The sequence below is a fragment of the Doryrhamphus excisus genome, chromosome 12 (genome assembly GCF_030265055.1).
Source record: "Doryrhamphus excisus isolate RoL2022-K1 chromosome 12, RoL_Dexc_1.0, whole genome shotgun sequence".
Classification (NCBI taxonomy): Eukaryota; Metazoa; Chordata; class Actinopteri; order Syngnathiformes; family Syngnathidae; genus Doryrhamphus; species Doryrhamphus excisus.
In genome coordinates this window covers 18576109-18635788 of record NC_080477.1, presented here as the reverse complement: position 1 = coordinate 18635788, position 59680 = coordinate 18576109, and the positions used below count along the sequence as shown (strand labels likewise).

The following is a 59680-nucleotide window of genomic DNA, read 5'->3' as shown; positions in this document are numbered from 1 at the left end:
TATAAAATGGCAATAACACCTCCCTGAAATAAATGTCCCTATTTGAAGTCATGTGTCGGGCTAAATAAGAGTGCACGATTTTTTAAAGCTATTCAATACCAACAGCTAGGAGACCGGGGTTCAATTCCACCCTCGGGTACTCCGGTTTCCGCCCACATTCCAAAAACATGCTAGGTTAATTAGCGACTCCAAATTGTCCATAGGTATGAATGTGAGTGTGAATGGTTGTTTGTCTATATGTGCCCTGTGATTGGCTGGCGACCAGTCTTGGGTGTACCCCGCCTCTCGCCCGAAGACAGCTGGGATAGGCTCCAGCACCCCCCCCCCCCCCCCCCCCGCGACCCTTGTGAGGATAAGCGTTAAAAAATGAATGAAGACCGCCATCTTTAAGGAGAAAGCATTTACAGTATCTGTTGACATGGATGACCAGCCCCTTGCATGTAGCAATTCCCGCCCCTATGTGGGGTTCAACAAATGGGGGCGGGGGCATAGGGAGGAGTGATCTGTCCCCGTGTTTTTTGCCACAATGATTGACGCTGCAGAAGAAGAGAATAAAATGGCAGAATTGCCTGTCAAGCCTTGGTGGTGTAATGGTACAGCTGCTACCTTTTATGGCAAAAGGTGTGAATTTGATACCAGATGTAGTGACCACAATGATTGACGCTGCAGAAGAAGAGAGTAAAATGGCAGAATTGCCTGTCAAGCCTTGGTGGTGTAATGGTACAGCTGCTACCTTTTATGGCAAAAGGTGTGAATTTGATACCAGATGTAGTGACCACAAATGGGGTGCCCAATGGGGGCGCCTTTATTCATGATAAAGTCATTTTGTTGTGTGTGGGGGAGGGAGGGGGGTGTTTAGGACCCCAATTTGACCAGGGGCACCCCTGCTCATGTCATCTATTAGAACAGAGGCCACTGTTTGAGGATACACAGCACAGTACGGTAGTAAAAACCATTGTTTTTATAAAGCAAACCGTTTCTTTAAAGGAGGCGTCTATTTGATGCGAGACGTTTATTTGTTCATGTGAACGATGCACCCAGCCAGGCAACCCCGTCGTTTGATTTCCGTCTTGTCGTCCTTCAGTTAGATGAATGCACACTCAGCCTCCACTCCTGAAATGACATATAAATTTAAGACATCCACAGCCATAAAACGGGGTGGTGCCATATGAACCCCATTACTGACACTGGGTTCTTGAAAAAATATTGGGCCACAATATAAATGGTTTGTGTGGTCTGGCGTTATGTGTTTGCTTTGTGCGGGGCCGCATACCCCTCATCTCGAAAGGGGTTTGACTGTGTAATCTGCCCATGCATTGTGCTATCCCATCTATCACATGCAAGATGATTAAAAAATAGTCTGTGTTTGCTCGTGAGGCAGATAAATTCTAATACATCTCATCCTGGCAGCTAATGACACCAAAGTGCTGACGTGCAGCTCGAGATTAATGACACATTGCATCCCGCTGTTGAATGTAGCTCGCCTGACCCGAAAAAAGATAGCCATGCATCGTGCAGCAGGAAGAGAGGAACAAGTAGAGACGATGAGGTTAGTAATGATGATGAAAAAAAAAAAACACGCTATAAAGGTTTGGCAAAATGGCTAACAGTCTGCAGAATCTCTTAACGAGCCATCTCAGCACATTTTAATGAGCTGTAGATGTTTTGTGAGGGAAATGTTGCTTGTGTGATTCCTCCTGTGCCCAAATGGTGAGTGGTTAGCACACAGGCCTCACGGCTAGGAGACCAGGGTTCAATTCCACCCTCGGCCACCTCTGTGTGGAGTTTGCGTGGGTTTTCTCCGGGTACTCCGGTTTCCTCCCACATTCCAAAAACATGCTAGGTTAATTAGCGACTCCAAATTGTCCATAGGTATGAATAGGCTCCAGCACCCCACTTGTGAGGATAAGCGTTAGAAAATTAATGAATTAATGAAATTCATTGGTGCCTGTCAGGGTGCTGCAATGATATCAGCTTCCCTCTGGACTCTGGACCCATATGAGGTGGAATGAACACGTTTTGGATACAGCATTTTTAAAATATCGTTTTTCATGATTGGGGAAAAAAGGCTGTACGTTGTGAAAAGTGGTTAGCATGCAGGCCTCACAGCTAGGATCCCCTAGCTAGGAGTTCAATTCCCCCCTCGGCCATCTCTGTGTGGCGTTTGCATGCGTGGGTTTTCTTCGGTTTTCTCCCACATTCCAAAAACATGCTAGGTTACTTGGCGACTCCAAATTGTCCATAGGTATGAATGTGAGTGTGAATGGTTGTTTGTCTATATGTGCCCTGTGATTGGCTGGCAACCAGTCCAGTGGCATTAGAGCCCTGAAGACATGATATAGCACCCCTATAGTCACATTTACACTCCTATTACCTAACATAGTAAACATGATAAGCAATAATAAGACATAATAACTCACCGTTACGCTGCACAACGGTTGAGTGGTTAGCGCGCAGACCTCACAGCTAGGAGACCCGAGTTCAATTCCACCCTCGGCCATTTCTGTGTGGAGTTTGCATGTTCTCCCCGTGCATGTGTGGGTTTTCTCCGGGTACTCCGGTTTCCTCCCACGTTCCAAAAACATGCTAGGTTAATTAGCGACTCCAAATTGTCCATAGTATGTGAGTGTGAATGGTTGTTTGTCTATATGTGCCCTGTGATTGGCTGGCGACCAGTCCAGGGTGTACCCCGCCTCTTGCCCGAAGACAACTGGGATAGGCTCCAGCACCCCCCCAACTCTCGCGAAATGAATGAATGAACTCCACACAGTCATTAAAGTGTGTTTACATGTCTCGATGGGTACTGCTGTTTTGACTAGCATTTCTTTAACCACAGTAAGTCAAAATGTCAATGTCAGTTTTGACGTACAACAACGTATAACAGACATTTTAAAACTTTATTTACCTTTTTTTTTTACATGGAGTATAATCAAACTGAAACAAGGTATTTGTACATGTATTCAGACAGTAATCACACATCACATTGTAATACATCCATTCATCCCGGGACTGACGCATAGACAACCGACATTCACAGCTAAGCAAAATAAGTTCTAAATTACAGACGTAATGCAAAAGTGAAAAGTTAACCACTGTAAAATGTTAAAAAAAAACACAACACACTTTATGTTACATTTGTTAAGTGTGAGTCTTACTGCTTTGAATATGAGTCTGCTTGCTGAGACCGCAACTTCTTTTGGAATAAGTGTTGCAAAAAAAAGCCATAAAAAGCCATAAAACGTTTGATGGTCTAGGACATCATGCCTGACGGTGCTTCAGACTTGTTTTGTGCAGCTTCCAAGACTTATTTTTCCTGATGAATCTTGCTCAAATTCCAAATTGACTTCACAGATTCCGTTGTCATCAATTTCTCTGCAAATACAGCATTCTTTGCTAAAGAACTGGGGCTAAACCTCAGGCTACTATTACCATCAAATGCGAGGCATATCAGATGTGGGTTGCTGGTTCTGAACCACCTGGCTTTGAAAAAGGGGCTGTAAAAACAGGCCCAGGGTTCCCACCACACACACGATGACAAAGATCCAAAGGAACATGCGATCCACCACCATGGCCACGTACTTCCAGTCCTCAATCACCTGCAAAACACACGGGAATCAAGTAAGAACTCAATCAGAGTTAATGTTATGATACAGTATATCATCATAGTAAAGTTTTATGTTCTATCCCAGTGGGCTGAAACCTGGACTGCTGTTGACCCTTTGACCCCTTTATCCGTTGTGTCCTTGGTTGTTTTTGGAAGCGGTCATTTCTCATTCCAGATTCCCTCCTGGTTGTATTGATTTATCAGAGAAAGCAGTAATTCAACTGGAATCTGTCTTGAATTTGCTGAGTCACAGATACTACTTAAGGTTAGCGGCGTTCCCAGCTGCATGTCAGGAAGGTCAAGGATTGTGGAATCCCGGTGCTGTTGTACCGATACGCATGATCCAGTTTGTTAGGGATGGAATCGATAATGAGGGGTGGAATCTGAATGTTCAATCGGTTCTTTCCACAAATTTCAGTTAAAAAACCCCCCGTTTAACCGAGCGGTTTTACATTTTAATGCATAAAAAGAATAACATAACATTTGTTTATTGCATCAAGGCTTTTTTTTTCAACATTTCAACAAAATAAAACCAAAAAAATATTTTTTACAAAATTTTAAAATGGTCTGGTTGAAATTATGACCACTGTATTGTTAGGGTTTCGACCCAGTTATAATAATATGACTATAAAGCAATATTTTGAACCACAAAATGAGAAAAATAAAATAAAAAATTAAAAATAAAAAATAAAAAATAAAAAATAAAAAATTAAAAATTAAAAATTAAAAATAAAAAATAAAAAATAAAAAATAAAAAATAAAAAATAAAAAATAAAAAATAAAAAATAAAAAATAAAAAATAAAAAATAAAAAATAAAAAATTAAAAATAAAAAATAAAAAATAAAAAAAATTATTTATTAATATGATTCTTTTGAGGTTCATTTTTACCATTTTTGGAAATTAAAATTGAGGGGTATAGTGACAAAAAACGGCCTACATTCCCACACCAAAAGTATAAAAACCAACATTTTCATGGATGAGGAAGCCTAAGAAGGTAACCAAGACATGAGAACCAAATTTGATTGTAACTTTTTTAAACTGTTTTTAGTGTATTTTATAGCTGATTTAATACTTTTCATTCATTCATTCATTTTCTACCACTTTTACTCACGAGGGTCGCGGGGGTTGCTGGAGCCTATCCCAGCTGTCTTTGGGCGAGAGGTGGGCGGGGTACACCCTGGACTGGTGGCCAGCCAATCACAGGGCACATATAGACAAACAACCATTCACACTCACATTCATACCTATGGACAATTTGGAGTCGCCAATTAACCTAGCATGTTTTTGGAATGTGGGAGGAAACCGGAGTACCCGGAGAAAACTCACGCATGCACGGGGAGAACATGCAAACTCCACACAGAGATGACCGGGGGTGGAATTGAACCCTGGTCTCCTAGCTGTGAGGTCTTTCTTAAATATGTTTACAGCAAAGTGACACATCTGTGGTCAGTATTTGCAGAGTCATGACAAAAAAAAAACAGCTTCATACGTACACTCTGGTCGTCATCATCCGCCATCATGTGCTCAGCGACAAAGCGCACTCCGTTCACCGCCTCCTGGACATCATTAGCCCAGTCTGAGTTGCTTCTGAAATGGAGGTCCTGAGTCGAGGATAAACCACTGGGAAGGCAATCGTTGGACCGCAGGTCACATTTTCTTCCAGTGTGACTAAAACCCAAAGGAGGGATTATATTTTTGTGTCCAGGCTTGGAGAAAACAGCGTCTGAAGACAACAAGGCAGAAGAAGATTTGGTAAAATTTGGTTTGGTTCCAACTGGGTAACCCAAGCGCAAAATTGTCCTTGTTTCTTGAAGGCAGCGCTGTTGTCTTAACCTATGACGGCTCGTATTATTGTTAGGTCGTCTCATGAAAAGTAAAGTCGGCAGTTTGACCAGAAAGACCAGCTTGACCCAAGGGGGCATGGTGTGCGTGCTTGGGGATCGGTGGTGGACGTTGAGCACGCAAACGCTTGCGATGATGGAGAAGGTCACGAGCACCATGGTGAACATGAGGTACTTGCCGATCAGCGGCACATCCAGAGAGGTCGGCGGAACGATTTTCGAGATCAAAAGCAGGAAAACGGTGAGTGCCAGGAGTACGGAAATGCAAAGAGTCATCTTCTCACCGCAGTCGGACGGCAAGTAGAAGACCAGGATGGCCAGAGAAGTGATGAGAACACATGGGATGATCAAGTTGATGGTGTAGAAAAGAGGCTTCCTCTTGATGATGAAGTCATACGTGAGGTCTACATACGTCGCATCCAACGGGTTGACCGTTCGTCGGCCGGGAAGCGCCAAGATATCCCACTCTCCGCTCGGGGTGAAATCATCCATACTGGCCATCTCCGACTTTAAGATCAGGTCGATTTCGGTGTGGTCGTAGGTCCATGAACGGAACTTAAGAGTGCAGTTTTGCTGGTCGAAGGGAAAATGCTTCACTTCGATCTTGCATGCGCTTTTGTAGATGGCGGGAGGAAGCCAGTTGATGCTGCCATTGAAGAGGACGATGGCGTTCGTGAAGACCGTCACCTCGTAGGTCCCATCGGCACTGGAGGAAAACAAACAAAGGAAAGTAAGACCTGACCTAAATATCCTGAAAAATGCTTTTATGTAGAAATGTCTGAACAAAAGACACAAGTATTTTTCATTCTTATATTTGGGTCCGTACAAAATACATACGGAATTTTCATCTTGTTCTACTTACTTGTTGTACAGGACAATATCAGGCAGCCAGATATGTCTGGATGGTATACGCAGCTTGTCGATACCTTCGTACTTGGCCGGGTCCCATTTTAACCTGTAATCCACCCAGTGCTGCAAGGAATAAGGCGACTAAGTAAGTCTGATTCCCACACGCATTCACACATTCCTGTCTGTCGTTATCGGCAATTGCATAGTTTGATTCAGGTTCAAAGGTGTTCATCAAACTTACCTGAGTAAGCCAGACGTTTGTGGTCATAATCTGTTCCCTTTCATTCTGGGAATGGATAAAAATGTGAAAAAAAAAGTGGTGATCGTTTTCACCAACACACAATTTAATGAGATTTTCAAAAACACAAATAAACTCGTATCGATCGTAGATGTTGACAACGTTAAGGATAATTCATAATGCATAACTCCTTATTTCTAAAATCACTCCACACTCTTTATTGCTCTCTGGTTCTACCATATCTTACTTATTGTGTGGAAATATGGGCTATAATAACTATAAAAGCAATCTTCATTCGCTAAATGTACTGCAAAAAAGGTCAATAAGGATAATTAATAATGCCGCCTACACAGAACATACTAACTCCTTATTTCTAAAATCATAAATACTTAAACTTGCTGATATAGTTCATCTTCAAACAGCTAAAATAATGCATAAGGCTAAAAATAACCACTAAAAATGTCATCCAATACTTCTCTACAAGAGAGGAGAAATATGATCTCAGGGAAGAACTACATTTGAAACACTTATATGCTAGGACTATGTTAAAAAGCCATAGCATTTCAGTATGTGGAATCAAACTATGGAATGGATTGAGTAAGGACCTCAAACAATGCACAACAATGAGCGAAATTCAAGAAACAATACAAGCAGTTGATGTTTGCTAAATACAAGGATGAAGAGTCTTGAACCAGTCATGATGTGCTATATATGTCACTATATTGATAGTTACTACGGTACACATAACGTCATTGTATGGTCATATCACCTCATACTTTGGTACGTGACAAAAAAATAAAACAAAATAAAACAAATAAAAACATATAAAATTTATTTTAAAAAATTTAAAAATTATATTAGGAAAGCAGGAAGTGAACAAATGTAACAGTTACTGATTGTAAAAGTATCAGACGGAGGGGTAGGATTTAATAAGCTTTGCTTCTTCTTAGTCCTTTTGGACATGTGGAACTGTGAACTGATTATGGGATGCATTCAATTGTAATCTGATGCATGTTCAAATGAAATAAAACCATTACCATAAACCTAATAAGTGGTTGGGCCACTGGTTGGAGCGGAACAAGTTGGAGTTTTTCCAGCATGAAGCACCTTTTTAAGGTCATGCCACAGTATCTCGCTAGGATTCAGATCAGGATATTGACGAGACCACTCCAAAGTCTTCATTTTTTTGTTCTTCAACCAATCAGAGGTGGACTTGCTGGCGTGTTTTGGATCATTATTCATCTGGAGAACCCAAGTTGGTTTCAGCTTGAGGTTTTTGGTGGGTTCCATTTCTCAGAGTATTTTCCCAAAGGTCAAAGACGATCAAGATTTTTCTGAGAAAAAAAAACTGACAAAAAAATAAAAAATAAAACAAATAAAAATGAAAATTAATATAATTTTTTATTATGTATAATAAAATGTTTTAATTTATATTTATTAATTATTATTAATTTATATTTAAATTATTATATTAAAAAATCATTTATTAAAATTATATTAAGAAAGCAGGAAGTGAACAAATGTAACAGTTACTGATTGTAAAAGTACCAGATGGAGGGGTAGGATTTAATAAGCTTTGCTTCTTCCTACTCCTTTTGGACATGTGGAACTGTGAACTGATTATGGGATGCACTCAATTGTAATCTGATGCATGTTCAAATGAAATAAAACCATTACCATTACCGTAATCCCACCACACTATGTAATGTACACACCACACTGATGAGTTGCGCTAGAGACACTTGCAGCTTCACGGTGACCCTCTCTGTCCTGTTGATGGCTGGCCGTATGAGCGGATTATAGCGGTTCTTGCCCAGCAGCCAGTTCATAAGGCGCTCCTCAGAGTCGGCACCACCACAACCTGGACACACAGATTGGTTGTTATAGAAGAAGGCGATTTTTCATTGACAGACACTCTTAAGGGCGAGTGGTTAGCGCGCAGGCCCAAGTTCGATTCCGCCCTCGGGCATCTCTGTGTGGAGTTTGCATGTTCTCGTGGGTTTCCTCCGGGTACTCCGGTTTCCTCCCACATTCCAAAAACATGCTAGGTTAATTAGCAACTCCAAATTGTCCATAGGTATGAATGTGAGTGTGAATGGTTGTTTGTCTATATGTGCCCTGTGATTGGCTGGCCACCAATGAACACTCTTAATTGATGGTCCTGCTCTTGTATAACTGCTTCTGCGGACAGAAGAACTTTTAAAAACCCATCAGGTCTGACCTTTCGGATACAAATTACGGTTTGATGCCCCAATGACCACAGAGGCGTTAAGACTTGCAAACTTTGTAATGGTTTTCTTGTACTTCAGAATGGCGCTGTAAGTCATTAGCAGGGGCAAGCGCTCCTGCGGTTTGCTGGTGGTTGAGGACGGAGTCTGTCTAATGGGTCAGACTCATCCTTTTTGCCTTCTGGCTGGGATGCCACCCATGGCTGTAGCATTGATAAACAGATGGCGTGTTGTTCAAGCCCACAGGAAGGCGCCGTCAACAAGCTCCCGCCGCTTGAACTTGCAATTTGACCTGCTGTGGGTGTTTTGTGGCCTAATGTGTAAGAATGTTGATTGAAAGTAAGGTCAGGCATGCTAATATGATGCTGCTGCCTTCATAAGGTCGTTATGTTAATGTTTTATGGAAAAAAAAAATATTCCAAGAACAATGTCATGGAATACAGTACATAGTATCTGTCATTGTGATTGCAGTATAAGTCAACAGATCGCATATACAGCACTTTGTTATTGGGGAATTTACAAAAAAACAACAACAAAACAACAGGGAAAGTTGATTAACTCATTCGCTACCAAAGACGTATTGATACGTCTTTTACAGTTTATTGTGCTAGAGGCGAAAAGAGGTGATGATACAACTCCACAACAAAAGAGAACATGTTTGGTGCAGTTTTAAGGTGGCAAAAGTGCATTTTATAAGAACTCACCCTGCAAACCTGCATAACCAAAGAACACAATATTCTGTGTGCCTTGAAAAGTCAGTCAAAATCATCAAAAATGACCTCTACCACGCCAAATGTGGCCCGCAGGACACTAGTTTGAGGCCCCCGCCTTGATATGAAAGTTTAATGTTAGTGCGTCCCGCGCAAGTTTGATATGGATGCTGTATGGTATCATGTACCCAGAAAAAATTATTACGTTTGATTAATGTTCATGTTAAAGGTTAAATAACTGTTAATAGTTATCCTCCCTATCCGTGTGGAAGTGGTAAGTTTTTGGCTATTTAAGTTTAAAGGAAATAACTTGAAGGCTACCGTTTAGGTCGCTAGCTCTCTAGTTTGCGAGTTAGCATGTGTCTCAAGACTCTGCAGTTGCGCAATATGTTGTAAATAAAAAGAGTATAAATGTGACTATAGTCGTGTTTTGTCATGTCTACAGGGCTCTAATAATGCTTTGTTCATTTTAATCTGAAAAAAAATATTTGTCTACCCACCAACTATATGTGGTTTCCTAAGTTTTTATTATTTGGTGTTTTATTATTATTATTATATTTATTTATTTATTACTGATTGATTGATTTTCTTTATTCTTGCTTTGTTTATTTATTTTTCATCTTATTTTGTGTAGAAAAATAAAAATTAAGATATTTGAGAACAGTGGAATGTTTTATCAGAGCTTTTCTTGTAGAAAATCGGATCAAAAGCAAAGTTTATTCATTTTTCTGTTTTTAATAAATGCGTTTTTTGGTTGTTTTTTTTTTTTTTTAAAAAGGCCCAGACCCTAGCTCCTGTGGCCCCCAAGTAAATTGAGTTTGAGACCCCTGGTGTAAACACAAGTTTTTTACTTTTGTATTTGTAGTCATTATAACATTATTATGCGCATAAGTGATGCATGCTTAAAATAGGTCAACCTAAGAAGACGTATCATTGAAGTGACTTACCGTGGATTAAAGTCAACATATAAGCGATGATGCAAAGAGTAGGCGTCATTTTTTTTCGTCACCGTGGATGTGCTCAGCGAGACGAGTGAACTGGTGCAGCCTCAAAGCAGCACTCCTCTGCCCGGGCAAGCCGGAGACGAAGCGTCCCGGTGTTGAGCCAGCGTGGAGCTTCTATTATTGACCCAAAAAGTCAAAAACACTAGTGGCTCCATTGGAAGGAAACTTTGCAAAAACAAACATAAAAAAAATATTGTCGAGACGTTTACTTTAGTGACTGTCCATTAGTTCATCCGTGCATCCGGCCAGCAGGGGGACGCTCCTCAGACGGCATGTCCGCGCATGAGGCGTCTCGGGCGGCTAGTGAGCGACAAGACCAGCCCCGTTTCTATTAAGGTTGGAGCTCTCATGTCATGTACACAATAAGTCAATTCTCAGTGTTGCACAGTCAAACCTTAAGGGTTAGCAAGCATCTTTTTCATGCATATATCCACTTTGAAATCCAATAAATGCAATATTATACTTTTATAGCAACTTTTTGAACAATTAAATTGTCATAAAGTACAAAAGTTTTTAAGGTTTGTATAAAAATACATGTAACTCTTCATTCCCAAAAACAAAAGATAAATTGTCATGTTTTTGATATCTTTAAAAAATAATGAGAAAAGTATATAAACTATAAATATACTATAAACACAATAACAAATACAGTGTACTGTGAAGGTTGTTATTAGTATAATGCAGGTATACCTTATGATGTGTCCAAAAAAAAAAGATGTAGTTTCATATAGCGGCGTATTAAAATAATAAAAAATGTCTGCTCTTTGTTCATTCATTCATTCATTTTCTACCGCTTTTCCTCACGAGGGTCGCGGGGTGTGCTGGAGCCTATCCCACACAGAAATGGCCGAGTGTGGAATTGAACTCTAGCTGTGAGGTCTGCGGGCTAGCCACTCAACCGCCGTGCAGCGTTACGGTGAGTTATTATGTCTTATTATTGCTTATCATGTTTACTATGTTAGGTAATAGGAGTGTAAAGGTGACTATAGGGGTGCTATATCATGTCTTTAGGGCTCTAATGTAAAAAACTGTTTTTTAGTCAACTACAAAAATATTTATTAATAATATTCATTCATTTTCTTCCGCTTTTCCTCACGATGGTCACGGGGGTGCTGGAGCCTATCCCAGCTGTCTTCAGTCGAGAGGCGGGGTACACCCTGGACTGGTCGCCAGCCAATCACAGGGCACATATAGACAAACAACCATTCACACTCACATTCATACCTATGGGCAATTTGGAGTCGCTAATTAACCTAGCATGTTTTTGGAATGTGGGAGGAAACCGGAGTACCCGGAGAAAACCCACGCATGCACGGGGAGAACATGCAAAAACTCCACACAGAAATGGCAGAGGGTGGAATTGAACCCTGGTCTCCTAGCTGTGGGGTCTGCGCGCAAACCACTCATTCGCCGTGCAGCGTAACAGTGAGTTATTACATCTTATTATTGCTTATCATGTTTACTATGTTAGGTAATAGGAGTATAAAGGTGACTATAGGGGTGCTATATCATGTCTTCAGGGCTCTAATGTAAAAAAAAAGTTTTTTAGTCAACTACAAAAATATTTATTAATAATATTCATTCATTTTCTTCCGCTAAACACATGACCGCCGTGCCGCCCTGTAATATTACTTATTTTATTTAAATGTTATATAAACACAGTATTTGTATACATTGAATATTGTTTTACATTATACAAGCATCATTACAATCAGTTTAGGGAATCGGTATTTGTTAAAACAAGCCAAAAAAAGTGATGCCATTGTACAATTGATGTGAATGTGATTTTTCAGGATGTATTTGCACCCACTTAAGCCTTATTATAACAACCAGTTAAATGGCACAATGTTATAGGCCAAAAGAGCTTATTTTGTGGCTCATTCAGGCGTGATCAATAAGAACTGATTCGGTTTGCACCCTGTTTTACGACCCTAAAGGATCTGAAATTGAATTGTATTTGTTTTTATTAGCTATACGTATTGCAGTATCCGGCCAGTAAAGCATTTACTGAGTACCAAATGGGACAGATTTATCATTTTGAATTCAGGCTGGGGCCTCCCTACTAACTCGTTAATTGGATGATTTACCTCCGTCATGACTGTAAGCCTTATGTCATGCAACAAATCAAATCTTTGCAGATTAAAATAATATGTTAGACCACATGAAGCACCACATATTAGCTTCCTCTGCTATAGTTATCTTACAGTTAATGTAGTATTTCCAATTTTTAGAAACAGTTGTCCTCATAAGGAATAATAGAAATGAAAATAATCTATTCCAGGGTGAAATTGTCACCATTGGAAAAGCTGTATTTGTGTACAGGCAATGTTTGGAGTACCCTTGTTGCAATCATACCTGTGTCGTCGTCCTGTACAAATGGTCCCAAAATAGACTAGTGGTACGCCTCCAGAGATAGCATCAGAGCTGTAAGAAAAAAAGGGTAACGCCGTAATGCCTGGACAGTTTAACCACCGAGACTCGTTTCTCCCACCCTGTTGTGTTGAAAGTAATTGGCGCTGTCTCACAAGGATTTTATGCCACAGCAGATGCTGACTCTGATGCTTCTTTCTGATTGCGGGGTGCAGCGTCGAATGCAAAAATATCCTCGCTTTACTGCAGGGGTCTCAAACACGCGGCCCGTGGGCCAAATGTGGCCCGCAGGACACTAGTTTGAGGCCCCCGCTTTGATATGAAAGTTTAATGTTAGTGCGGCCCGCGCAAGTTTGATATGGATGCTGTATGGTATCATGTACCCAGAAAAAAATTATTACGTTTGATTAATGTTCATGTTAAAGGTTAAATAACTGTTAATAGTTATCCTCCCTATCCGTGTGGAAGTTCTTGGCTATTTAATTTTAAAGGAAATAACTTGAAGGCTACCGTTTAGGTCGCTAGCTCTCTAGTTTGCGAGTTAGCATGTGTCTCAAGACCCTGCAGTTGCGCAATATGTTGTAAATAAAAAAGTATAAATGTGACTATAGTCGTGTTTTGTCATGTCTACAGGGCTCTAATAATGCTTTGTTCATTTTAATCTGAAAAAAATAATTTGTCTACCCACCAACTATATGTGGTTTCTTAAGTTTTTATTATTTGCCGTTTTATTATTATTATTATATTTATTTATTACTGATTGATTGATTTTCTTTATTCTTGATTTGTTTATTTATTTTTCATCTTACTTTGTGTTTTTATGTTTTATCAGAGCTTTTCTTGTAGAAAATCGAAACCAAAGCAAAGTTTATTCATTTTTCTGTTTTTAGTAAATGCGGAGTACCCGGAGAAAACCCACGCATGCACGTAACAGTGAGTTATTATGTCTTATTATTGCTTATCATGTTTACTATGTTAGGTAATAGGAGTGTAAATGTGACTATAGGGGTGCTATATCATGTCTTCAGGGCTCTAATGCCACTGGACTGGTGGCCAGCCAATCACAGGGCACATATAGACAAACAACCATTCACACTCACATTCATACCTATGGACAATTTGGAGTCGCCAATTAACCTAGCATGTTTTTGGAATGTGGGAGGAAACCGGAGTACCCGGAGAAAACCCACGCATGCACGGGGAGAACTGCGCGCTAACCACTCGACCGCCGTGCAACCTGATTTTCAAGTTTATCTTAACAAAATTTAGCTTTACGAGTATCGAGTTCAGTCTCGCAAGTTCTTGCATTTTTTTTTGGTCATTTTGTCATTTAATGGCGAATAACGAGTTGACAGACCCGTGATGTGTGTGATGGGAGGTGAAATGGCTAATCACAGAATTGCTGCCGTCGCACTACCATGTTGCACCACGACCACCAATCACCCTGTTTCCCCCCTCAAGTGGGGGACATATATCACACGGACAGTTCATTACCTGAAGTGCTGCATGCGCTCCAGCTACTCGCAAGCTCGGCCTCATGCAAAGTTATCGATCGATGATGCTGTCGATCATCCAGCTCATCTGATTGGCTCCTGCTAAAAAAATTTGGACATGTCATGATTTGTGTGGCGCCATTTTGTTACCCAGCTCAGACGAGATATTGCAATAAGAAAGTGAAACGTTTCTATTACATTTACATTTTTATTACATTTTTGTCATTTTTAAAATGTTGAATTTTGGGTTCCACTTCATATCCGTTGTCTGTTTAATTGTATGCTAGAAGAGTCGCTACAATGCATCTTGCATGAGTATGTTAATTACCATGCAAACTAATTGCGAGCTGTCCTATTTGACACAGATGGCGGAAGTGTGCGGCTCAGCCAGTGGTCCAACTTATCTCACTTGTCCATTATTATCTGTTGTGCCACTAATGAAAAGTCCCCGGTGAAGGCAGATTAGCTAGTTAATAGCTTGAGCGTGTCACTTGTAGGCAGGAAGGACAGTGTCATATTGCACCAGTAGAAGAAGAAGAAGATGGAGGAGAAATACTTGTGACCTCCTGAAGGAACTCTGTGATGCTGTTGTTGAGGGAAGGAGGGCAGGACCACAAATCCTGCAAGGGGATCGATGGGTCTGGTTCCTTCCTGATTTCCTGTGGTTTGATTTAGGGGGTCAACCTTGTCCTGGTGGCTGATTTCGTACTTTCTCCCGTCCATCTGTTTCTTGCCTGTTAAAATGCAATATCGCATCGGAAACCTCCCAAACTATCATATGATCTACAACAGGGGTCTCAAACTCAATTTACTTGGGGGCCACTGGAGATAGGGTCTGGGCGAGGCTGGGCCGAATCAGGTTTTCCAAAAAAAAACAAAAAAAAACGCATTTATTAAAAACAAAAAAATGAATAAACTTTGCTTTGGTTCTGATTTTCTACAAGAAAAGCTCTGATAAAACATTCCACTGTTCTCAAATATCTTCTACACAAAATAAGATCAAGAATAAAGAAAATCAATCAGTAATAAATAAATCTAATAATAATAAAACGGCAAATAATTAAAAATTAAGAAACCACATATAGTTGGTGGGTAAACAAATAATTTTTTTCAGATTAAAATGAACAAAGCATTATTAGAGCCCTGTAGACATGACAAAACACGACTATAGTCACATTTATACTCTTTTTATTTACAACATATTGCGCAACTGCAGGGTCTTGAGACACATGCTAACTCACAAACTAGAGAGCTCGCGACCTAAACGGTAGCCTCCAAGTTATTTCCTTTAAACTTAAATAGCCAAAAACTTACCACTTCCACACGGATAGGGAGGATAACTATTAACAGTTATTTAACCTTTAACATGAACATTAATCAAACGTAATATTTTTTTCTGGGTACATGATACCATACAGCATCCATATCATTAAACTTTCATATCAAGGCGGGGGCCTCAAACCAGTGTCCTGCGGGCCACATTTGGCCCGCGGGCCGCGTGTTTGAGACCCCTGATCTACAACGCGTTAGACCGAATCAACAATGAACAAACTATCTTTGACCCAGGAGGCTGTTTAATGCCTTTTCGGAGCTACTTACTGACACAACCTGACTTCTGAATCAATGCTGTGTAACCTCCATGAGTCCTTAATGTGTTTCCAATGCTCTCTCAGCCTGATTGAACTCCTCTGTCTATCCTCCTGTGGACAGGAATATATAATTTGCACATGTATTTTTCATTTTCAGTTCTTGAGGAATATGTTGTAATAGTAATGGTAATGGTTTTATTTCATTTGAACATGCATCAGATTACAATTGAATGCATCACATAATCAGTTCACAGTTCCACATGAAGAAGCACAGCTTATTAAATCCACTCCCTCCATCTGGTACTTTTACAATCAGTAACTGTTACATTTGTTCACTTCCTGCTTTCATAATATAGTTTTAATATAGTTTAAGTTATATTTTTTTATTTTTTGTTCTGTGTACACCCTGGACTGGTCGCCAGCCAATCACAGGGTACATATAGACAAACAACCATTCAATTTGGAGTCGCTAATTAACCTAGCATGTTTTTGGAATGTGGGAGGAAACCGGAGTACCCGGAGAAAACCCACGCATGCACGGGTAGAACATGCAAACTCCAAACTTGAGGGTGGAATCGAACTCAGGTCTGCACGCTAACCACTCATCCGCCGTGCAGCCGGAAAATGAACAATGAATCCATAATACACTCCTGATCAAAGTTTAAGACCGGCTGCAAAAATTGCATTTACATTTTGCACTGTTGGTTCTTAAGGAGGCTTCAAACGGTGCAACCAAAAATATTTTTAGCATGCAATTTCATGCATTGATTCAACAAAGCGTAAAATATGTAGCATTTGATGTGTTTATAATGTAGCGCTAGCTGTTTGTGTATTTCTCATCCCTTTAGTTGTGCATCCTGTCTTAATGACGTCACCGTGTATGATGGATCCCTGATTCAATTCGCTGTCTGTGTTATTGGCGTGTGGGGGTGGGGGTGGGTGGAGGGGTGAAGCTTCTCGGGTGCTTAGGGGCTCCCGAGAGACCGCCGCAGCCATAGTGGTTCAGAGTGACTGATTGCTGCATGTCGGTCTGGATCCGCTGTTAATGACACCAGGCTGAAATAATCAAGTGGTGTCAAGGTGCGGGGGGGGGGGGGAAGTAAAAAAAAAAAAAAGATTGCGTTTTGCCACATGGAAATGGCTCACCATCCATCAATTAGCTGAAAGCAAATATCCTAAACCGTGTTTGTCAGTGGTGTCATATGTGCCTTACTGTAGATGGAGGATCCAATGTCTGTCTGATTGAAATGTCTACCACACTGATAGGCTTTATCAGTTGTGTGTAAGTTTACCTTTACGATTTTTTTTTCAAGTTGTAGGCAAAGTGTGGGCTCATGTGAGGGTCAGTTGTTTCAAAAATGGAATTTCCACTTTTATTGAGGTTTTTTTTGTTCTGGAATTTTGAGTTCAGACCTCAGAAAAAGAAGGCTGCACGGCGGAAGAGTGGTTAGTGCAGAGGTCTCACAGCTAGGAGACCCCAGGTTCAATTCCACCATCTGTGTGGAGTTTGCATGTTCTCCCCGTGGGTTTTCTACGGTTCCTCCGATTTCCTCCCACATTCCAAAAACATGCTAGGTTAATTAGCGACTCCAAATTGTCCATAGGTATGAATGTGAGTGTGAATGGTTGTTTGTCTATATGTGCCCTGTGATTGGCTGGCCACCAGTCCAGGGTGTACCCCGCTTCTCGCCCGAAGACTGCTAGGATAGGCACAAATTTTACTTTATTTTAGTTTTATTGTACAGTGGTTGAATTCTCTTTTGCTGGTGTATGATTGAAAAAGGCTGCACGGTGGACAGTTGGTTAGCGCGCAGGCCTCACAGCTAAGAGACCCAAGTTCAATTCTGTGTGGAGTTTGCATGTTCTCCCCGTGAATGCGTGGGTTTTCTCCGGGTACTCCGGTTTCCTCCCACATTCCAATTGGCGACTCCAAATTGTCCATAGGTATGAATGTGAGTGTGAATGGTTGTTTGTCTATATGTGCCCTGTGATTGGTTGGCCACCAGTCCAGGGTGTACCCCGCCTCTCGCCGGAAGACAGCTGGGATAGGCTCCAGCACCCTCCACAAAAATGAATGAATGAATGAACGTCAGAAAAAGGTTCCAAGTTGAAGTCTGGTATGTACGACGGGGTATTAGAGCCACAGATAGCGCCATAGTCCCCCCCCCCCCCTCCCAAAAAAATAATCATCCTGTGTTTTTTTTCAGATTTCAGATTTCATCAGATTTTGTAGAACCTGTTGGAAACTTTATTTTTTTTTTCCAAATGCTCTGACCATTTTTGTGGAGTTCCATGCACAAATGCCGAGAATTGTCCTTTTAAGGAATATGGATTTCCCTCAAAATTGAATCAGTTCTTCCATATCCCATTTCCAATAATTCCTGATAAATTTCATCCAAATCCATTCAGAACTTTTCAAGTTATTTAAATTGAGCACAACCAAACAGATAAATCCTTGCGCTTTCCACTGCTTTTTTTTTTGCTCTTCCCCAAAATTAACTGGATTCCCATTGTTTTTTTTTTTTTTTAGAGACATCAGTCTGCAACAGAGCGTCTGCAGACTTCATCTCGTTTCGCAGGATGTCGACCCTGATGAGACCTCGGAGAGGTTAGCGAGCGGTCCACAGGTAGAGCTAAATTGGATGTGTCACAGCTCCCGACGATCCAGATGGTGAGTCGCTCCCCTTTGAGACCTTCTTCTTCTTGGCCTCTCTGCTGTGATCTCAGTCACTGGTGGAAAATGTTAATCTCCCACACACTGATTCTCAGCACAGCAGACCATATGTCCACAACTTTTCTCTTTCCACACCCGAGAGGACAGGAAAGTTTTCCAAGTAGACGCAATTATGAAGCAACTTTAGTTGTCCAACACACATCACTGTACTGTGATGACAACTGACAACGGTAACTCTGGACTGGTGGCCAGCCAATCACAGGGCACATATAGACAAACAACCATTCACACTCACATTCATACCTATGGACAATTTGGAGTCGCCAATTAACCTAGCATGTTTTTGGAATGTGGGAGGAAACCGGAGTACCCGGAGAAAACCCACGCATGCACGGGGAGAACATGCAAACTCCACACAGAGATGGCAGAGGGTGGAATCGAACTCGGGTATCCTAGCTGTGTGGCCTGGGCACTAACAACTCATACGCCGTGCAGCCGCAAAGTAGGATTCCCTGTTTATAAGTTGAATATTTGCATAGTAAGAGCAAAGAAAATCAGTTAATGTGGTCTTTAACATTATTAGAGCCCTCTACACATCAAATAACACCCCTATATTCACATTTACCCTGAAAATACCAAAATAGACAACAAAATAAGCCAGTTAAGATATAAATAATACTGAGAATCTATAGACAAACAACCATTCACACTCACATTCATACCTATGGACAATTTGGAGTCGCCAATTAACCTAGCATGTTTTTGGAATGTGGGAGGAAACCGGAGTACCCGGAAAAAAACCCACACATGCACGGGGAGAACATGCACATTCCTCACAGAGATGTCCAAGGGTGGAATCGAACTCGGGTCTCCTAGCTGTGTGGCCTTGGCACTAACCACTCATACGCCGTAAGTAGGATTCCCTGTTTATGCATAGTAAGAGCATAGAAAATCAGTTAATGTGGTCTTTAACATTATTAGAGCCCTCTACACATCAAATAACACCCCTATATTCACATTTACACTGAAAATGCCAATATAGACAACAAAATAAGCCAGTTAAGATATAAATAATACTCAGAATCTATAAAAATACAAAAAATTCTGATAAAACCTCCCTGAGTTAATTTCACTGACTACTTATAACATCATTTCAATGTCATCAAGTCAATGTTTACATTTTTATGTCAATACAATGATCTTCCCACTCCTTTAATCTTCCACTTTCAGACCCATTCTCAAAAGTACCCATGTTCAACTCCTCAGTTTTTCTGTTTTTTCTTTTCATTCTCACTGTCAGCACGTCAGTCACTGTACTTGAGATACTCCCCATTTACAAGCTCGCTTCATAGTCTTAGAAGACCAAGCTTCTATTTACATGACATTTGTCCTTTTAGCTAATTAGTTTAAGCCTAGGCTTCTTCCCCCATTGTCAGTCTATCAGGGCTCTTCCCCCCCTCCTGGCCCTGTTGTAAACAGTTTTTGCATTAGGCACTGCTGTGCTCATTTACAGGATTCTTCTTCAACCTACGCCATTTTTGCCTTCAGCCAGAACAGCAGTGCCCCTCGCAAAGTAAATAGACTTTGGTTTGAATGTGATTAGGCAGGCAGTTGACTTGGTTAAGTCAACATGAGGAACAACAGATCCCTGGAACACTGAGGCTGCACAGATAACCTTTATCCAATTAGCTCGGCTCTAGCCGGGGTCCATTTATCTATTACCCGCTAGACTTATGAAAAATACATGATTTTTTTACGAGGAGAATGTTGATCTCTATCTGAGCATTTGGCTGCCACTTTCTCTCTACGACCCCATCTGCTTTGGTTTTTATTGTGGTTTTCATGCTTGATGTCTTCTTATGCATCACACTGAGGTGATCTTTACGAAGGCATCGTATAACACCAGAATGGCTGTGCTTGAATTTTATCATTAAGATCCATGTGTTCTCTCTGAGGTTGTTCACGTGAGGCGTTCAAGGACACCATTTTGGTGATTTAGGATCTAATATATCTGGTTCAAGTTTTGGAGGGATTGGATAAATGTTACAGTCAGTCTATTATCTAAATGCATTTTCAGTCTAATAGCTTATCAGGGAAAGCCTTCTTGACACATACACTCACATAGCACAATCAGAGTTGTGCAACACTTAGATATGACTCGTGGAAAAATACTGGGAGAATGAGCAAGCACATAACAGTAGTTGCTAATAGTTTAAGCTTAACTTAACTTTCACTTTCTTGCCGGACATGGACACCATTTTGGTAATTTAGGATCTAGTAGATGTGGTTCAGGTTTTGTAGGGATTGGATAAATCCTACAGTCAGTCTATTATCTCAATGCATTTTCAGTCTAATAGCTTATCAGGGAAAGCCTTCTTGACACATACACTCACATAGCACAATCAGTGTTGTGCAACACTTAGATATGACTCATGGAAAAATACTGGGAGAATGGGCAAGCATGCAACAGTTGCAAAGTTTTCTCTCACACACACAAGCTTAACTTTCACTTTCTTGCGGGACATGGGCACCATTTTGGTAATTTAGGATCTAGTATATCTGGTTCAAGTTTTGTAGGGATTGGATAAATCCTACAGTCAGTCTATTATCTCAATGCATTTTCAGTCTAATAGCTTATCAGGGAAAGCCTTCTTGACACATACACTCACATAGCACAATCAGAGTTGTGCAACACTTAGATATGACTCATGGAAAAATACTGGGAGAATGGGCAAGCATGCAACAGTTTTCTCTCTCTCTCTCTCTCTCTCACACACACACAAGCTTAACTTTCACTTTCTTGCGGGACATCATGGACATTCATTTTCTACCGCTTTTTCCTCACGACGGTCGCGGGGGTGCTGGAGCCTATCCCAGCTGTCTTTGGGCGAGAGGTGGGGTACACCCTGGACTGGTCGCCAGCCAATCACAGGGCACATATAGACAAACAACCATTCACACTCACATTCATACTTATGGACAATTTGGAGTCGCCAATTAACCTAGCATGTTTTTGGAATGTGGGAGGAAACCGGAATACCCGGAGAAAACCCCCGCATGCACAGGGAGAACATGCAAACTCCACACAGAGAGGGTGGAATTGAACCCTGGTCTCCTAGCGCATTTGCAAGTGAGCCCTGAAAAAAGTTTTGGATGGGCGATGGGACTTCTACTGACGTCAACGCGATCCAGACTTCCTTATATGGGCTGCAGATTTCCTGAAATCCAAGCAAATACAGCTGGAATAGGTGCAGATTCTGGAAGATCTTGAAAGCTTTTTTTGCGGGTTATCGTGTGTAGCTGCTCTCCAGGAGTCCACAACTCTATACAAAGGGCCGACAAATGAGCATAATAGGTCCCCTTTAAGAGAAGTGCTGCATAATAGCCAGTTAACCATCAATAACCAACTGCTGTGATTGCATTGTTTTCACCCTTACACATACATACAGTATATTCAGTGCTGTTGGAGCTATTATCTATGCAAGTGACAATGTAAATAGACCACAAAGACACTCAGTGGTGATGCCGCTGCAATTCAAGGTGACATTTACTCAGCCTTCGCCCCTAATGGCCCTCGGTGGGCTTATTGGAGGAGCACTTAAACTGACAAAGACACATAGTATGGAACGATGCCTCTGGTTTTTCAACATAGCTATTTTGTGAACGTTCAATGAATATGCATAGCTAAACTGTCATGTCGAGGTTAGTCATATGCTGATATATTTTAATTTATTATTTTTAATTATTTGACACAATATTATTTTTTAATGACAAAATATTTATTATTATACTTAAAAATTAATTCCACTTTCGATTTGACGAGAAAACATTTGTGGAATTAAAGCAATTCACTGACAAAATCAGTCTAATTCTGCAGTAAATGAAAGTTGAAGTGTTATTCCCATAATTTAACAACTCCACCAGTTCAGAATCTACCCCGCCTCTCACCCAGAGACAACTGGGGCTAAGCGGCATCGAAAACCAGATGGATGGATGGAATTTCCCGACTAGCTTTACCACTTTACAACATGCCGTACCAGCAGATATTTGTGTTCATTACGTTTGCTATCAGCTCTGCTTTAGTTCACTGCAAAATAATAAAGGTTATGGATGGCGGGGAGTGATTTGCTCGCACCATCTGAGAGAGAATAGGATGGCAAGGCAGCATTTTAATTATTATTTTTTTTTGTCCGTCGCTGATGTAGAAAGCACTGGAAGAACAGGATGAATCATGGAGGACAGCAGCAATCTGCTTTCTTTATTAGTGCAGCGTATACATGACAGAGTGCACATTCACACAACAAGTTTTTTTTTAAATGGGCATTGAGTTGTTTAAATGTACACAGTTGAGGATGCGGAGGACCTTGTTGTGTACAACTGATGCAGAATCAGCTGTAATGGTTAAAATAACACAAAATTGTGCCACATCTTTCTTATCCAGTGGTAATAAATAATTGTCAGTACCTAACATACAGTGTATATCATTATTATAGCACAAACAATATGAATAGCCAGCCTTCACAGTTATTACCACACACACTTTCCATCACCCCACAGTTTTGACTTCATCAAAATGAATGACAGTGTGTGCCAGACTGGAACCTTGACCTTTTTTTTTTTTAGCCTAGCCGTTACATGAACGAGCCTCGACAGCATCGACATTGTGCACAATGAATTTTTATTTCTCAAATATGCATGGCAGGGTACAATGGCAAAATCAGTACAGCAGTTTATTACTGGACCACTTTATACAGCATGTGAATAGGTGTATACGTGGCATGTGACCACACGGGTGTAGCAAATAAATGTCTTTATTTATATACTTTTTCATTTTTCAATCAAATGTTTAATATTTTATAAAATACATACATATTAAATGGTGTTATTTTATATATTTTTTAAATATTTTTTTCAACTAAATTGTTGGAAAAAGGTAGTAACAATAATTGATTATGTGATACTAATTAAAAAAAAAAGAAAAATATTTAAAATTACCAAACTGACCCCCTGGATTCTTACATTTTTCTGTATCCATCCTTCACTGGGAAAACTGTGAGGCCCCCGTTTAAGATTGTATGTATGGCATAAATACATATTATATTAATAACAGAACATACTTATATAATATACTAATAGTATTCATCTATTCATTCACATATTTCCTCCCAAAACATGCCAAACTATTATGTAAATAACACACACACACACATATATATATATATATATATATATATATATGTGTGTGTGTGTGTGTGTATTTTTATGTCAATCAATGCCTATCCCTTGTATATTTGAATCATAAACCCAGTTTTCACCATTACCAGATGAACTCAACTGACGTAGTCTTGATTGTAAAAATATGAGGAAATACTGGCCTCTACTGGCTATATTGTGCTACTGCAATTCTCATCAACCTCATAATCACAATAGCTACTGTACATGATGGATAATTACTAGATTATTATTATTATATCTGAAGTACTGATAACTTAAGGTACGACCGTGCATGTAGCATCACTGGGCTAAAATGTCAATTACATTTAAGCCTAAAAAGTGTTTTTTTAGACTTATTCTTATTAAATGTTTGACCTTAAAAACACTTAAAAACTTAACAGTCGCAACCCTGACAGGAGTAGGCGGGAGTGTCGTGTTGCATTATGGGATGCTGCGGGAACGACGAGCTTGCGGGACGCCATCTTTAAACCCCTCTAGAGAGGCCGACTACAGTGGAGACATCACCGGGATGAAAAACACTGGCCCCTTCAGCGGATAATATACACATTATGTGAAATGTTCGCCACTTAGTTAAATGACAAGCTGGGCTCTGTGCGGTGGGACAGAATGGACAGGATAAGCGCTTCAGCCGTTTTAAGAATGTTGTGATCATTGGTGGCTAACAACAATAGGACGGAAAGACAACAACAACGGACTTAGCATGCTAACGAGCTAGCTAGCATTAGCCACTCCATAGGTAAACATGCAATTGCGCTTATCTTCACCCGGACGCCGCTGATGCTGCGTGTAACTTACCTGGACTCACCCAAGGAGACTTGGTAACAACTTGTCATATTTAAAATCCCAACAATACACCTCCATTTTACACCTCGGCTTGCTAGCTAGCTAGCTAAAAAGCCAAGTCCCGGCTTCTTCCCTCCTTTTCCCCAAGCGGCCCGGCCGGAGATGCGTGGAGGATGTCGGTGTCGGGGCTGAAGGCCGAACTGAAGTTTTTGGAGTCCATTTTTGACCCAAACCACGAACGGTTCCGGATTATTGATTGGAAACCAGACGAACTGAGCTGTCAGTTCAATGTAACAGGAGATAAGCTATTAATTATCCACTGTAACATTACGGTAAGGAGCTGAGTTTGACCTGTTTGTGTGGTTGGTGTTAGCAAAGCAAGCTAAAGTTAGCGGGACAAGTTGCTAGCCGAGTAGCGTACTCCATGCTAATGTGTTGTAATACTACGTGCGTAGTTTCATTTGTGGACCATTCGAGAAGCTACAGTCATTTTTTTACATCGTGTTTGTTAGTTGAATAACCATTAAATGTGTTAGATATGCTGTGCTAATTAATAGCTAACAACGCTGGATCGGCATATTAAGACAAACTTGTTTTTTTGGTTGCTGCGTACAGGAGTCCTATCCATCTACACCACCTATCTGGTTCGTGGACTCTGATGACCCCAGCTTGGCGCAAGTGTTGGAACGTTTGGAAGATGTGAGGAGAGGCAGCACTTTGGTAAATACTGCGTTTTTTGTTGTACACTGCTTGCATATAAAATCCGGCATTTTGCCGCCGTTTTTTCTGTGTAGATCATCTGTGTCAGCGATACTGACACAGCAGTAAGAAACGGACAAGGCAATTTTGTGGCAATTTTCACTTTTTGAAATAAATGCCAGACTGTGCAAAATAGTGTCTGTGATGTCAGGACTGGATTGTGGGGTTAAAAAAAGGGGCACTCACCCTTTTCTTTTGAATGTAGGATGTCTTGTTGCAACATGTTCATACCAATACTGCAATGTTGCATTTCTGCTGATATCATTCATTGGGTGATGTGGAGTTAGACACCTGACACTCCTCCCTTCCTGTCATGTTTTTACGTTGCACTGTATGTAAATGTGGGAGTGAGCCATTATCTCGCTTTGCTGTCTTCTGTGTAAGAGGCGCAGGCACATAAACGCAGGCTCTCGTGTTACAGCTCTGATGCTCTAATAACCACCATTAAATAATAGAGGTTTGTGTTTCTTAATGGCGGTTGTTTTTGTTGTTCTCCGTACAGCTGTTGCAGCAGTTAAAGAAGCTCATTTGTGACCTCTGCCGGCTCTACAACCTTCCTCAGCATCCTGATGTGGAGATGCTGGACCAGCCGCTACCCGCCGGTCCTGTGGGACAAGAGCGAAAGGTAAAAGTATGCCGACACATGTTGTTTGCCGTTTATTCATGTACATTATAGCCATCCACAACCGTGCCTTGTGTTAATGTTGTGTTTACATGTAGCATGGAACAGAGGAGGTCACATCAGAAGAAGAGGAGGAGGAAGAAATGGGGGAGGTATGACATCATCAGAGTAATATTTGAGCGAAGCGCTTCTAACCATTGCGTTTCATCATCTCAATTCTGTCCCAGCAGGACATAGAGGACCTGGACCACTATGAAATGAAAGAGGAGGAGCCGGTGGAGGGCAAAAAATCAGAGGATGACGGCATTGAGAAGGAGAATCTGGCCATCCTGGAGAAGATCCGGAAGAACCAGAGACAGGACCACTTGAATGTAAGTCTGGGTCCGTGTTTCCAAGCCCCTTTTATGCATAGTGCTTTTCTCATTCTGTGATTTTTCTTCATTGACTTTCAGGGAGCTGTGTCTGGCTCCGTGCAGGCCTCAGACCGCCTGATGAAGGAGCTCAGGGAGATCTACAGGTCGCAGAGTTACAAGACAGGTGTGGCGCATTGCACCTGCAGCCCTAATGAAACCTAAGACAAGACCACCATCATAATGGTCTGCCTTTTCAAAAATAAACAAGCTCAGTTTTGATTGAGGTAGGAGGTTAACAGTGATTATTATTATTGTGGTTTGCCATAATGGTGAACTGCAATGCAGCATACTGGTTCTAATACAGTGGAACATTTAAGGTCAATCTGTTCTGATTTCCGAACAGTTTTTTCCATATGCCAGTTTTTGCCAATAACAAAAAAATCAGTTTGAGACTCAAACTGTGACCATCGTACAACGTTGACTAACTGAACACACAAATTTACATTTTCACATTCTTAACTGTCATACAAGCATGAAAAGATGCTAAACAGATAGTGATGATTGCTTTCAACACAACAGGGCGGAAGAAGCGTCAGCGTCATGCGTTAAAGTTGGCACCCATGTCCAGTCACTCCGGAGTACCCTGACACACAGTCCAGGATTTTGATACTTCCTCCAAAGTTGGGAAATTTATTGCCAGGTTGACTTTGCCCTCCCATTCTCTGCCGTTTATATATTATTGACATTACACCATTACAGCATATTATAGACACATGGACCAAGGTGCTGTCTTTTACAGGCTGTGATAGTAGTGGCTCTTGAGTCATCATTCAGACAAGCGATACCTCCAACAGTAGCAATGACAACAGTTGTTGTAAAGGCAGAATTGTCTGACACAGTCACTTTTAGATTGTGTTGTCATTTATGCTTTCAGTAAATATTTCACTGCACTACTACTACTTATACAAATGTAAATCGATGTTGAATATTTTCAGGCATCTACTCAGTGGAGCTAGTCAACGACAGCCTTTACGAATGGCACGTCAAACTACGAACGTGAGTGGAAACGCTGCATTTGTTATTTTACCAGCATTTGGAAAGCACGCCGACTTAATGAGTTCCATGTTCTTCTAAACCACAGTGTGGATCCAGATAGCCCCTTACACAGCGATCTGCAAGTCTTAAAGGAGAAAGAAGGAATGGATTACATTTTACTAAACTTCTCCTATAAAGTGAGTAAACAGATGTTTCTTCAACAAACACTGGAGTTTATACATAAATTGTGTTTTCCTTCTTTCCTTCCAAGGATAATTTTCCTTTTGATCCTCCGTTTGTGCGGGTGGTGTCGCCTGTGCTGTCTGGGGGGTAAGTTCATTTACTGTACCCAACACATTAGAAGGTTTTTCCATCGCGTAAATGCCACAAGATTTAATTTCAAAACAGGAAAGGTAGCTTTCATTGTTTCATCACTCTTCCTATTGCTTCAGCTACGTTCTTGGAGGAGGTGCCCTGTGCATGGAACTTCTCACCAAACAGGTAGATTTTTCTACAGTAAAGGTCACAGCGGTGCTAATTTGAATGTGTTTACATGGAAGTAATAATGATGGCCACTTTTTGTCCTTAGGGTTGGAGCAGTGCCTATTCCATTGAGTCTGTCATCATGCAGATCAACGCCACTTTAGTCAAAGGAAAAGCCAGAGTGCAATTTGGAGCCAATAAAGTAAGGAAATCAGGGAGTCTTATTCGCTAGATCAAGGGCCTTAAACCTACGTAGTGACCTGCGGGTCCATATTTTGTGATCCCCCATCAAATTTAGTTCAAACCTGGGGAGATGAAATGAGGGGGGGGACTATACAAAACACTTGCTACTAACTATTACAATCACTGTGCAGACACCAGAATGTCAGAACAACATGACAATAACAATAAACTAATGTATGCTAACTTTAGCAACAAAACAAGTGCTGCCAAACCGAGCCGGCATTACTCCCTTTGTTTTTGTAAAAAGTTGCTAAAGTTACTTGTTTAGAGTTCACGTAATTGTAGTCTATGATCCTCCACCCTTATTAGTAGTTGCCCTGTGTATGTGTTATCTACAGTATCTGTTGCGTGTAAAGCTACTGTGTGATAGTTTTTACTATCACACCCTGCAAGACTGTTACATTGAGTAATGACCTCCTATTTGTTAGTTAGTCACTTGATTGAAATGTGATTCTGGACTGCATACTTGATGTGGCCTTGATTCACCCAGACTGGACCCCCCTGTTATCCCCGGTTCTTTTAGAGACTCTTAGTGTAGATCATGTGATGATACTGCCAGCCTTTTTTCTACTGGTTAGTTTTGGCTTTAATAAGGATTTGTTACAGGTGGTATATTCTCACGATTGTTTTATTTCGATTAGCATAAATGCTTGAATAAAAAAAAAACAGTAATATTTTTGGAGTGCATCAGAAAATAGGAGGGAAAATGTAGCTCACATGCTATTATATTACGACACAACAGAACCAATATTGTGGTAACAATAAGGAGCAGGAGTGTAACATTTATCAGTTTTATATCAAAAGCTGAGTAGCGTACCCATAACTTCACCATACAGTCCCACTTTGACAAAATTCTTGTGCAATCCATATTTAAGAAATCACACTTATCTTAATAGTAGGGTTGCCCGTTACAACTTTTTCCACGTCTGATCTGATGTCAGTATTGCAGCCTTGACCGATACTGATATATGATACTGTTGTTGTGATCTCGTGGGCTCTAATCGATAACGTGCCCGGGACATAGTCTGGAATCGACTGCTTGTATTGGTATGCCAATTTCGGAGATTTTAGATCCAGGCTGGTTATAAACCAACACTTGTTTTGCTGATATCGGCCTGATATTTTGTGTGAAATTATGTCATGTATTGATTGTAGTCCTTCAGGTTGACCTGTCTTCATCTCTCTTGCAGAACCAGTACAATCTAGCCAGAGCACAGCAATCCTACAAATCCCTTGTCCAGATCCATGAAAAAAATGGTGAGTGCTCCTCCTTTTTAATTTATTTTTTTTTACAATTTCCCTGTCAACTCTTGGTGGCTGAATGCTTCTCAGGACGCTGAAATCATATGATAGTTGTAGGCATTCAAACTGTGTAAAAGTATGTTGCTGTTGCCGCCCCCACTAACTCACAGCACAGCCGGTTGGAAGTTATTGCACCAGAGGGATTGGTACTGAACAGGACTAGGTGCCATCTGCATAAAAGTGGAGCTTGGTGCTGGATTTGTTAAAAAAATATTTGAAAACAAACATTTCAGTGCATTATTAACATTGAAATGCCGCAGTAGAAGTTCTGTGGGTATCCATTAGTAAAAATATCAGGGGTTGTTTTCACACAACTTAAACTGACCACTATCCTTAAGGTCCAAAGGGATAATTCAAGTTCACTTAATAACTTCAAATTCATCTCACTGATAAATCAAAACACATTCATCCTACATGCCACTAGAGGGAGAAATGACGTCATATCAGACATTAATCTGTTTATCTAATTTGCAATTGTTGCTTTTGCCTTCAGGATGGTACACACCCCCAAAGGAGGATGGCTAAACCTTACTTTTGGCTGTTTTTTTGGCATTTTCTTTCCCTGCGACCAACTTTTTTTTTTTTAATTTTTGTAACCATGCAACCATTTTGAATGTTTGTGAAGCCAAATTCCTTTTCCAGTGACCAACCGACCAGAAACAAGCACATAGCACATATCCAACCTTTTCCCCTTCTGCCTGTGGACGTTTATCTTGTCGTCACATATTTATCTCACTACGTCTGAGCCGCCATAGCAATGCTTGCATCCCATACTTCAACGGAAAACAATGGATAGCTCTCACGCTCCTGTTTGGATCTGGATGTTGTCGATGTTTGTGGCTGATTTTTAAACCAATGATGCCACATGCTTGCCTTTTTGGCTACAGACCCGGGTGTAAGTGTACTGTTGGACCACACCATAATGGGAAAATGGGCCAAGGGAATGGTTTGGAAGCTAGCTTGCATTTGGACTTCTTGTAAAAGCTTGAAACTCTTACATGGAAAGAAGATGGATACCTTTTACGAAGCGGACCGGCACAAAGAACCCTGCGAAAAAGGGCAGGTGTACCCTGCCTAACCAGAGGGTATCAGATCACACTGCAATCTCGTTGTTTTTAAACACCACACGTGTATACATGTACATTTGTATTTCTGCAAGAGGATTAAATCGTTTATAATGTAGCCTCGTCTGGGCACAGACTGGTACTTGTGTGGCCGAAACTATCAACAGCAGCTTCCCCCTTAGAACAAGAAGAAGAAGCTGCATTATGAAAACTAAAATATGGCATATTCTTATGTAAGCCTAATGACTACTGTGTTTTTTCTTTAGTATTCATTTGTAATGGCGTTATTGGTGACAATGACATTCCCATTTTTTTTGTTCAATGGCACCTCCTAAGTCAGAGCTGTTACTGGCATTTTGGGGAGTCTTTTTTTTTGTCATTCCTGAAACCGGACGAACCTCAAGTCAGGCTATGCATTGAACAAACCAGTTCGGCGAGTCACCCATTCACACAAGTCAGTTCTTCCTTCATGGTAGTCTGGAAAGGGGGGGTGGAGGGGTTGTGATCTTCTTGACGTATTCTTGACTGTGTACATTTAGCTTTCCTCTGCCAGGTTTTCACCAAATTACAGCAATAGTCTCGACTTTGCTCTAGTACGCCACTTCCCTATCCTAGACACCACAGAGCTTCGTCATTCGTGATCTTAAGTGAATCCTGTTCCAAAAAAACGCATTCCAATACTGTACTCCATTGTTGGATGTTTTCTGGTGACACCGGTATCCCATATTTCCTCACGTAGTGGCCTGCACTCAATTAATTTCTGGGTATATCAACTTCGTTCTGTAGGCGTAATCTAGTAAAGCATACAGAATGAATTGAGGAAGTTATCCACTATTTGAGGAAATATGATAATTTTTTAGAAGAACCTAAAAAAAAACAGCGTAGGTAGCTTAATCACTCTCACGTAAAATAGATAAACCTCAACCACAAAAGGTGTGACGTGTTCTTGTCGGGGAAGTTTCATGTCTGTACGCTGGTACTCACGTCCTCTCAAAATGGCGCAGATGCCATAATATGCTCACGCCGGCATCCTGTGGAGACATAAACTCAGGAATACATACTGCGGACGAGCTAAGGATCGTCAATATTCTCTTCACATGCAAGCTTGAAAAGGCCGCCATCTATTGGACAATGGCTGTGCATGATAATATCTCCATGGGGGGGGGGGGGTCTCAGATGCTAAAGTTACTGAAGGCAAAGAGTCCTTGTTGTGTTAGCATATCAGTTTATCTACAATGCATTGCTTATTGAACCCACCAGGTTAGGTACAATCTGTACCCCTGACCTAACCCAGGATAGTTAGGATCCTCCCAAGTCTGATGTGCACTGTTCCCCCAAGGCCGATGTTTCCAATGAACATCACTGACTTGCCGAATTCCGCTCCAGTAAAACGCAATTTTCCGGGTTCTTAAGTTATGCACTGGTTAGCATGCTTTGGTTTCAGTTCTGATTTTTTTGGTTTTATTTTCCATTGCAAGGGTGAATTTGACCATGTAAAGTAATTTGTAAACTTGCATCAAGTTTATGAATAAAGAATTTTATGAAATATCTCGACTTGTGATATGTGCCGCGACCCTCGTGGGGAAAAAAAAAAGCGGTAGAAAATGAATGAATCTCGACTTGTGTTCATCGGTTCCATCCAATGGAAAAACATGTTTCTCCATCTGCAACAAAATATCGATAAGTGAAGAAAACACTCTGATCTTTATCAAACACTGGGGAAAAGTGGCATGAAAAGTCAGATTTTTACGTGAGATCACAATGGATGCCTGCCATTGTTTTCATAGATAACCTACTGTTTTTTTTTTCTACAGTGACTTTACAATTCAAGTCATTTGTGTTCCATTTCCTGCTGGCCCTTACGTCCTGTCAACACTAGATGGCAGGAAAGCACTGTCAAAATTATGTGTGTCTAGTTCACTTGCTATCCTAGTGGGGGATACTGAGGTACAGTAATTTGGGTCAGCAGGTTGGTAGTGGATGGTGGATACCTGTGAAAACAAAAAACTTTTTCTTTATTGCAGTGTTTTTTTTTTTTTTTACTTTTGTAGTCTTCAAGGGCCACTGAGGGCTAACTTGAGTCTATCATTTGTAGTCAAGCACACGGAAACCCTCTGGGGGCTCTCCTGGAAAGAGACAGTCTATCCCTATGATTAAAGTGTCTTGGTCCACAGTGAAGTCTCCATTGACAGCCTGAAGCAAAGACTGTGTAGTCAGTCTTTCATAGACTACAACTTACTGGTCCATTAGGTTTTGATTTGTGCAGTTTTTGTTTTGCCATCCTTCAGGAAGATAAGGAGTGATGTGGATTTGATAATGTTATGTTTATTCATGACTTTTATGTACAGTAGCATCAGTGTTTTTTAGTTGTGAACCGACTGGATGAGCCTACAGTTGGTCATGACTACACCAATGGTGAATATGTGGTCTGGTGTTGGGTTTTAGAGAAGGTGAATTTTGTTTTGTCTTAATATATTATATCAAGTTGTAGTTTTCTGAGATAATTTTACAGTCTTGACTCCCTTATTATGCAACAACCATTGCTGTTTTGTTGTGTAAACATTTTGGATTGGCTAAAATAGTCACGTTAGTGTGCTGTCTGTTGTTCATAGATGATTTGAAAATACTTATATCCATGTGACTCAAGAGCATTGTACATTAGGTAATGCTTTCATGAAATTTTAGTCTCCAGTAAAATGTCTTGCTACCGCTGATTGATTTCATTGTTTTCTGTTGTGACCGTCTTGTACAGATGCCCTCCAGAATACCCTTCATCCGCAGGTGGTTTGTGGTACAAAAGGCAAGCAACACATTTTATGGTGGCCTTTGTCGGCCTTCTTCAATGTAGAAACAAAGGCACAGAGCTGCTATAATTAGACGAATCCAAACTCCCACTTTGACTCTGAATGACTCTTGCCTGGGCAAGAATTAGTCTGTTCTCGTTCCAAATTCCCAATAACTTATTGTTTAAATAGCTTGCCCAGTGAAATGAATTTTTCCTCGGTGCCGGCAATGTTTATGCAGTTCTTGATGATGCTACTACCAACTTGTTGCTTGAGTTGATTCTAAATTTCTTAACTGTTCTATTGTGGCACGTCGTTTGGGTTCAGCTCTGTGTAAAAAAAACACAACTGAATATGGTTTGATGGCTTAATGTTTTGGGCTGAATGCTGATTGTTTTTGCGGCTGGAGCTGATTGATGCGTCACAACCATCAGTTTTAACGATGGGAGGTGCTACGCAATCCTGTTGATCGATGAGGCGATCAAAATGTGTGCGTTGGTCACTCTTTGGGAGGGGAGGGCATTGATGTGATATGCATATATTTTTGCGTTAGACTAGCAAAGTCTAAGATCGGTTAGTTGATCCCGATCGACGGGTTGGCGGCCTTGATGGTTTGTTGAGTTATTTTGTGTGGATATTACATCAAAACTTCTATACACGATATACACTGACTATCAAATATATAGCCAATTTTTATTTCTGTAGTCGCTTTTGTGATATATTTTAGATGACTCTTAGCTTAGGAAAACCTCTGATTAGGATAAGTGATCTAGCAAATGGCAAGCGACATAGAATCGAACCTACCTTTTTTTTTAAAGAAGTAATGCAGGTATTTTTCACCTTCAACATTTTTTGCTCCCCGGTGCAGTGCTTACAGAAAGCCGGTTCTGACGTTCTGCTCTCCTGCGCTTCCATCGCTCCCAAGCTAAATGGATTTCCATTAGCGGGGCTATGACTTATTCCAGATGCTTGCTCAATAATGTGTGGGCACTGTTGCAGAAAGTTCCCCCACTATACTGAAGCACCATACGAGCGTTCCGAATGGGGGTTTGTTGCAAGGAGAGCTTTGTGTTGAGGAGACAAAAAAAACTCTTGTGACAGATTGCAAACAACCCCGGATATTTCCTGCTATTCGGCAATAAAGACAGCTGCACAATTGGAATGGAAATGCTCAGTTGAGACGCACGCGGGCTAGCCTCACTTAGCCATTGTTGCAACATCTGTTTACATGAAGGAGCTAAGGGCGGCAGGTCGTTATGGATACACCTCATCACGCCGTCTCTCCGGACGCTGTTTGGACCCACACTGGAGGATCAATAAGTAGAGGAATGGATCCCAGTGAAATGGACCATCCATCTGTGCGCAATTCCCTCGTGCTGCTCCTCACTGCACACTTATTTTTCCCAGCATCGATCCGTAGAGAGGCATTCGTCTTTTTTTCTCATTAAGCATTGGATGGGATCTTCATAGAAAATAATGAGCCAATGATAATTACAAATGAGTGGTTTGTGTAATATGTGTGGAGGCCAATTCATCCATGCCTCATGTCTTAACTAACCCTCAACAGGTTCCATCACTGATGATATTCAAATACTGTTATGAATTATGCATGTTATTTTAAACACCACGGTAAAGACTTTAGTATTTTACACTGTCTATCCTAACAATTGAAAAAATGCAGTTTTTTTTCCCCAAACATGTGAGATATGGTATTTTCCCATTTATACTACAATGGTACTGTATAGCCATGTACTTAACCTTTTGGCTTGACATTGTGTTATTCTTTGCAACCTAATCAATATGTAATCAATGCTCCCCCGAAGAAGCACAAAGTGTGTCTCTCAGTTGTGTCCGTCAGGTGATGATGCAGCAGGAAGAAGAGTGGGGGGAGAGGAACCGGACCAAAAAGATGATGGACCTAAAAAGATCTCGTCAGTCTTCTGCCTGATGTCAAGTAGCAACAATGGAGGTGAGATGCAAGGACACATGAGGTTAGTCTCACTGCTGATAAATTGGATTCATAACGCAGGAAAAGACAAAAGACTTCACGATCGGGAAGCTTGCATTAACTGGATGAGTTTTTTTTTTATTGCTATGAAGCAAAGCACAATGAATCATCTTTAATAGGAGTGTTTACAAGAAGCGTGACCTCTACCTAAATGGGAAAAATTCAACTGCTTTCCTCTTCATATTCAATAGCTCCTCACTTGCTTACAGTGAATCAATAAATACAATGACTACATACCCACCATCCACCAGTATTGAAAGAAATTCATAGATAACAGAAACTATAATAAAAATAAAAATGTTGTACTGCATTTAAAAAAAAATGTTATTTAATTAAAAGCGTCTATCTGCTATTATGAGTTAACTATGGACAAAATATGATTATTGCGTGTCAATCGTTAGTAAAAAAATTAGTGAACGTTCACTTAAAAATATTTTATAAAAGGAAAGCAAAATTGTATATATTTGTCCAAAAATCTAAATTAAAAAATATATTTTAAAAAGTTAAAGTAATTTACTTTCGAGAAATGTACATTGAATTTATACACATCAAATTTAATGTACACACATATTTAGATTTTTTTTGTATATTTATATTATAAATATATATATACAAAGTAAACGTTCACTTTAAAAATATTTTATAAAAGCAAAATATGAGCAAAATTTTATATATTTGTCCAAAAATCTAAATTAATTTTTTTTTATAAAATTAAAGTAATTTACTTTCTAGAAATGTAAATTGACTTTATACACATCAAATTTAATGTACACACATATTTAGATTTTTTGTATATTGATATTATAAATATAAATTTTATTTTACAAATTGTATTTTATATTTTATAAAATGTATTTTGTTATTTATATATTTTATTTATATTTATTTTTTTTATTTTATTTATTTATTTTTGGACACCAAAGTCAGGTCATAAAATTCATAACTAAATCCTAAATTTAAAAGATACTAATTAAAAATGAACCAAGATGCCATTGGTCATGATAATCAAGCAATAAAATTCATAAATACATGTTGAAAAAAAGGTTTGGGGGTTAAATTTGTAAAGTTATTGGGGGCATTACACACCATAACCAGGATATAAATATTGGTATAAGAAGTAGTAGCAGTTCACAAAGATAATATATTGACTTTTGCTCCATACAAAGTAAACGTTCACTTAAAAAATATTTTATAAATGCAAAATCTGAGCAAAATTGTATATATTTGTACAAAAATCAAAATCTTTTTTTTTTTAAGTTAAAGTAATTTACTTTCTAGAAATGTAAATTGAATTTATACACATATAAAATTTAATGTACACACATATTTAGATTTTTTGTATACTCATATTATAAATATAAATTTTATTATAGAAATTGTATTTTATATTTTATAAAATGTATTTTTGTTATTTATAGATTTTATTTATATTTATTTTTTCATTTTATTTTAGTTTATATTTATGTAAAAATCTAGACAATATTAAATAGGTCTTGTGTCTCAAAGAAATATAACTGCATAACCAAGCTGCCAGTGGACACCAAAATCAGGCCATAAAATTGATAACTAAATCCTAAATTTAAAAGATACTAATTAAAAATAAACCAAGCTGCCATTGGTCATCATAATCAAGCAATAAAATTGATAAATACATGTTGAAAAAAAAGGTTTAGGGGTTACATTTGTAAAGTTATTGGGGGCATTACACACCATAACCAGGATATAAATATTGGTATAAGAAGTAGTAGCAGTTCAAAAGATAATATATTGACTTTTGCTCCATACAAAGTGTAAAACAAAATGGAAAAAAACCTACTAAATAATAAATCAAATTTTAATATTAAGAAAAACATTATGCTTCTTTTGGTATTAAATTGTGTACTGCTATTGTAACAAATATGGCTTGGTCCGAAGTACATTGTCCAAATTGTTGCACTGCAAATCACAAAAACATATTTTATATTTCATGCACAATCACAATTAGCGCATGAATGTAACGAGGAGAGAAAGTGCTGATGTTGTTAGCGCGGCCTCACGTTTGAGGATAGATGACGGCACCCCAACCTTCGCCTGCTACTCCACTCTGATAAACCTCCTCTCTTTTTGTGGCTATGCCTCCTTAATGGAATTGCTCCCATCCACGCGGTAGCTGTGGTCTATCGACTGAAAGAGGAGCCACCTTGAGAAGTGAAAGCAGTGGGAGATTGATGATGAACCCCACCCTGCCGCAGCGCCCGTCTATGTCAATCTAGAAGGGAAGACATCCTAATGTTGCTGAGATAACTCTATGAAGCGGACGTGGTTCTGCAAACATCTCCCAAATTGCCTTAAAACAGTATTTTTATATTAAACGTAGAAGTCTATGCTTGTCTTGTAACACCCGTGTTACACGAGAGGTCAAGAGGTAGACGACAGGCCGATAAGATGCTTATCGTTTTCGTGAGGCTGTACGGTCTTATCAGTCTCTTAAAGGGGACCTGCCTGACAATGAAGAATCCTCAATAGGAGGGTGGGGGGGGGACCTCAGCGGCGTGCCGAGGAAACTAATTGATTTCTGGGATTCTTGGACTCAGCCTGGAAGCTGTCTTCAGTTGTCACATCTGGGATGACATAAAAGCATCCCGGATGTAATTACCTCGCTCAAGGACGCCATGTTTTTTGCCGGCGTGGGTTTGTTCGGCCATCTGTGACGATATCTGTCATAAATAGGGTTCTAATATCTTTCCCCGCCAGGCACAATGAACAGTAATGGCCCTCATAGGACCTAATACTGGACTGCAAGGTAGCTGATGGTACGCTTTCAAGGACCAAAAGCTACACAGTTATATATATTTGTGTAAGATAGCCCGTCTAATCCAGACCAGGGTTCAATTCCACTCTCTGCCATCTCTGTGTGGAGTTTGCATGTTCCCAAAAACCCACGCATGCAAGGGGAAAACATGTAAACTCCACACAGAGATAGCCGAGGATGGAATTGAACCCTGGTCTCCAAGCTGTGAGGTCTGCGATCAAGTAAACAGTAGACAAGTAATTATGGAATACTCAAAAGCAGTTTTTTTTAACCGATGGACTTTTCAGGTTCTTAGTATTTGCAGAGAAGGTGATCTGCGGCGTTTTATTTATTGGTTAAGTTGTCCTTTTAAGAGGAGCTGCACAGCGGTCGAGTGGTTAGGAGACCAGGGTTCAATTCCACTCTCGGCCATCTCTGTGTGGAGTTTGCATGTTCTCCCCCGTGCATGCGTGGGGTTTCTCCGGGTACTCCGGTTTCCTCCCACATTCCAAAAACATGCTAGGTTAATTAGCGACTCCAAATTGTCCATAGGTATGAATGTGAGTGTGAATGGTTGTTTGTCTATATGTGCCCTGTGATTGGCTGGCGACCAGTCCAGGGTGTACCCTGCCTCTCGCTCGGAGACAGCTGGGATAGGCTCCAGCACCCCCGCGACCCTCTTCTAATCCTGAACCGCTGCACACAAAATGGTGAAAATGTAGTCAACCATGCACTGCTACGTTTGCTATTAATTTTCATATAAATACACCACATGGAGGCGCTGTTAAAGTAACCAAAGTTTGACCCCATAAGTCGGATTGACTTGCAAAACTCCCACTGTAACTTTAGTGTATTTTGCTGAATCATCACAAAATATGCCACAAAAAACAACACGGTCGCCGTCAAGCAAAATATCTTTGCAGGGTCACTAGTAGCTACCAATTGTAAAAGTCTCTTTTTGAGAATATTTGTATTACATATATGCTTGCCTGAATTATAAGTACCTCTGATAGTGTTTAGGCCAGCAGAGAAGGCTTTGCTGGCCGTGACTGCACACCACTTCCACAACCCATAGGAGACGAGCATCCTCAAATTTTTTCATGCGACTATGTGAAAAAGTTCCACGCATATCAGAATCTTGCTGCCGATGTTAATGAGACAACAGTCAACGTTTTCAGTTTGGCACCCAGCAGGACTCAGCCTGGGTTTTGATTGATGAGCCTTCAAGTTCCACCCTGCTGAACAACAAGCAGACACGGTGTCTGATGGATGGCGCCTAATCTCTGACTAAATTTCATGTATCCTGTATTTAATGACCTGCTCTCAGTCGTTTGTATAATTAACCGAGCGACTGGCGACTGGAGATGAGAGACAAGCACATCATCGAGCCAAGTTAAAATGACAAGCCCCACAACATGCAGATGACGTACTTGTATAACAGCACTAAGCCATCTGTTAGCATGTTAGCATTCATATTAGGACATTGGCAATTGATATGGTATCTAACGACAACCCATGATAGATTTTACTTATGGGTCTGCTTTGATCCTTTTGTTGTTATTCTTCTATATGTTAGCAATCCTCTGCTAATTTACGATTGACTCAGCTTCTATTTTACCATATGTTAGCATAGTAACTGTTAGCATTTTAGCTCATTATCCATCATTAAAGTAGTACCTAATTCAATACATGATGCGTAAATGTTATGGGCTTGCCCTGAGCGCTTTCTGTACTTAGTTGCTATCACGATACATGTCAACATGCTGGTTGTTAGAATGTTAGCATTTTACCAACTCTTCTTAGGCTTGTGCAGCCATGTTAAAAAAAAAAAAAAAAATATCCCTCACTTCAGGTCATCTCGCTCACTTGTTGGCGCTAAGACAGTCTCTTGTTATCATGGAGGAAAACATATATATATATGGGCATGCCCCACGTACAATATACGCCACACATTTTAAAATAAAGCCTGAAACTCCGGCAACTATCCGTCAGTCTGCTACAGATGCTACAGCTATAAGTGTGATTGTTTTGTTTTTCCGCTAATAGGCAAACCTAGCATGATGTTGCTGTTTAAATGTGATGGTAATCTTAGTAACTGGTAGCATTTTAGCACATTATCCATGATTTAAGTAGTACCTAATTCAATACATGATGCGTAAATGTTATGGGCTTGCCCTGAGCGCTTTCTGTACTTAGTTGCTATCACGATACATGTCAACATGCTGGTTGTTAGCATGTTAGCATTTTACCAACTCTTCTTAGGCTTGTGCAGCCATGTTAAAAAAAAATTATAATATCCCTCACTTCAGGTCATCTCGCTCACTTGTTGGCGCTAAGACAGTCTCTTGTTAACATCATGGAGGAAAAACCTATATCTATATGGGCATGCCCCACGTACAATATACGCCACACGTTTTAAAATAAAGCCTGAAACTCCAACAGCTATCCGTCAGTCTGCTACAGATGCTACAGCTATAAGTGTGATTGTTTTGTTTTTCCGCTAATAGGCTAACCTAGCATGATGTTGCTGTTTAAATGTGATGGTAATCTTAGTAACTGGTAGCATTTTAGCACATTATCCATGATTTAAGTAGTACCTTACTTCAATACATGATGCATAAATGTTATGGGCTTGCCCTTAGTGCTTTCTGTACTTAGTTGCTATCATGCTAACATGCTGGTTGTTAGCATGTTAGCATTTTACCAACTCTCCTTAGGCTTGTGCAGCCATGTTGGAAAAAATAATTTCCCTCACTTCAGGTCGCCTCTCTCACTTGTTGGCGCTCAGACAATAGCTTGTTAACATCATGGAGGAAAAACCTATATCTATATGGGCATGCCCCACGTACATATGAGGGTAATCTTAGCATTGTAGTTCACATACATAGCCATGCGAGTGTTGCTGCCTCCTTAGTGTATGCTCCCACCACTTCACAAGAGGACAACTATGGAAAAATAAATAATAAGGCTTTGCTACACATCTTAAAATACATCCATCTTTTGATCCTGCACTATTATATGGTTTGATTGCTAATTATCTTGGACAAAGCAGCACTTCAAGCTCCGCTACAATTGTGAGCACAAAGTATAAAAAGTCTAAACGCTGCCGCATCATTTAGTATCCCTTTGTACAAACTGTCAAACGTCTCGCGTGTCACATTCCCGTAACACCGCCGTATTGTAGTGAATCAACACTCTTCTTTCTTATTCTTCATGGTGCTACAGTAATATATTAAGGATAAATAATGAAGAAACTCATCAGAGGAGACTTTGCATATAGATAGCCTACTTAAGTTCGGCCATTAACACAACTTGAGGGGGAGTGCAGAATAATTAGAGTGGATCTCCTTCCCACAGTGTGTGTGTGAGGGGGCGGGGGGGGGGGTGTCTGTGCATGATACACAAATAGAGAGGCCACAGTGACAGAAGGAGGACACTGTACACAAAAAAAAAAAGATTTGGGAAGTCATTTTTTTTTCAGTTAGCAAACTCAAGCAGGGAAACCTGAGCATTAAATTAATGAGGCTCTCGGTGCTCAAGAGCCTGCAATCAAACAAAGGAAAAGACAAACCTTTGAAAGTTTTAATAATCTTTTGAGCACATGAATTACGAGGTATACTATGTAGTTTCTTACCAGGCGTATTGAGGCCTTGTGATTGGATGCCTACTGCTGAAGTCAACAACAACATAACATCTGTTGATCATGTCGAGACTTAAACTATTATTTGAGCTTTGGGAATTAAATAGATGTGCTAACAATGGTAACAGCTAGCATGCTACCAACCAGTGCGGATGAGTTGTCCTGAGCCATGCCACCTTCCATGTTGTAAATATCAATGCAATGCTTTGATGACATTGATCGGTGGCGTCATTAGGTCTAAATAATTTAATATTATATTATTTAATATTTTAAATAATTTAATATTTTTTATTGGTTAAGAAAATTTATTGATTTTTTAAAAAATATTTATTTTTTTAAACAAAAAAATCTCTGACAAATTTCATATAATTGGGCAAAATAAGGCTAATAAGCAAGCCAATAAGCAGGCTAATACTAGCCTACCACTACTACTAGTAGTAGCAGTAGTAATAATTAGAAGAAGAATAATGATGATAGTAACCTTCCATGTTGTAAATATCAATGCTATGCTTTGATGACGTTGACCAGTGGCGTCATTAGGCCTATTTTAGGGGGGCTTCAGCCCCCAAAATAAATAATTTAATATTATTTATAATTAAAAATAATTTAATAATTTAATATTATATTGTTTAATATTTTTGATTGATTTTTAAAAAAATATTTATTTTTTTAAACAAAAAAATCTCTGACAAATTTCATATAATTGGGCAAAATCAGGCTAATAAGAAAGCCAATAAGCAGGCTAATACTAGCCTACTACTACTAGTAGTAGCAGTAGTAATAATCAGAAGAAGAATAATGATGATAGTAACCTTCAATGTTGTAAATATCAATGCTATGCTTTGATGACGTTGAGGCCTTCGGCCTCCCAAAATAAATAATATTATTTATAATTTAAAATAATTTAATAATTTAATATTATAGTATTTAATATTTTTAAATAATTAAATAATTTAATATTTTTTATTGATTAAAAACATTTTATTGATTTTTTTTAAACAAAAAAATCTCTGACAAATTTCATATAATTGGGCAAAATCGGGCTAATAAGCAAGATAATAAGCAGACTAATGTTAGCCTATTCTACTACTACTACTAGTAGTAGTAATAATTAGAAGAAGAAGAATGATGATAGTAATAATAAGAGGCTAATTAATAATATAATAATGATTACTATATCATTGATCACTGTCCACTGGACAGATTTTGACAGTGTAGATTGTGTGTACTTGTGTAAATTTAATGGAGGCCTAAAACAATTGAGTATCTCTACTAAATCTGTCCAAAAGTAGGGAAGTTATATTCCGGTTCTTGTTTGTTAATTGTTTTTGGGATTTTTTGGAATGTCTACGACATTCATTCACATCCTGTACATCTCCAGGGGGCCAAGCCCCCCCCGTCCTCAGAACCTAGTGACGCCCTTGACGTTGACATTGGAGAACAACTTCTCAAACTCTCAGCTCTCACATCTCCATTGTGGACATGATGTCCATCCTTTATGTTTTTTCCCAGTGACACCGAACTCTGAGGTCGAACACGAAGTAGACATGGAATGTGATGGACTTCGATCAAAGGCAGAACTAAATCCACCGATCCTGCAGTCTGAAGCTATTGAGGTTCAAGCTTCCTAAACAGCATGGATCATGCATAGAAATTTGTCGTTTGGAATATTGTATAGGTTGCATCTACCCCAAGGGTAGTCCATCATTCCATTCCCTTGGAAGCCCGCTGACACCGGACCTATGCTAAAAGGTTTCCGCTAGGGAAGGAAAGCGGTGATTGGTTGGTGACACTTAACTGCATCTTGTTCCCGTTTCCATTACGCTCCTAATGCTTCCTCTCTCCATTAAGTGTATTTGATTTCCCGCTGAGGGGTTTCGGGGGGGGTGGGGGTGGTCGCTGGCAGAACTAAGGCCAGAAAGGGCAGCTCTTTGCAAGCATCACTCCCACTCATGTGCCTGGGAGCAGACAAAGAGTGGCAATGCTTATACAATTAGGGGGTGCCGACTTTGTCAGACCTCATTTTTGTGAGAGGCTTGAGCGCCGGCCCTCGGAGAGTAATATTAATTCACATGCCCGGCTCGGGCTGCGGAGATAGAGGGATTATACGTCCTCGCATAGAGAAATGACCGCGCTAAGAAGAGATCAGGAGCACCTTTCTCATCCTGATTGCATGCATGTCAGTCTCTTGGAATTCATCATGAAAGTTAATGTGTCGTTTTCAAATACTATGATGGCAGTTTTATTAAAAGGACATTCATTCATTCATTTTCTAACGCTTATCCTCACGAGGGTCGCGGGGGATGCTGGAGCCTATCCCAGCTGTCTTCGGGTGAGAGGCGTTGTACACCCTGGACTGGTCGCCAGCCAATCACAGGGCACATATAGACAAACAACCATTCACACTCACATTCATACCTATGGACAATTTGGAGTCGCCAATTAACCTAGCATGTTTTTGGAATGTGGGAGGAAACCGAAGTACCCGGAGAAAACCCACGCATGCACGGGGGAGAACATGCAAACTCCACACAGAGATGGCCCAGGGTGGGGAAAGACAAAATAAGAAGCCAAAAAGTTACCACTTCCACACAAAATAGGAGAAGAAATCATTAATTCATTCATTTTCTACCACTTATCCTCACGAGGGCTGCGGGGGATACTGGAAGCCTATTCCAGCTGTCTTCGGGCGAGAGGCGGGGTACACCCTGGACTGGTGGCCAGCCAATCACAGAGCACATATAGACAAACAACCATTCACACTCACATTCATACCTATGGACAATTTGGAGTCGCCAATTAACCTAGCATGTTTTTGGAATGTGGGAGGAAACCGGAGTACCCGGAGAAAACCTACGCATGCACGGGGAAAACATGCAAACTCCACACAGAGATGAAAGAGGGTGGAATTGAACCCTGGTCCCCTAACCACTCAACCGCTGTGCAGCTCCTCTTAACCAATAAATAAAACGCCGCAGATCACCTTCTCTGCAAATACTAAAAATCTGAAAAGTCCAGGAGTTAAAAAAAAAACGTTCATACTTTTGAGTATTCCACAATTACTTGTCTCCTGTTTACTTGATCGCAGACCTCACAGCTTGGAGACCAGGGTTCAATTCCACCCTCGGCCATCTCTGTGTGGAGTTTGCATGTTCTCCCCGTGCATGCGTGGGTTTTCTCCGGGTTTTCCGGTTTCCTCCCACATTCCAAAAACATGCTAGGTTAACTAGCGACTCCAAATTGTCCATAGGTATGAATGTGAGTGTGAATGGTTGTTTGTCTATATGTGCCCTGTGATTGGCTGGCGACCAGTCCAGAATGTACCCCGCCTCTCGTCCGAAGACAGCTGGGATAGGCTCCAGCAACCCTGCGACCTTTGTGAGGATAAGCGGTATAAAATGAATGAATGTTTACTTGATGTGGGAATTGTCAGACGGTCCAATTAGCTATATTTCACGTGTCGGTTCACATTAGCGGCCTTTTGCACAGCTTGACAACACACCGGCGAGAAAAGTGGCACAAAAACAAGCGACGACAGGTGAAATGAAAGAAAGTTAATTGAGATAATATTGATGCCGCGGGGCTTGGTGGGAGGGGGGGTAGACCATTAGACCACTTATTAGATTGAGGCAATATGACTATTTATTAACAGCATTTAAAGCAAGCTTCATTTTGACACAATAACAATATGCAGATCAGCCGTTCTCAATTAAAAGCCCCCTGCTATGCAAAAGTGACTTTTTAATGGTGGTGTACGGCTACAGAGCCTCTTTGGGAGTCTGGGTCCTCCCCCACTTCTTCATGTTACATTGTTAATACCGGACTACTTAGTACTACAGGTCTGCTGAGTAGGAGATGCAAATATTTGACTATACCGTTGTGAAAAATGCATACAAATAACCCCTAACTTCCTTGGCGGAGGTAATTAGACAGCAGGAAATGAGGCCAGTGGACTGCAGCGCCACATTTATCCTCTTGAGCGTCTTGAGCAAACACATTGAGGCCACAGCAGCAGCAGTTTGGAACAGGTGTACCGTGGTTTTACTGGCATGTTTGGACAAGAACAGTTGGGAAACGGGTGAGCAGAGGTGTCATGGAGGATCTGACACAGGAGAATCTAATAAATGAGGGAAACGACTAGTCGGGGGGGGGGGGGGGGGGGGGGGGGCTCCAAGTAGGCTGTTTGGGGCCAATATGGCGAAGTAATTTGATGTTACAGTGCTGATTTTTGGATTAGTCAATGTCAATGGTTTTAATATTGGCTGGATTGTATATTTTGGCAGCTTTCTTGAAGCCCTCTGGTAATAAAAAAAAGCTGAACTGGCAATACTTATGGTAATGGTAATGGTTTTATTTCGTTTGAACATGCATCAGATTACAATTGAATGCATCACATAATCAGTTCACAGTTCCACATGTCCAAAAGGAGTAGGAAGAAGCAAAGCTTATTAAATCCTACCCCTCCATCTGGTACTTTTACAATCAGTAACTGTTACATTTGTTCACTTCCTGCTTTCCTGATATATTTTAAGTTTTTTTATTTTATTTTTCATTGATAATTTTAATTTTACATGGAAAAAAGCAAAATAAATTAGAAATCTGCTCATATCTGATGGAGATATATTCATCTCAACCTGTCAAATTTAATAACTGTTACATTTGTTCACTTCCTGCTTTCCTGATATATTTTAAGTTTTTCTTTTTTAATTTTATTAATTTTTCATTTTGATATAATTTTTAATTTATTTTTTTAATTGATTATTTTAATTTTACATGGAAAAAAGCAAAATAAATTAGAAATCTGCTCATATCTAATGAAGATATATTCATCTCAACCTGTCAAATTTAATAACTGTTACATTTGTTCACTTCCTGCTTTCCTGATATATTTTAAGTTTTTATTTTTTTTATTTTTAATTTTGATTTAAATTTGTATTTATTTTTAATTGATTATTTTAATTTTAATTTTACATGGAAAAAAGCAAAATAAATTAGAAATCTGCTCATATCTGATGGAGATATATTCATCTCAACCTGTCAAATTTAATATTTTCATGTTTAACTTGATTTTTTTTCAAATATTATTAGAAATGATTCTTGTACATTTCCATTCTTTATAAACAATAGGACTTTTTCATGTTTTGTGTATTCTCACTAAAATGCAGTATTGTCGCCGACATTTTAATATCTACACAAACAACAAATAACCAAGCTAATATTCATCCTTGGCTGCGGTCATAACTGACTTCCCAACGCTCACATTTGTCGTCATGTCAGTGGATTAGATAAATCTTAATTAGGAGGTTCAAGAGAATCGTCCTCATTAAACTTTATAAAACATAAAAGAAGTCATTACTCGGATTTCAAAAAGAAGGAAAAGGCAACAATGTCCTCGATGTTTCTTGATGCTGTCAACCGCTTCATACTTTTTGATGGGCTTTCAAGGCAGATTAAAAATCTGATGCAGCACACACACACACACACACACACACACAGCCTACAGTTTCAAAGAATCACATTTATGAGATTGCCAATAAAATCATACAACCTCAAAGGAATACAAATGGCTTTTCTGGTAATCGACATCCAACTGACAAATCCTTTTAAAATCTTGTTCGACATCTTTCTCGGAAATGTAGCAATGCATTAAAGGCAACTAGTTTCCAATATTAGGGACCATACGGGGGAGGGGGGGGGTCCTTGAACTAAATACTAAGTATTGGCAATATTTATGGTAATGGTAATGGTTTACTTCATTTGAACATGCATCAGATTACAATTGAATGCATCACATAATCAGTTCACAGTTCCACATGTCCAAAAGGAGTAGGAAGAAGCAAAGCTTATTAAATCCTACCCCTCCATCTGGTACTTTTACAATCATACATTTGTTTGTTACATTTGTTCACTTCCTGCTTTCCTAATATAATTTATTTGTTCTTTTTTATTCATTTAAAATTTTTTAATTTTAAATTTTTAAAAATTTTAATTTTACATTTTATTTTTTTTATTAAAAAAATATATAAAAAAATAATTTTTAATTTTTTTAATTTAAGGGGGGGTCCTTGAACTAAATACTAAGTAAATGTTTTGGGGATAAAAATGAAAAAAAACACAGACCAAATTTGGAGATTTAAAGAAAAAAATTGTTAAATTTTGGTGTGTTGGAATAAAACGTACGGATCCGTAATTTTACTTTTTTCAACATTAGCCACGTTTACATGAGTTTTTCCTCTTTCCGAACGGAACCTTTCCAAAAGCAATGGTATACATGGAAAGGAATATTCCAATCGCATGTCTACATGTGCCGCTATCATCAACCAGAATAGTCAATGGGGCATGCCCAGTAAAACGTAAACATCAACATCACGTGATACCGACTTCCTTGAGTTTTTCTTTCACTTGATGGAATAACTCCGTATTCCCAGTTTTTCGTTCGTCCAGTCTTGAAATTTAGTTTGGATCAAAAACAAACTTTGCTTGCCTCCATTTTTAAAACTGAAGAACGTCTGGATCTGCGTGTTACGTCATATCTCAGCATTCGCTGAAAGAACGCACCCGGGATAAATTTAAACAGGAAAAGATCAAATTCAATCTTGCTAATATTTTATAATTAAACTCAGGACATGTTTAATATAGATATGTATTTTCTTTTTTAATAAAACTGGACTTGTGAATGGCGTATAGAAGGGTTTAGATTCTGTTCCACAGATGGAGCTAATGCACACGAAAGCTGCTTGCCAACCGCCAATAAGCAACAGAAGAAGAAAAACACGACTTTCCGATTGAGCGGGTACAAGATACCCAAATCGGATTGGGGAAAGGAATATTCCACCCCTGGGAATCCGATTATATATTTATTCGGATTGGCACTTTTCTTTGGGAATGAGGTGTATAGAAAGATTACATTCTTTCCGTTTGAGCAAATAAACCGAATGGAATTGGAATATTTGGTTCCATGTATATGTGGCTTACGTTGTTTAAAAAATTTTGGCTCTGAATTTCCATTTCACGATCGACAAATTGATATCCGTGCTGCATAATATTAGGAAGATTTACGTTGCGGTGAAGGGTGTGGACTCATTCCTCTGTGGATCCAAATTGATAGTAAAAGTGCTTTCTGCTGACACTGACGCACCGATAGTTTGAATATGTACTCTCTGTGTGTGTGTGTGTGTGTGTGTGTGTGTGTGAGGCAGCTAGATTTGTGCGACACTGATGGATGCCATAAGTGAAATTACATTAAGACCAGAGTGATGATGTCAGGCCTTTCTACAATGTATGTGTTCACTCACTGGTAATGGTAGCGGATCAGCACTATGGAAACTACACTTGTTATTATAAATCATTTATACTACGGTACTTTCTAGCCTGTTGTATGTTTATGTTGTTGCATAAGAAGCTGCAAACAGGATAATAAGAAATAATTCTCCAATCTGTGTACAAATCACATACGTTCACGTTACTCACCCCCGCTTAAAGATGCAGGGAGAATATTTCGGCTACGTTTAGCCCCCGTGTGTCTCTTTGAGACGAAATGATGATGTCGGCCATTCTGACAGTGTTAGCACTTTCCACCAGCTGGCTGCTCCATCACCTTGCCCAAGGGTGAATAAAGCTTTAAAACGCTCTCTCTGGACAGTCAGCTAACATTAATGGCTTTGTTCTAGTTTGAATAATTATCTCAAACTATTGTGAAAGGTCAATTTTGGGTCTTTGTATATCAGTTGGTTGGTTTGCTAGTAAAATTATGGAGAATATGTACAGTCAAATTGGGGCAATGACCCACCATATACAACAGATGGAGATATAATGTAATGTAATGGAACAGTATCACCAAGCTGGTTGGTTGGCCTCTGAGTTAGCTTTTGTTGAATTTTTGATGATGTTCTAGCACAGGGGTGTCCAAAGTGTGGCGCAGGGGGACATTTACAGTCCATGGTAATTTTTTTTTATTGGGCCACATTATGTTCTACAAATCTAAAAACAACAATTTTCTAAGAATGAAGTCAAAATATTACAAGATAAATTTGTACTTAAGACGAAAAAAAGTCAATTTTACGAGAATAACAATACTATGAGGAAAAATATTTTTGGTAGCATAGAATTAAAATATTTAAATTGTAACATTATTGGAAACGACAATGAAATAAATCGTATTTTTTAGAAAATTAGTTGCGGAAAAATTTCAAAAGAATAAAGTTAAACCATTAGGAAATAAAGTCATATTTACAAGAAAAACATTTTCAGGAAGAGAGTTGAAATAGTTAAAAATTAAAAATAAATATTTTTTTCGAATAAGTCATAATACAAGAAGATTGAAAAACCACCACCATCATAATCTTTTTTTTTTTATAAAGTCAAAATATCAAGAATTTTTTTTTGGCCTTAACAAGGAAAAGTCCAAATTTTTTAATAAAGTCAAAATATCAATAATTTTTTTTTTGGCCTTAACAAGGAAAAGTCACATTTTTTTAATAAAGTCAAAATATCAAGACATTTTTTTGGGCCTTAACAAGGAAAAGTCAAATTTTTATAAGAATAAGTTAATTGGAGCAAAAATAACATTTCATTTTAGCAGCATAGGCTTAAATTATCAAAGAAAACATGTTATTTTTTTTTGTTGGAACATTATGAGAAACTACAATGAAAGTTACATTGCAGAAAAAATTCCAATGTTATGCGAATGAAGTTTAAAATTAAATTTTTTTTTTAATTTAGCCTTTTTTTTCTTACAGTATTGCACCTTACAAACGAGTCCATTTTCGCTTATACTTATACAACACGCTTCCAGTACGCTATTGTGGTAGTCATTAAAAATTGTAAAGAAATACTACAATATTACCTTTCTTAACACAGTTACCATAAATTTACTGTTAATTTCCCATCCCTTTACGCCCCCTACCTGTCTAATTGTTTGCCCATTTACAGCCTCAGCTCGCCCCACAGTGGGGCCAACTTCCAACATTGTGATCTCGGCCTAAAATAACGATACACTTGCTGCAACTTAACGGCATCCTGCAAAGCTGCAATGGCAGTTAGTGTGCATTTTATTGTGGCAAATGTTTCCTGTTGGTGTCATACAGAGGAATTGTTGTGTGTATGTGTGTGTGGGGGGGGGGGGGGTGTTGGAGGAATGGGCCTCAAAAGGCTTATGTCTCCTCCACTTACCCCTCATTTTCTGTGTGGGTAATTACACCTGAGATTGTAGAAGGTGGGGCCCAGCCAGACTCGATTTTTCTCTGTGATGCCTTCATGTCACTAAAATAAAGTAGTTTTCTTTGCTCTTTTCCTATTTCCTGCCCCCCTGCTGCCATGCTCTGTATCTATTAGGTGTGACATTCCATTCCCGGTTTTAATCACCTCTCTCAGTTTTGTCCTTCTGGAGCCAAATAACTTCATAGAAGATGGTCGTAAAAATCCAAACGTGACCTGATAAGACGTGAAGGCAGGCGCAGGAACACAATATCTAGTCATGGGGTTCATGTGGCGACCGCCATCTGTACATAGCGACACCTCTGTACTGTAATGTATATTGCCTTTTTACACCCATGAGCCATTGGTTTGATGTGGTGGGGCACTGACTCGCTTGCCCCTTATGTTAAATTGCGACTTTGAGATGAGCTCGCAATTCATTTATTTATTTATGTTGCGTTTCATTGTTACTCCACAACACGGCGTGTTGTCTGCGTTAATACGCCGGCGTTTGTCGAGGCGCAGATGAAAAGTCTCCAACAGAGACGATTTTGGTTGCTGTTGACAGGCCGTCAAAAGCGAGTCTCAATCTCGCAGCCCGCGGCAAACGACGATGCCAGCGTTGCACGCCGCCGCCATGTGTCAGGCGAGATGACTCTTCTTATCAGGAGAACGTCTTTGGCTGTCCTTGGAGGCGGGAGAAAGAGAGGGAAGGGAGGGAGGGGCGGATGGGCTTTTCGGAAGCACTTGATTTGTATTCCGGTCTCATCAGTGACGGGTGGGAAAGGTAGTCTGTCGGGGGGGGGGGGCACATGAGCGAAGCTCAACGGGGGGGCTCAGGCAGGACGGTGGCGGCAGGGGGTTCGGGAAGCAAAAAGACTCCCATCAATCGTCACCGCCTGGAAGGTTGTGACAAATGTTAAAATAAATAAATAAAATTGGCTTTTTGGAGGGTATCTGCACCCTGCCTGGTCCTCTGTAGATAGATAGGTCTGTAGATAGATAGGTCTGTAGATAGGTAGGTCAAGGTAGGTCAAAGAATGGCTGCAACGTGATGAGGTCCAACACAACATAGGTATCACAAATTAGATAACAATACCCTGTCAAAATAGCTACGTATTCCCATAACAACACTACTATGTCTAGTTTTTCATCGCCAGATCTTCAAAGAAAACAATGTCACATAAAATAAAAGTATTGTACAAAAGTACTCAAATGAAAGGCATGTATCAGAAACCCGAAAAAATATATATATTTAAATACAAAAAGCAAACAAAATTTGAAGATACAGTGGCGCCTTGGTTAGCGTCACAAATTTCTTTTAGAAGTTCTGCCTTTAACCAAAACGGATGCTAACCAAATACAGATTTCCCATAAGAAATAATGTAAATCCAGTTAATCTGTTCTAAAAAGCCAAAAATATTAACACATAACACATTTTTATAGTTTTATTCATTCATTCGTTTTATACCGCTTATTCTCACGAGGGTCGCGGGGAGTGCTGGAGCCTATCCCAGCTGTCTTTGGGCGAGAGGCAGGGTCCACCCTGGACTGGTCGCCAGCCAATCACAGTGAACATATCGACAAACAACCATTCACACTCACATTCATACCTATGGACAATTTGGAGTCGCTAATTAACCTAGCATGTTTTTGGAATGTGGGAGGAAACCGGAGTACCCGGAGAAAACCCACGCATGCACGGGGAGAACATGCAAACTCCACACAGAGATGGCCGAGGGTGGAATTGAACCCTGGCCCTCCTAGCTGTGAGGCCTGCGTGCTAACTACTTGTGCTAACCGCTTGTATGAATGTGAGTGTGAATGGTTGTTTGTCTATATGTGCCCTGTGATTGGCTGTCCACCAGTCCGGGGTGTACCCCGCCTCTCGTTCAAAGACAGCTGGGATAGGCTCCAGCACCCCCCGCGACCCTTGTGAGGATAAGCGGTAGAAAATGAATGAATGAATAATGTCAGAACGAACAAATCCATCAACTGAGTAGTTTTATTTCATTTTAGTTTTATTTAGGTTCATTAAAAGGTTCATTAAAAAGTACTAAAAAAAATTAAAAATACTAAAAAAATTATTTTTTTTTTTCAATAAAATGACCAAGGAATCAGAGTTTATTCTTCTTGTGCAACCTTTAACCTTTCTAATATTTTGCTTCATAGTATCATAAGTCACAACTTTGTCAGTTTTACACAGAAACTACTCCAGAGTTGCGTTCAGGACCACTAAAATAAATACCTTACTTAAACAAACCCTTTAAAATTTTCACCTATAGTCTGTTTTAGTTTTTTCAAATGTACAAACTTTTGGTGTACATTCGATGCATATAAAAATCGAAATGAACCAAAACCCATTATAACAAACCATGTGAGATCATTCGCTCTTTAGTCGCAAGAATGTAAACAAGAAGGAGGTTTATGTGTGGATTAGTGACGGATACAGAGTACAACATAAAACTAAACCAAATATCGAGTTGGTGCATTCCCAGCTTCAATTGTGGACCTGATTTGTTCAATTTCCACTTGGTTTTAATACAGTGTTTGTATTAATTGTGGTATAAACATTGCGTTATTTAAAAAAAAAAAAAAACGAATCCAAAAAAAGTCCTCACAAATTCCACTTCTCTTTCTGATTGGTTCGTCCATAAATCCCCTGTTGACTCCTGCGTGTCGCTCTCCTTGGCGGATGATCTCAAGCAGAATGACTCACAAATCAATACCCTAATAGACACGCACTCTGCCCCAATCAGGTTAATCAAAAGGCTTCCTTGACCTGCTGCACTTAGCTGGAAAAACACGCATCTGTCCGTGAGCGACGAATAAGACGTAAAACCCCTAAAAATGAGATGTGGGCGGGGGTGAATAATCCCAGCTCTTTGCTATTGATCCGCGTGCGAAAGCTAAGTGGCTCAAAAAGCCTCCCTGGCATCATTTTATCATGAGATGTCTTAATGGTTCTTTACACCAACATCCTGTTAGAAATGGACGCTACATACAGGAGACATTGTTACAATTAGCTGAGACGTAATTAACGACAAAGCTACTACTTTTAATTGCTTGCAATGCAATTCATACTTCATGCTGGAGCCTATCCCAGCTGTCTTTGCGCGAGAGGCGGGGTACACCCTGGACTGGTCGCCAGCCAATCACAGGGCACATATAGACAAACAACCATTCACACTCACATTCATACCTATGGACAATTTGGAGTCGCTAATTAACCTAGCATGTTTTTGGAATGTGGGAGGAAACTGGAGTACCCGGAAAAAACCCACGCATGCATGGGGGAGAACATGCAAACTCCACACAAATAAGCTTTTTATTGAACCTAAATAAAACTAAAATGAAATAAAACTACTCAGTTGATGGATTCGTTCGTTCTGACATTATTCATTCATTTATTCATTTTCTACTGCTTATCCTCACGAGGGTTGCGGGGGGTACTGGAGCCTATCCCAGCTGTCTTTGGGCGAGAAGCGGGGTACACCCTGGACTGGTCGCCAGCCAATCACAGGGCACATATAGACAAACAACCATTCACACTCACATTCATACCTATGGACAATTTGGAGTCAATTTGCTGGTAGCTTAAGTGACATACTTAAGTGAGTATGAATATGCTTATATTCCAACTTGCGTCCAACTTAAGTCTTGTTTTTGTCATTTCTGATTTCAGAATATGAACTCGAACTCATCAGTCAAGTTTTTTCCCACATCGGAAGAATACTTGTCAAGCCGCATGCATGCTAATGAAGTCCGTAGATCCGAAACCAAAGCAGCCTGTCTGCAGAAGTTCCTGACCTTTGTGGTTCTTTGTCAGAGATTTGGATCCGACCCCGGGGGGAGAAAAGGTGAGCGTAGACTGACAGAAGAGTCCAATTAGCATGAATAGATGCAAAAGACATTCACACACTTCAACCTGCAGGCGGACAGTAGACCCACACTAGTGACAGGCGGCGTCTTGATCCATTTGTTTTAATGAAGGCTTTATTGGAGATGAGCGTGCTTATATTAACTGTTGAGGCAGAGGTGGCTCGATGCAAGTCGCAATTTATCCTTTTTATATGATTCGGTTTAATTAAGGATATTGGGAGTGGAGGGGGCAGGGGGGGGGGGGGGGTTATCACCAGTTGTTAATTACCCCCACTCAGATGGGACATGTCATGAATCTGTCAGAGGGGATGACAAATTGCAGCAAGAGGAGGCTGTTTTGTGTCATGGAAACAATTGATTCAATTGTTAATATAAAGGAACAATTTCTGGGGGCAGCACGGCGGTCTAGTGGTTAGCGCGCAGACCTCACAGCAAGGAGACCAGGGTTCAATTCCACCCTCGGCCATCTCTGTGTGGAGTTTGCATGTTCTCCACGTGCATGCGTGGGTTTTGTCCGGGTACTCCGGTTTCCTCCCACATTCCAAAAACATGCTAGGTTAATTAGCGACTCCAAATTGTCCATCGGTATGAATGTGAGTGTGAATGGTTGTTTGTCTATATGTGCCCCTGTGATTGGCTGGCGACCCGTCCAGGGTCCAGGGAAGACAGCTGGGATAGGCTCCAGCATCCCCTGCGACCCTCGTGAGGATAAGCAGTCAAAAATTAATGAATGAATAATTGGATCATTGATTAATTGTTAAACAGCTCTGGTCTCGAGTAGTTAGCGCACAAGCCTCAAAACTAAGAGACCCAAGTTCAATTCCACCAAACATGCTAGGTTAATTGGCAACTCCAAACTGTCCATAGATATGGATGTGAGTGTGAATGGTTGTTTGTCTATATGTGCCCTGTGATTGGTTGGCGACCAGTCCAGGGTGTACCTTGCCTTTTGTCCGAAGACTGCTGGGATAGGCTCCAGCACCCCCTGCAACCCTCGTGAGGATAAGCGGTAGAAAATGAATGAATTAATGAATAATTGGATCATCGATTGATTGTTAAACAGCTCTGGTCTCGAGTAGTTAACGCACAGGCCTCACAACTAAGAAACCCAAGTTCAATTCCACTACTCCGGTTTCCTCCCACATTCCAAAAACATGCTAGGTTAATTGGCGACTCCAAATTGTCCATTGGTACGAATGTGAGTGTGAATGGTTGTTTGTCTATATGTACCCTGTGATTGGCTGGCCACCAGTCCAGGGTGTACCCCACCTCTCGTCCGAAGACAGCTGGGATAGGCTCCAGCACCCCTGCGACCCTCGTGAGGATAAATAATAACTGAATAACTGAATGAACAATGTTTAAAAAAAAGGTAAAGATCCAGGGTCAAGTACTTCTTACTTCTTATCTCCATGATTGGTTTTGAGACGGCATATAACCAGGCCTTGAATTACAGCTGCTACGAGACAATAGTACAAGTACCAAAAAATAACAAGAAGAGGTTAGACTGCTGCCTGGAGCCATCCCAGCCTTCAAAGCACATAAAAATACATCTAATAAACCATGCGTGGTTATGGCCGAGGTGGTCGTTTTCCCACAGAAAAAACAATTCCAGAGCCTTTCTACAGGAATTTTTATGTGCATTCTTTGATTTAATCAGCGGAGAGGTAGTCACTGACTTGGTATGGACTAGATGCTGTATAGAAATATAACGTTATTAAAAGGTTATATTTATTATAACTCCCCCAAGAGAGGCACACAGTACAATAAGACAAACAATAGCAGATTAAGAAATTAGTATTGCATTGTTCATATTCAAACTGAATTATCATGAGCAGAGGTTGCTCAGGGATTGAGGGGCTCAATGCAGATGTTCTCAGTTCCCGAAGGACAAAGTAGTCCCGCTATTGACATTTGCAGTTTAATGCGAAATGTCTTACGATTGGATGGACGCCATGAAAGCCTGGTGCCAACATTCCCTTTCACATTAATCTTAACTGATATTTCATGGTGAAATGTACTTTACGAGGCATGTTTCCTTGATTACTTTACATTTTTGAAACATAACGATACAGTGGGCTGCACGGCGGTCGAGTGAGTGGTTAGCGAGCGGACCTCACAGCTGGGAGACCAGGGTTCAATTCCACCCTCGGTTATCTCTGTGTGGAGTTTGCATGCGTGGGTTTTCTCCAGGTTTCCATCCCAAAAACATGCTAGGTTAATTGGCGACTCCAAATTATCCATAGGTATGAATGTGAGTGTGAATGGTTGTTTGTCTATATGTGCCCTGTGATTGGCTGGCGACCAGTCCAGGGTGTACCCCGCCTCTCGCCCGAAGACAGCTGGGATAGGCTCCAGCACCCCCGCAACCCTCGTGAGGAAAAGCGGTAGAAAATGAATAAATTAATGAATGAATGATTGATGAAGAGGCTGCACGGTGGCTGAGTGGTTAGCGTGCAGGCCTCACAGCTTGGAGACCCACGTTCAATTCCATTACTCCGGTTTCCTCCCACATTCCAAAAACATGCTAGGTTAATTGGCGACTCCAAATTGTCCATAGGTATGAATGTGAGTGTGAATGGTTGTTTGTCTATATGTGCCCTGTGATTGGCCGGCGACCAGTCCAGGGTGTACCCCGCCTATTGATTGCATATGATTGTGTATTGTATAAGCACTTTGCTACTGAATCACAGTTATGTACTGAATATAAAATACATGTTAAAGCACCTTGTGTAGTACTACACTTGTGCCCTTAATGCAGTCATAATTACATAACCATAATTGCATAACCCCTAAACTGTATTATGGAAAGCAGGAAGTGAACAAATGTAACAGTTACTGATTGTAAAAGTACCAGATGGAGGGGTAGGATTTACAAACAACCATTCACACTCACATTCATACCTATGGACAATTTGGAGTCGCTAATTTGGAGTCGCTAATTAACCTAGCATGTTTTTGGAATGTGGGAGGAAACCGGAGTACCCGGAGAAAACCCACGCATGCACGGGGAGAACATGCAAACTCTACACAGAGATGGCCGAGGGTGGAATTGAACCCTGGTCTCCGAGATCGTACACAATTTGGCCAAAATGTTTGAAATGAAAGCTTTCAGAATCCACTGTATCTGGGAGAAAACCTCATGCAAACATTATTTACTGCATTTTTATTCCCACCAGCTGCTCCACAACGTGTCAGCATATTTGGATTACAGGTTTTGATGCCGCCTGCTCGCCTCCCTAATCATATGCAAATAAGACCTTTTTAATCTCACACCAGGAATGATTTACAGTAAAACTACCCCCCTTGTCCATCATCTGTATTTGCCTATGCTGCATACTATTACATCACTGTGAAATTTCCCAAGTGGGAAATTAATTTTTCCTGCTTCTAAGACCTTCATTTAAAACAAGGGTCTCAAACTCAATTTACTTGGCGGCCACCGGAGCTCGGGTCTGGGTGAGACTGGGCCGTATCAGGTTTTCCAAAAAAAAACCCCAAAAAAACATATTTATTAAAAACAGAAAAATGAATAAACTTTGCTTTGGTTCCAATTTTCTACAAGAAAAGCTCTGATAAAACATTCCACTGTTCTCAAATATCTTACTTTTTATTTTTCTACACAAAATAAGATGAAAAATAAATAAACAAATCAAGAATAAAGAAAATCAATCAGTAATAAATAAATAAATATAATACTAATAATAAAACGGCAAATAATAAAAACTTAAGAAACCACATATAGTTGGTGTGTAGACAAATATTTTTTTTCAGATTAAAATGAACAAAGCATTATTAGAGCCCTGTAGACATGACAAAACACGACTATAGTCACATTTATACTCTTTTTATTTACAACATATTGCACAACTGCAGGGTCTTGAGACACATGCTAACTCGCAAACTAGAGCGCTAGCGACCTAAACGGCAGCCTTCAAGTTGTTTCCTTTAAACTTAAATAGCCAAAAACATACCACTTCCACACGGATAGGGAGGATAACTATTAACAGTTATTTAACCTTTAACATGAACATTAATCAAACGTAATAATTTTTTCCGGGTACATGATACCATACAGCATCCATATCAAACTTGCGTGGGCCGCACTAACATTAAACTTTCATATCAAGGCGAGGGCCTCAAACTTGTGTCCTGCGGGCCACATTTGGCCCGCGGGCCGCGTGTTTGAGACCCCTGATTTAAAAGACGCTAAAAGCAGAGCACCCCGACAGTACAGTAAAGAAGTGTAGCTAGCGTTGCCTAGCCGTTGTATACAGTTCATGCAGCAGGATATGGACTCGAGCCGGTGTGTTTAATGAGGCTGTGGTTATGGCTCCCAAGCGGACAGCCATCAGCCATCAAGCCTCCTGGACACGCTCCTGTCTCCCACGTTAGCCGGCACACATCCATCATCTTCAGGAATGTAATCATCCCTCAGACGAAGAAGGCGCTCCGGTGCTGGAGTCTCTCGGATCTTACTCATTGACAAACCCCCCCCCGCGAGGACATGAGTCACCGTTTCGGCAAACAAAAGTCTCACAAATGTTTCTTTTGTTTCCCCACTCTCGCGTCTTTCAGAACATAAAACAAAGATGGCGAGCACACTGTCTGGTGATAATTTCCCAGGAGTCAAAGCCATTCGGCGGCACTCGGCTGTGTCTAATTTGTCTGGGTAGGTGTAGGAGAAGTGCTCAAGAATGCTGGATGCGTGTGTTTAGTCGCACGTGAAATCTCACCCCCCCTCCCCCCTCCCCAATCGCTATTTCATGCATTGTTTTTCTGCATAAACGGTCTATATCTCCCAGCTCTTATGCATTCCCAAAGTATGCTAACGTGAACGGATAATGCAACCGATACATGTTTTCCGACACGTGTAACTGCAATGATTATATTAGTGTTGCAGGGATTTGACTGCCTTAAAGTTA

General features: G+C 40.1%; 2 protein-coding genes across 3 annotated transcripts; one reads left to right on the top strand and one right to left on the bottom strand.

Moving 5' to 3' along the window:
* Positions 1–2914: 2914 nt before the first annotated feature.
* Positions 2915–10760, bottom strand: chrnb4 (cholinergic receptor, nicotinic, beta 4 (neuronal)). Its single transcript, XM_058088431.1, has 7 exons — positions 10685–10760; positions 10419–10589; positions 8249–8394; positions 6537–6581; positions 6309–6418; positions 5099–6152; positions 2915–3596 (listed from the first exon to the last, which is right to left on the bottom strand). Exons 2-7 carry the CDS (start codon positions 10465–10467, stop codon positions 3432–3434), a joined length of 1569 nt encoding a protein of 522 aa, XP_057944414.1. The 5' UTR covers positions 10468–10589; positions 10685–10760; the 3' UTR covers positions 2915–3431.
* A 13503-nt stretch (positions 10761–24263) lies between these two features.
* LOC131139756 (ubiquitin-conjugating enzyme E2 Q2-like) lies at positions 24264–32028 on the top strand. Of its 2 annotated transcripts, none has more exons than XM_058089633.1 (14): positions 24264–24654; positions 24768–24951; positions 25235–25339; positions 25881–26003; positions 26099–26152; positions 26228–26371; positions 26453–26537; positions 27349–27409; positions 27495–27585; positions 27660–27718; positions 27841–27889; positions 27978–28073; positions 29305–29371; positions 29910–32028. In XM_058089633.1, the coding sequence occupies exons 1-14, from the start codon at positions 24614–24616 to the stop codon at positions 29939–29941; spliced, it is 1191 nt and encodes a 396-aa protein (XP_057945616.1). In that variant the 5' UTR covers positions 24264–24613; the 3' UTR covers positions 29942–32028. The 2 variants fall into 2 exon arrangements, with proteins under 2 accessions (XP_057945616.1, XP_057945617.1); XM_058089634.1 differs by having other exon boundaries at positions 24266–24654; positions 26231–26371.
* Positions 32029–59680: the final 27652 nt, after the last annotated feature.

Bases quoted from the DNA above. Each gene is read 5' to 3' on its own strand.
- chrnb4 (XM_058088431.1), bottom strand. From the start codon at position 10,467: ATGACGCCTACTCTTTGCATCATCGCTTATATGTTGACTTTAATCCAC. The intron at 8,395-10,418 runs GTAAGTCACTTC...CTGTGTGTCCAG, and splicing joins TATGTTGACTTTAATCCACG to GTTGTGGTGGTGCCGACTCT. The intron at 6,582-8,248 runs GTGTGTACATTA...ATCCATTCCCAG, and splicing joins TAGCGCAACTCATCAGTGTG to AATGAAAGGGAACAGATTAT.
- LOC131139756 (XM_058089633.1), top strand. From the start codon at position 24,614: ATGCTGCGTGTAACTTACCTGGACTCACCCAAGGAGACTTG. The intron at 26,372-26,452 runs GTAAGTCTGGGT...ATTGACTTTCAG, and splicing joins AGAGACAGGACCACTTGAAT to GGAGCTGTGTCTGGCTCCGT. The intron at 26,538-27,348 runs GTGTGGCGCATT...GAATATTTTCAG, and splicing joins GTCGCAGAGTTACAAGACAG to GCATCTACTCAGTGGAGCTA.